The sequence below is a fragment of the Doryrhamphus excisus genome, chromosome 4 (assembly GCF_030265055.1).
Source record: "Doryrhamphus excisus isolate RoL2022-K1 chromosome 4, RoL_Dexc_1.0, whole genome shotgun sequence".
NCBI lineage: Eukaryota > Metazoa > Chordata > Actinopteri > Syngnathiformes > Syngnathidae > Doryrhamphus > Doryrhamphus excisus.
The window spans coordinates 18,572,064-18,644,152 of NC_080469.1; the positions used below are offsets into that span (position 1 = coordinate 18,572,064).

The window sequence follows — 72,089 nt, forward strand, 5'->3', positions numbered from 1 at the left end:
AGGAAGCTCATTGTAACTGTGCCTGGCGCAGCTTCGCATCCAGTCCTATATGCAACAGTTTCACGTGGCTGAGAAGCATTGCTGTGGCGTTAGAGCGAAAATGAGACAAAGTGTTTCACTCGCTGTATAATGTATTTCAAGCAAGCTATAGGCTTTGTTGTCAAAATTTTCCCCATATATGGCACATGTAACAGGTAAGAAGAGACCTGATTATTCAAACTCTTCATATTGGCTGGTTCTTCATGAAGATATTCATGGACTTTTCTGAATCCACAGTTTGCCAATTATTTGGACGAGGCAGAATAAATTGACAAACTGGGGTAGTTTCCTAGGTGAACTTGAGAAATTCTTCTAAAAAAAACAAAAGGTTTCGGACCTGTGGTATAAAATAAATTGTGTTAACGTCCCTGAGGAATTTGAACAATTCCTCTAAAAACACCAAAGGCGGTTTCGGACCTGTGGTATAAAATAAATCATTAGATGGGTTGGGGGCCCAGAAGAATTTAGTAATTCTTCTAAAGTACCAAGCGAAGGTTTTGAACCTGTGGTGAAAGCCCACTGAAGCATAAGTGTAAGACGTCGTGTGTGTACGTCTATAGAAAATAACAAAAAAAATTGCAAAACTAGTAGGGTAAGTAAGGGCAGAAGATGACGGAGTTTACTTTTAAGAATGAACTTATTCAGGTTAACGTGGATAAAATAAATGCACGCACAAAGGTGTGGAGAACACAGTTGGAAGAAGTGTGGCCTTACTATGAGGCCACCTTTAGCGGTTTGGAGTCAAATAAGGAAAAAAAGAAGCAGTGGCAATGAAAGATGACCCCAATATGTTTGATGCAACACACAACAAGTGGAAAAAACATTCTTTGCATCATTTGGTTAGACATACTGAAAAGCAAATGGAAAAAGAGAAAAATGAATCTTTATTATCTGAATTGTTGCAATTGCAGGTGCAGGGAGCGAAGCGAGACAATTCGAGGGCCACCAAGGCTGAAAAACAAATGGTGTCTAAACAACAGGCATCATACCAAAAGTCTGATTCGGCTCCTCTACCACCAGAACTTGAAGCCTTGACCCCGGAGACACCGGACTAGCCTTGAAGTCTTTTCTTCTCTAAGTGGTCCCCATGGTGTAGGAGCCTGCTGTTTACACCTCTCATTGATTTGTTGCAATTGCATCGCAATATGTCACAATATTGTGGATCCAAGCAACAACCGCACATCCTGGGAATGGATTATCACCAACAGACTATGGCTGGGTTGAAAGCAACAGCCTACTCATACCTATATGGTTCCAAGGATCCGCAACACCAGATTCTCTCTTTGATGAAGAATGCGCCGACAGAGACAGCGATGAAACTATCATCGTTGGAGAGGAGGCTGATCCTGACGTCGCCGAGGGTGAAGAACCGATTGATTCAGATGAGGCATGGAGTGAAGATTCTGATTTGGAGGACGATGAAGGCTTCGAATAATTATAATCAATGTAGAAATTCACAAGCTCATGACTGTAACAGTATTATTAGCCCCATTGATCTTGACATGGTTAATATTTTGCAAGTGGTCATATTTTGTAAGGTGGAATGGCTAGCCTAGCTGATCTGGGTCATCCAAGGGCAAGGCCATTTACATTGCATTACAATGCATCTGGCAGGGGTACCCCACCATACGAAATGTCTGGCAATGGTCATTTGGGATAAGCATTAACATGGTTAACATTTTGCAGGTGGTTTTATGTCGTTAGGTGAATGGCTGATCTGGGTCATCCAAGGGTGGGGGCCTATACAATGCATCTGGCAGGGGTACCCCACCATATAAAATGTCTGGCAATGGTTATTTGAGATAGACATCATCATAGATAACATTCTGCAAGTGGTTTTATGTTGTTAGCCCACAAGCTAATCAAGGTCAGCTCCGAGGGTGTGGCCCTTTCAAAGTGTCTGGCGCGGCCATCCCACCACAAAAATTATCTGGCGTTAGTGATTTTTGAAAGAGTTTGCAGTACTGAACAATTTAGCATCGGTTTCAATTTGTTAGTCACAAAGCTGGTCTAGCTCAAACTTTTCTTGTCCTATTTTGGTATCTGCCGGGGGTAGGCCACCACCAGAAATGTCTGTCTTTGCTTATTCATCACACAATACAACATGCTGATTGAATTTCAATATGTTTCATTTTGTTAGAAGGTGGAGCTAATCTGGCTCGAATTTTCTGTGCCTTTTCACGGCCCTCATGACCACACCCACCAGAGCAAGATCGGCAGATGTCCATTTCTCTAGACAGTGACCCTTGTACTAAATGCTGTGCATGGGAATTTGTTAGCTTTCCGGCTACCCTGACCCCTGTGGGCTCCTGGTCTAATGGCAGCCCGTCTGGAATTTGCCAAAAAGCACCTGAATGACTCAGACCATGAGAAACAAAATTCTCTGGTCTGATGAGACAAAGATTGAACTCTTTGGTGTGAATGCCAGGCGCCATGTTTGGAGGAAACCAGGCACTGCTCATCACCAGGCCAATACCATCCCTACAGTGAAGCATGGTGGTGGCAGCATCATGCTGTGGGGATGTTGACCGAAAATGAGACAAAGTGTTTCACTCGCTGTGATAATGTATTTCAAGCAACCTATAGGCTTTGTGGTAAAAATCATCTCCATATATGGCACACGTCCAAAAAAAAGCACTCCACTCGCTCAGAGAAGAGCGTTTTTAGTGTGATGTGCTTTATTGCTTGGCACACACATCCATTGTTCGAAATGCACATTATTCACTCTCAAACACATTGTGAACAAAGGATGATACAGCAGGTCATTGTGAGCCAGTGGAGGGTGCCAGGAGGCTCATTCCAAAAGTGGCTCATGCAGCTTCGCATCCCGTTCTCTCTGCAACATTTTCATGTGGCTGAGAAGCACTGCTGTGGAATTAGAGCGAAAATGAGACAAAGTGTCTCACTCGCTGTGATAATGTATTTCAAAATTTCAAAATTGTGGTCAAAATTTTCTCCATATATGGCACACATGTGCCAGGTCCAAAAAAGCACTCCGCTCAGAGAAGGCTCCGAAGAGCGTTTTGGCACTTATGGAACACATTTAGTGTGATGTGCTTTATTGCTTGGCACACACAACCAATGTTCGAAAATGCATTTTATTCGCTCTGAAAAAAATTGTGAGCAAAGGATGTAACGGCCGTCCATGTGAGCAGGCGGACGGTGCCAGGAGGCTCATTCCAAGTGTGCCTGGCGCAGCTTCACATCCAGTCCTATATGCAACAGTCTGACGTGGCTGAGAAGCACTGCTGTGGAGTTAGAGCGAAAATGAGACAAAGTGTCTCACTCGCTTTGATAATGTATTTCAAGGAAGCTATAGGCTTTGTGGTCAACATTTTCTCCATATATGGCACATGTGTGCCACGTCCAAAAAAGCACTCCACTCGCTCAGAGAAGGCCTCCGAAAAGCGTTTTGGCACTTATGGAACACATTTAGTGTGATTTGCTTTATTGCTTGGCACACACAGCCATTGTTCGAAAATGCACTTTATTCGCTCTGAAAAAAATTGTGAGCAAAGGATGTTACGGTCGTCCATGTGAGCCAGCGGAAGGTGCCAGGAAGCTCATTCTAACTGTGCCTGGCGCAGCTTCGCATCCAGTCCTATATGCAACAGTTTCACGTGGCTGAGAAGCATTGCTGTGGCGTTAGAGCGAAAATGAGACAAAGTGTTTCACTCGCTGTATAATGTATTTCAAGCAAGCTATAGGCTTTGTTGTCAAAATTTTCCCCATATATGGCACATGTAACAGGTAAGAAGAGACCTGATTATTCAAACTCTTCATATTGGCTGGTTCTTCATGAAGATATTCATGGACTTTTCTGAATCCACAGTTTGCCAATTATTTGGACGAGGCAGAATAAATTGACAAACTGGGGTAGTTTCCTAGGTGAACTTGAGAAATTCTTCTAAAAAAAACAAAAGGTTTCGGACCTGTGGTATAAAATAAATTGTGTTAACGTCCCTGAGGAATTTGAACAATTCCTCTAAAAACACCAAAGGCGGTTTCGGACCTGTGGTATAAAATAAATCATTAGATGGGTTGGAGGCCCAGAAGAATTTAGTAATTCTTCTAAAGTACCAAGCGAAGGTTTTGAACCTGTGGTGAAAGCCCACTGAAGCATAAGTGTAAGACGTCGTGTGTGTACGTCTATAGAAAATAACAAAAAAAATTGCAAAACTAGTAGGGTAAGTAAGGGCAGAAGATGACGGAGTTTACTTTTAAGAATGAACTTATTCAGGTTAACGTGGATAAAATAAATGCACGCACAAAGGTGTGGAGAACACAGTTGGAAGAAGTGTGGCCTTACTATGAGGCCACCTTTAGCGGTTTGGAGTCAAATAAGGAAAAAAAGAAGCAGTGGCAATGAAAGATGACCCCAATATGTTTGATGCAACACACAACAAGTGGAAAAAACATTCTTTGCATCATTTGGTTAGACATACTGAAAAGCAAATGGAAAAAGAGAAAAATGAATCTTTATTATCTGAATTGTTGCAATTGCAGGTGCAGGGAGCGAAGCGAGACAATTCGAGGGCCACCAAGGCTGAAAAACAAATGGTGTCTAAACAACAGGCATCATACCAAAAGTCTGATTCGGCTCCTCTACCACCAGAACTTGAAGCCTTGACCCCGGAGACACCGGACTAGCCTTGAAGTCTTTTCTTCTCTAAGTGGTCCCCATGGTGTAGGAGCCTGCTGTTTACACCTCTCATTGATTTGTTGCAATTGCATCGCAATATGTCACAATATTGTGGATCCAAGCAACAACCGCACATCCTGGGAATGGATTATCACCAACAGACTATGGCTGGGTTGAAAGCAACAGCCTACTCATACCTATATGGTTCCAAGGATCCGCAACACCAGATTCTCTCTTTGATGAAGAATGCGCCGACAGAGACAGCGATGAAACTATCATCGTTGGAGAGGAGGCTGATCCTGACGTCGCCGAGGGTGAAGAACCGATTGATTCAGATGAGGCATGGAGTGAAGATTCTGATTTGGAGGACGATGAAGGCTTCGAATAATTATAATCAATGTAGAAATTCACAAGCTCATGACTGTAACAGTATTATTAGCCCCATTGATCTTGACATGGTTAATATTTTGCAAGTGGTCATATTTTGTAAGGTGGAATGGCTAGCCTAGCTGATCTGGGTCATCCAAGGGCAAGGCCATTTACATTGCATTACAATGCATCTGGCAGGGGTACCCCACCATACGAAATGTCTGGCAATGGTCATTTGGGATAAGCATTAACATGGTTAACATTTTGCAGGTGGTTTTATGTCGTTAGGTGAATGGCTGATCTGGGTCATCCAAGGGTGGGGGCCTATACAATGCATCTGGCAGGGGTACCCCACCATATGAAATGTCTGGCAATGGTTATTTGAGATAGACATCATCATAGATAACATTCTGCAAGTGGTTTTATGTTGTTAGCCCACAAGCTAATCAAGGTCAGCTCCGAGGGTGTGGCCCTTTCAAAGTGTCTGGCGCGGCCATCCCACCACAAAAATTATCTGGCGTTAGTGATTTTTGAAAGAGTTTGCAGTACTGAACAATTTAGCATCGGTTTCAATTTGTTAGTCACAAAGCTGGTCTAGCTCAAACTTTTCTTGTCCTATTTTGGTATCTGCCGGGGGTAGGCCACCACCAGAAATGTCTGTCTTTGCTTATTCATCACACAATACAACATGCTGATTGAATTTCAATATGTTTCATTTTGTTAGAAGGTGGAGCTAATCTGGCTCGAATTTTCTGTGCCTTTTCACGGCCCTCATGACCACACCCACCAGAGCAAGATCGGCAGATGTCCATTTCTCTAGACAGTGACCCTTGTACTAAATGCTGTGCATGGGAATTTGTTAGCTTTCCGGCTACCCTGACCCCTGTGGGCTCCTGGTCTAATGGCAGCCCGTCTGGAATTTGCCAAAAAGCACCTGAATGACTCAGACCATGAGAAACAAAATTCTCTGGTCTGATGAGACAAAGATTGAACTCTTTGGTGTGAATGCCAGGCGCCATGTTTGGAGGAAACCAGGCACTGCTCATCACCAGGCCAATACCATCCCTACAGTGAAGCATGGTGGTGGCAGCATCATGCTGTGGGGATGTTGACCGAAAATGAGACAAAGTGTTTCACTCGCTGTGATAATGTATTTCAAGCAACCTATAGGCTTTGTGGTAAAAATCATCTCCATATATGGCACACGTCCAAAAAAAAGCACTCCACTCGCTCAGAGAAGAGCGTTTTTAGTGTGATGTGCTTTATTGCTTGGCACACACATCCATTGTTCGAAATGCACATTATTCACTCTCAAACACATTGTGAACAAAGGATGATACAGCAGGTCATTGTGAGCCAGTGGAGGGTGCCAGGAGGCTCATTCCAAAAGTGGCTCATGCAGCTTCGCATCCCGTTCTCTCTGCAACATTTTCATGTGGCTGAGAAGCACTGCTGTGGAATTAGAGCGAAAATGAGACAAAGTGTCTCACTCGCTGTGATAATGTATTTCAAAATTTCAAAATTGTGGTCAAAATTTTCTCCATATATGGCACACATGTGCCAGGTCCAAAAAAGCACTCCGCTCAGAGAAGGCTCCGAAGAGCGTTTTGGCACTTATGGAACACATTTAGTGTGATGTGCTTTATTGCTTGGCACACACAACCAATGTTCGAAAATGCATTTTATTCGCTCTGAAAAAAATTGTGAGCAAAGGATGTAACGGCCGTCCATGTGAGCAGGCGGACGGTGCCAGGAGGCTCATTCCAAGTGTGCCTGGCGCAGCTTCACATCCAGTCCTATATGCAACAGTCTGACGTGGCTGAGAAGCACTGCTGTGGAGTTAGAGCGAAAATGAGACAAAGTGTCTCACTCGCTTTGATAATGTATTTCAAGGAAGCTATAGGCTTTGTGGTCAACATTTTCTCCATATATGGCACATGTGTGCCACGTCCAAAAAAGCACTCCACTCGCTCAGAGAAGGCCTCCGAAAAGCGTTTTGGCACTTATGGAACACATTTAGTGTGATTTGCTTTATTGCTTGGCACACACAGCCATTGTTCGAAAATGCACTTTATTCGCTCTGAAAAAAATTGTGAGCAAAGGATGTTACGGTCGTCCATGTGAGCCAGCGGAAGGTGCCAGGAAGCTCATTGTAACTGTGCCTGGCGCAGCTTCGCATCCAGTCCTATATGCAACAGTTTCACGTGGCTGAGAAGCATTGCTGTGGCGTTAGAGCGAAAATGAGACAAAGTGTTTCACTCGCTGTATAATGTATTTCAAGCAAGCTATAGGCTTTGTTGTCAAAATTTTCCCCATATATGGCACATGTAACAGGTAAGAAGAGACCTGATTATTCAAACTCTTCATATTGGCTGGTTCTTCATGAAGATATTCATGGACTTTTCTGAATCCACAGTTTGCCAATTATTTGGACGAGGCAGAATAAATTGACAAACTGGGGTAGTTTCCTAGGTGAACTTGAGAAATTCTTCTAAAAAAAACAAAAGGTTTCGGACCTGTGGTATAAAATAAATTGTGTTAACGTCCCTGAGGAATTTGAACAATTCCTCTAAAAACACCAAAGGCGGTTTCGGACCTGTGGTATAAAATAAATCATTAGATGGGTTGGAGGCCCAGAAGAATTTAGTAATTCTTCTAAAGTACCAAGCGAAGGTTTTGAACCTGTGGTGAAAGCCCACTGAAGCATAAGTGTAAGACGTCGTGTGTGTACGTCTATAGAAAATAACAAAAAAAATTGCAAAACTAGTAGGGTAAGTAAGGGCAGAAGATGACGGAGTTTACTTTTAAGAATGAACTTATTCAGGTTAACGTGGATAAAATAAATGCACGCACAAAGGTGTGGAGAACACAGTTGGAAGAAGTGTGGCCTTACTATGAGGCCACCTTTAGCGGTTTGGAGTCAAATAAGGAAAAAAAGAAGCAGTGGCAATGAAAGATGACCCCAATATGTTTGATGCAACACACAACAAGTGGAAAAAACATTCTTTGCATCATTTGGTTAGACATACTGAAAAGCAAATGGAAAAAGAGAAAAATGAATCTTTATTATCTGAATTGTTGCAATTGCAGGTGCAGGGAGCGAAGCGAGACAATTCGAGGGCCACCAAGGCTGAAAAACAAATGGTGTCTAAACAACAGGCATCATACCAAAAGTCTGATTCGGCTCCTCTACCACCAGAACTTGAAGCCTTGACCCCGGAGACACCGGACTAGCCTTGAAGTCTTTTCTTCTCTAAGTGGTCCCCATGGTGTAGGAGCCTGCTGTTTACACCTCTCATTGATTTGTTGCAATTGCATCGCAATATGTCACAATATTGTGGATCCAAGCAACAACCGCACATCCTGGGAATGGATTATCACCAACAGACTATGGCTGGGTTGAAAGCAACAGCCTACTCATACCTATATGGTTCCAAGGATCCGCAACACCAGATTCTCTCTTTGATGAAGAATGCGCCGACAGAGACAGCGATGAAACTATCATCGTTGGAGAGGAGGCTGATCCTGACGTCGCCGAGGGTGAAGAACCGATTGATTCAGATGAGGCATGGAGTGAAGATTCTGATTTGGAGGACGATGAAGGCTTCGAATAATTATAATCAATGTAGAAATTCACAAGCTCATGACTGTAACAGTATTATTAGCCCCATTGATCTTGACATGGTTAATATTTTGCAAGTGGTCATATTTTGTAAGGTGGAATGGCTAGCCTAGCTGATCTGGGTCATCCAAGGGCAAGGCCATTTACATTGCATTACAATGCATCTGGCAGGGGTACCCCACCATACGAAATGTCTGGCAATGGTCATTTGGGATAAGCATTAACATGGTTAACATTTTGCAGGTGGTTTTATGTCGTTAGGTGAATGGCTGATCTGGGTCATCCAAGGGTGGGGGCCTATACAATGCATCTGGCAGGGGTACCCCACCATATGAAATGTCTGGCAATGGTTATTTGAGATAGACATCATCATAGATAACATTCTGCAAGTGGTTTTATGTTGTTAGCCCACAAGCTAATCAAGGTCAGCTCCGAGGGTGTGGCCCTTTCAAAGTGTCTGGCGCGGCCATCCCACCACAAAAATTATCTGGCGTTAGTGATTTTTGAAAGAGTTTGCAGTACTGAACAATTTAGCATCGGTTTCAATTTGTTAGTCACAAAGCTGGTCTAGCTCAAACTTTTCTTGTCCTATTTTGGTATCTGCCGGGGGTAGGCCACCACCAGAAATGTCTGTCTTTGCTTATTCATCACACAATACAACATGCTGATTGAATTTCAATATGTTTCATTTTGTTAGAAGGTGGAGCTAATCTGGCTCGAATTTTCTGTGCCTTTTCACGGGCCTCATGACCACACCCACCAGAGCAAGATCGGCAGATGTCCATTTCTCTAGACAGTGACCCTTGTACTAAATGCTGTGCATGGGAATTTGTTAGCTTTCCGGCTACCCTGACCCCTGTGGGCTCCTGGTCTAATGGCAGCCCGTCTGGAATTTGCCAAAAAGCACCTGAATGACTCAGACCATGAGAAACAAAATTCTCTGGTCTGATGAGACAAAGATTGAACTCTTTGGTGTGAATGCCAGGCGCCATGTTTGGAGGAAACCAGGCACTGCTCATCACCAGGCCAATACCATCCCTACAGTGAAGCATGGTGGTGGCAGCATCATGCTGTGGGGATGTTGACCGAAAATGAGACAAAGTGTTTCACTCGCTGTGATAATGTATTTCAAGCAACCTATAGGCTTTGTGGTAAAAATCATCTCCATATATGGCACACGTCCAAAAAAAAGCACTCCACTCGCTCAGAGAAGAGCGTTTTTAGTGTGATGTGCTTTATTGCTTGGCACACACATCCATTGTTCGAAATGCACATTATTCACTCTCAAACACATTGTGAACAAAGGATGATACAGCAGGTCATTGTGAGCCAGTGGAGGGTGCCAGGAGGCTCATTCCAAAAGTGGCTCATGCAGCTTCGCATCCCGTTCTCTCTGCAACATTTTCATGTGGCTGAGAAGCACTGCTGTGGAATTAGAGCGAAAATGAGACAAAGTGTCTCACTCGCTGTGATAATGTATTTCAAAATTTCAAAATTGTGGTCAAAATTTTCTCCATATATGGCACACATGTGCCAGGTCCAAAAAAGCACTCCGCTCAGAGAAGGCTCCGAAGAGCGTTTTGGCACTTATGGAACACATTTAGTGTGATGTGCTTTATTGCTTGGCACACACAACCAATGTTCGAAAATGCATTTTATTCGCTCTGAAAAAAATTGTGAGCAAAGGATGTAACGGCCGTCCATGTGAGCAGGCGGACGGTGCCAGGAGGCTCATTCCAAGTGTGCCTGGCGCAGCTTCACATCCAGTCCTATATGCAACAGTCTGACGTGGCTGAGAAGCACTGCTGTGGAGTTAGAGCGAAAATGAGACAAAGTGTCTCACTCGCTTTGATAATGTATTTCAAGGAAGCTATAGGCTTTGTGGTCAACATTTTCTCCATATATGGCACATGTGTGCCACGTCCAAAAAAGCACTCCACTCGCTCAGAGAAGGCCTCCGAAAAGCGTTTTGGCACTTATGGAACACATTTAGTGTGATTTGCTTTATTGCTTGGCACACACAGCCATTGTTCGAAAATGCACTTTATTCGCTCTGAAAAAAATTGTGAGCAAAGGATGTTACGGTCGTCCATGTGAGCCAGCGGAAGGTGCCAGGAAGCTCATTGTAACTGTGCCTGGCGCAGCTTCGCATCCAGTCCTATATGCAACAGTTTCACGTGGCTGAGAAGCATTGCTGTGGCGTTAGAGCGAAAATGAGACAAAGTGTTTCACTCGCTGTGATAATGTATTTCAAGCAAGCTATAGGCTTTGTTGTCAAAATTTTCCCCATATATGGCACATGTAACAGGTAAGAAGAGACCTGATTATTCAAACTCTTCATATTGGCTGGTTCTTCATGAAGATATTCATGGACTTTTCTGAATCCACAGTTTGCCAATTATTTGGACGAGGCAGAATAAATTGACAAACTGGGGTAGTTTCCTAGGTGAACTTGAGAAATTCTTCTAAAAAAAACAAAAGGTTTCGGACCTGTGGTATAAAATAAATTGTGTTAACGTCCCTGAGGAATTTGAACAATTCCTCTAAAAACACCAAAGGCGGTTTCGGACCTGTGGTATAAAATAAATCATTAGATGGGTTGGGGGCCCAGAAGAATTTAGTAATTCTTCTAAAGTACCAAGCGAAGGTTTTGAACCTGTGGTGAAAGCCCACTGAAGCATAAGTGTAAGACGTCGTGTGTGTACGTCTATAGAAAATAACAAAAAAAATTGCAAAACTAGTAGGGTAAGTAAGGGCAGAAGATGACGGAGTTTACTTTTAAGAATGAACTTATTCAGGTTAACGTGGATAAAATAAATGCACGCACAAAGGTGTGGAGAACACAGTTGGAAGAAGTGTGGCCTTACTATGAGGCCACCTTTAGCGGTTTGGAGTCAAATAAGGAAAAAAAGAAGCAGTGGCAATGAAAGATGACCCCAATATGTTTGATGCAACACACAACAAGTGGAAAAAACATTCTTTGCATCATTTGGTTAGACATACTGAAAAGCAAATGGAAAAAGAGAAAAATGAATCTTTATTATCTGAATTGTTGCAATTGCAGGTGCAGGGAGCGAAGCGAGACAATTCGAGGGCCACCAAGGCTGAAAAACAAATGGTGTCTAAACAACAGGCATCATACCAAAAGTCTGATTCGGCTCCTCTACCACCAGAACTTGAAGCCTTGACCCCGGAGACACCGGACTAGCCTTGAAGTCTTTTCTTCTCTAAGTGGTCCCCATGGTGTAGGAGCCTGCTGTTTACACCTCTCATTGATTTGTTGCAATTGCATCGCAATATGTCACAATATTGTGGATCCAAGCAACAACCGCACATCCTGGGAATGGATTATCACCAACAGACTATGGCTGGGTTGAAAGCAACAGCCTACTCATACCTATATGGTTCCAAGGATCCGCAACACCAGATTCTCTCTTTGATGAAGAATGCGCCGACAGAGACAGCGATGAAACTATCATCGTTGGAGAGGAGGCTGATCCTGACGTCGCCGAGGGTGAAGAACCGATTGATTCAGATGAGGCATGGAGTGAAGATTCTGATTTGGAGGACGATGAAGGCTTCGAATAATTATAATCAATGTAGAAATTCACAAGCTCATGACTGTAACAGTATTATTAGCCCCATTGATCTTGACATGGTTAATATTTTGCAAGTGGTCATATTTTGTAAGGTGGAATGGCTAGCCTAGCTGATCTGGGTCATCCAAGGGCAAGGCCATTTACATTGCATTACAATGCATCTGGCAGGGGTACCCCACCATACGAAATGTCTGGCAATGGTCATTTGGGATAAGCATTAACATGGTTAACATTTTGCAGGTGGTTTTATGTCGTTAGGTGAATGGCTGATCTGGGTCATCCAAGGGTGGGGGCCTATACAATGCATCTGGCAGGGGTACCCCACCATATGAAATGTCTGGCAATGGTTATTTGAGATAGACATCATCATAGATAACATTCTGCAAGTGGTTTTATGTTGTTAGCCCACAAGCTAATCAAGGTCAGCTCCGAGGGTGTGGCCCTTTCAAAGTGTCTGGCGCGGCCATCCCACCACAAAAATTATCTGGCGTTAGTGATTTTTGAAAGAGTTTGCAGTACTGAACAATTTAGCATCGGTTTCAATTTGTTAGTCACAAAGCTGGTCTAGCTCAAACTTTTCTTGTCCTATTTTGGTATCTGCCGGGGGTAGGCCACCACCAGAAATGTCTGTCTTTGCTTATTCATCACACAATACAACATGCTGATTGAATTTCAATATGTTTCATTTTGTTAGAAGGTGGAGCTAATCTGGCTCGAATTTTCTGTGCCTTTTCACGGCCCTCATGACCACACCCACCAGAGCAAGATCGGCAGATGTCCATTTCTCTAGACAGTGACCCTTGTACTAAATGCTGTGCATGGGAATTTGTTAGCTTTCCGGCTACCCTGACCCCTGTGGGCTCCTGGTCTAATGGCAGCCCGTCTGGAATTTGCCAAAAAGCACCTGAATGACTCAGACCATGAGAAACAAAATTCTCTGGTCTGATGAGACAAAGATTGAACTCTTTGGTGTGAATGCCAGGCGCCATGTTTGGAGGAAACCAGGCACTGCTCATCACCAGGCCAATACCATCCCTACAGTGAAGCATGGTGGTGGCAGCATCATGCTGTGGGGATGTTGACCGAAAATGAGACAAAGTGTTTCACTCGCTGTGATAATGTATTTCAAGCAACCTATAGGCTTTGTGGTAAAAATCATCTCCATATATGGCACACGTCCAAAAAAAAGCACTCCACTCGCTCAGAGAAGAGCGTTTTTAGTGTGATGTGCTTTATTGCTTGGCACACACATCCATTGTTCGAAATGCACATTATTCACTCTCAAACACATTGTGAACAAAGGATGATACAGCAGGTCATTGTGAGCCAGTGGAGGGTGCCAGGAGGCTCATTCCAAAAGTGGCTCATGCAGCTTCGCATCCCGTTCTCTCTGCAACATTTTCATGTGGCTGAGAAGCACTGCTGTGGAATTAGAGCGAAAATGAGACAAAGTGTCTCACTCGCTGTGATAATGTATTTCAAAATTTCAAAATTGTGGTCAAAATTTTCTCCATATATGGCACACATGTGCCAGGTCCAAAAAAGCACTCCGCTCAGAGAAGGCTCCGAAGAGCGTTTTGGCACTTATGGAACACATTTAGTGTGATGTGCTTTATTGCTTGGCACACACAACCAATGTTCGAAAATGCATTTTATTCGCTCTGAAAAAAATTGTGAGCAAAGGATGTAACGGCCGTCCATGTGAGCAGGCGGACGGTGCCAGGAGGCTCATTCCAAGTGTGCCTGGCGCAGCTTCACATCCAGTCCTATATGCAACAGTCTGACGTGGCTGAGAAGCACTGCTGTGGAGTTAGAGCGAAAATGAGACAAAGTGTCTCACTCGCTTTGATAATGTATTTCAAGGAAGCTATAGGCTTTGTGGTCAACATTTTCTCCATATATGGCACATGTGTGCCACGTCCAAAAAAGCACTCCACTCGCTCAGAGAAGGCCTCCGAAAAGCGTTTTGGCACTTATGGAACACATTTAGTGTGATTTGCTTTATTGCTTGGCACACACAGCCATTGTTCGAAAATGCACTTTATTCGCTCTGAAAAAAATTGTGAGCAAAGGATGTTACGGTCGTCCATGTGAGCCAGCGGAAGGTGCCAGGAAGCTCATTGTAACTGTGCCTGGCGCAGCTTCGCATCCAGTCCTATATGCAACAGTTTCACGTGGCTGAGAAGCATTGCTGTGGCGTTAGAGCGAAAATGAGACAAAGTGTTTCACTCGCTGTGATAATGTATTTCAAGCAAGCTATAGGCTTTGTTGTCAAAATTTTCCCCATATATGGCACATGTAACAGGTAAGAAGAGACCTGATTATTCAAACTCTTCATATTGGCTGGTTCTTCATGAAGATATTCATGGACTTTTCTGAATCCACAGTTTGCCAATTATTTGGACGAGGCAGAATAAATTGACAAACTGGGGTAGTTTCCTAGGTGAACTTGAGAAATTCTTCTAAAAAAAACAAAAGGTTTCGGACCTGTGGTATAAAATAAATTGTGTTAACGTCCCTGAGGAATTTGAACAATTCCTCTAAAAACACCAAAGGCGGTTTCGGACCTGTGGTATAAAATAAATCATTAGATGGGTTGGAGGCCCAGAAGAATTTAGTAATTCTTCTAAAGTACCAAGCGAAGGTTTTGAACCTGTGGTGAAAGCCCACTGAAGCATAAGTGTAAGACGTCGTGTGTGTATGTCTATAGAAAATAACAAAAAAAATTGCAAAACTAGTAGGGTAAGTAAGGGCAGAAGATGACGGAGTTTACTTTTAAGAATGAACTTATTCAGGTTAACGTGGATAAAATAAATGCACGCACAAAGGTGTGGAGAACACAGTTGGAAGAAGTGTGGCCTTACTATGAGGCCACCTTTAGCGGTTTGGAGTCAAATAAGGAAAAAAAGAAGCAGTGGCAATGAAAGATGACCCCAATATGTTTGATGCAACACACAACAAGTGGAAAAAACATTCTTTGCATCATTTGGTTAGACATACTGAAAAGCAAATGGAAAAAGAGAAAAATGAATCTTTATTATCTGAATTGTTGCAATTGCAGGTGCAGGGAGCGAAGCGAGACAATTCGAGGGCCACCAAGGCTGAAAAACAAATGGTGTCTAAACAACAGGCATCATACCAAAAGTCTGATTCGGCTCCTCTACCACCAGAACTTGAAGCCTTGACCCCGGAGACACCGGACTAGCCTTGAAGTCTTTTCTTCTCTAAGTGGTCCCCATGGTGTAGGAGCCTGCTGTTTACACCTCTCATTGATTTGTTGCAATTGCATCGCAATATGTCACAATATTGTGGATCCAAGCAACAACCGCACATCCTGGGAATGGATTATCACCAACAGACTATGGCTGGGTTGAAAGCAACAGCCTACTCATACCTATATGGTTCCAAGGATCCGCAACACCAGATTCTCTCTTTGATGAAGAATGCGCCGACAGAGACAGCGATGAAACTATCATCGTTGGAGAGGAGGCTGATCCTGACGTCGCCGAGGGTGAAGAACCGATTGATTCAGATGAGGCATGGAGTGAAGATTCTGATTTGGAGGACGATGAAGGCTTCGAATAATTATAATCAATGTAGAAATTCACAAGCTCATGACTGTAACAGTATTATTAGCCCCATTGATCTTGACATGGTTAATATTTTGCAAGTGGTCATATTTTGTAAGGTGGAATGGCTAGCCTAGCTGATCTGGGTCATCCAAGGGCAAGGCCATTTACATTGCATTACAATGCATCTGGCAGGGGTACCCCACCATACGAAATGTCTGGCAATGGTCATTTGGGATAAGCATTAACATGGTTAACATTTTGCAGGTGGTTTTATGTCGTTAGGTGAATGGCTGATCTGGGTCATCCAAGGGTGGGGGCCTATACAATGCATCTGGCAGGGGTACCCCACCATATGAAATGTCTGGCAATGGTTATTTGAGATAGACATCATCATAGATAACATTCTGCAAGTGGTTTTATGTTGTTAGCCCACAAGCTAATCAAGGTCAGCTCCGAGGGTGTGGCCCTTTCAAAGTGTCTGGCGCGGCCATCCCACCACAAAAATTATCTGGCGTTAGTGATTTTTGAAAGAGTTTGCAGTACTGAACAATTTAGCATCGGTTTCAATTTGTTAGTCACAAAGCTGGTCTAGCTCAAACTTTTCTTGTCCTATTTTGGTATCTGCCGGGGGTAGGCCACCACCAGAAATGTCTGTCTTTGCTTATTCATCACACAATACAACATGCTGATTGAATTTCAATATGTTTCATTTTGTTAGAAGGTGGAGCTAATCTGGCTCGAATTTTCTGTGCCTTTTCACGGCCCTCATGACCACACCCACCAGAGCAAGATCGGCAGATGTCCATTTCTCTAGACAGTGACCCTTGTACTAAATGCTGTGCATGGGAATTTGTTAGCTTTCCGGCTACCCTGACCCCTGTGGGCTCCTGGTCTAATGGCAGCCCGTCTGGAATTTGCCAAAAAGCACCTGAATGACTCAGACCATGAGAAACAAAATTCTCTGGTCTGATGAGACAAAGATTGAACTCTTTGGTGTGAATGCCAGGCGCCATGTTTGGAGGAAACCAGGCACTGCTCATCACCAGGCCAATACCATCCCTACAGTGAAGCATGGTGGTGGCAGCATCATGCTGTGGGGATGTTGACCGAAAATGAGACAAAGTGTTTCACTCGCTGTGATAATGTATTTCAAGCAACCTATAGGCTTTGTGGTAAAAATCATCTCCATATATGGCACACGTCCAAAAAAAAGCACTCCACTCGCTCAGAGAAGAGCGTTTTTAGTGTGATGTGCTTTATTGCTTGGCACACACATCCATTGTTCGAAATGCACATTATTCACTCTCAAACACATTGTGAACAAAGGATGATACAGCAGGTCATTGTGAGCCAGTGGAGGGTGCCAGGAGGCTCATTCCAAAAGTGGCTCATGCAGCTTCGCATCCCGTTCTCTCTGCAACATTTTCATGTGGCTGAGAAGCACTGCTGTGGAATTAGAGCGAAAATGAGACAAAGTGTCTCACTCGCTGTGATAATGTATTTCAAAATTTCAAAATTGTGGTCAAAATTTTCTCCATATATGGCACACATGTGCCAGGTCCAAAAAAGCACTCCGCTCAGAGAAGGCTCCGAAGAGCGTTTTGGCACTTATGGAACACATTTAGTGTGATGTGCTTTATTGCTTGGCACACACAACCAATGTTCGAAAATGCATTTTATTCGCTCTGAAAAAAATTGTGAGCAAAGGATGTAACGGCCGTCCATGTGAGCAGGCGGACGGTGCCAGGAGGCTCATTCCAAGTGTGCCTGGCGCAGCTTCACATCCAGTCCTATATGCAACAGTCTGACGTGGCTGAGAAGCACTGCTGTGGAGTTAGAGCGAAAATGAGACAAAGTGTCTCACTCGCTTTGATAATGTATTTCAAGGAAGCTATAGGCTTTGTGGTCAACATTTTCTCCATATATGGCACATGTGTGCCACGTCCAAAAAAGCACTCCACTCGCTCAGAGAAGGCCTCCGAAAAGCGTTTTGGCACTTATGGAACACATTTAGTGTGATTTGCTTTATTGCTTGGCACACACAGCCATTGTTCGAAAATGCACTTTATTCGCTCTGAAAAAAATTGTGAGCAAAGGATGTTACGGTCGTCCATGTGAGCCAGCGGAAGGTGCCAGGAAGCTCATTGTAACTGTGCCTGGCGCAGCTTCGCATCCAGTCCTATATGCAACAGTTTCACGTGGCTGAGAAGCATTGCTGTGGCGTTAGAGCGAAAATGAGACAAAGTGTTTCACTCGCTGTATAATGTATTTCAAGCAAGCTATAGGCTTTGTTGTCAAAATTTTCCCCATATATGGCACATGTAACAGGTAAGAAGAGACCTGATTATTCAAACTCTTCATATTGGCTGGTTCTTCATGAAGATATTCATGGACTTTTCTGAATCCACAGTTTGCCAATTATTTGGACGAGGCAGAATAAATTGACAAACTGGGGTAGTTTCCTAGGTGAACTTGAGAAATTCTTCTAAAAAAAACAAAAGGTTTCGGACCTGTGGTATAAAATAAATTGTGTTAACGTCCCTGAGGAATTTGAACAATTCCTCTAAAAACACCAAAGGCGGTTTCGGACCTGTGGTATAAAATAAATCATTAGATGGGTTGGAGGCCCAGAAGAATTTAGTAATTCTTCTAAAGTACCAAGCGAAGGTTTTGAACCTGTGGTGAAAGCCCACTGAAGCATAAGTGTAAGACGTCGTGTGTGTACGTCTATAGAAAATAACAAAAAAAATTGCAAAACTAGTAGGGTAAGTAAGGGCAGAAGATGACGGAGTTTACTTTTAAGAATGAACTTATTCAGGTTAACGTGGATAAAATAAATGCACGCACAAAGGTGTGGAGAACACAGTTGGAAGAAGTGTGGCCTTACTATGAGGCCACCTTTAGCGGTTTGGAGTCAAATAAGGAAAAAAAGAAGCAGTGGCAATGAAAGATGACCCCAATATGTTTGATGCAACACACAACAAGTGGAAAAAACATTCTTTGCATCATTTGGTTAGACATACTGAAAAGCAAATGGAAAAAGAGAAAAATGAATCTTTATTATCTGAATTGTTGCAATTGCAGGTGCAGGGAGCGAAGCGAGACAATTCGAGGGCCACCAAGGCTGAAAAACAAATGGTGTCTAAACAACAGGCATCATACCAAAAGTCTGATTCGGCTCCTCTACCACCAGAACTTGAAGCCTTGACCCCGGAGACACCGGACTAGCCTTGAAGTCTTTTCTTCTCTAAGTGGTCCCCATGGTGTAGGAGCCTGCTGTTTACACCTCTCATTGATTTGTTGCAATTGCATCGCAATATGTCACAATATTGTGGATCCAAGCAACAACCGCACATCCTGGGAATGGATTATCACCAACAGACTATGGCTGGGTTGAAAGCAACAGCCTACTCATACCTATATGGTTCCAAGGATCCGCAACACCAGATTCTCTCTTTGATGAAGAATGCGCCGACAGAGACAGCGATGAAACTATCATCGTTGGAGAGGAGGCTGATCCTGACGTCGCCGAGGGTGAAGAACCGATTGATTCAGATGAGGCATGGAGTGAAGATTCTGATTTGGAGGACGATGAAGGCTTCGAATAATTATAATCAATGTAGAAATTCACAAGCTCATGACTGTAACAGTATTATTAGCCCCATTGATCTTGACATGGTTAATATTTTGCAAGTGGTCATATTTTGTAAGGTGGAATGGCTAGCCTAGCTGATCTGGGTCATCCAAGGGCAAGGCCATTTACATTGCATTACAATGCATCTGGCAGGGGTACCCCACCATACGAAATGTCTGGCAATGGTCATTTGGGATAAGCATTAACATGGTTAACATTTTGCAGGTGGTTTTATGTCGTTAGGTGAATGGCTGATCTGGGTCATCCAAGGGTGGGGGCCTATACAATGCATCTGGCAGGGGTACCCCACCATATGAAATGTCTGGCAATGGTTATTTGAGATAGACATCATCATAGATAACATTCTGCAAGTGGTTTTATGTTGTTAGCCCACAAGCTAATCAAGGTCAGCTCCGAGGGTGTGGCCCTTTCAAAGTGTCTGGCGCGGCCATCCCACCACAAAAATTATCTGGCGTTAGTGATTTTTGAAAGAGTTTGCAGTACTGAACAATTTAGCATCGGTTTCAATTTGTTAGTCACAAAGCTGGTCTAGCTCAAACTTTTCTTGTCCTATTTTGGTATCTGCCGGGGGTAGGCCACCACCAGAAATGTCTGTCTTTGCTTATTTATCACACAATACATTATGCTGATTGAATTTCAATATGTTTCATTTTGTTAGAAGGTGGAGCTAATCTGGCTCGAATTTTCTGTGCCTTTTCACGGCCCTCATGACCACACCCACCAGAGCAAGATCGGCAGATGTCCATTTCTCTAGACAGTGACCCTTGTACTAAATGCTGTGCATGGGAATTTGTTAGCTTTCCGGCTACCCTGACCCCTGTGGGCTCCTGGTCTAATGGCAGCCCGTCTGGAATTTGCCAAAAAGCACCTGAATGACTCAGACCATGAGAAACAAAATTCTCTGGTCTGATGAGACTAAGATTGAACTCTTTGGTGTGAATGCCAGGCGCCATGTTTGGAGGAAACCAGGCACTGCTCATCACCAGGCCAATACCATCCCTACAGTGAAGCATGGTGGTGGCAGCATCATGCTGTGGGGATGTTGACCGAAAATGAGACAAAGTGTTTCACTCGCTGTGATAATGTATTTCAAGCAACCTATAGGCTTTGTGGTAAAAATCATCTCCATATATGGCACACGTCCAAAAAAAAGCACTCCACTCGCTCAGAGAAGAGCGTTTTTAGTGTGATGTGCTTTATTGCTTGGCACACACATCCATTGTTCGAAATGCACATTATTCACTCTCAAACACATTGTGAACAAAGGATGATACAGCAGGTCATTGTGAGCCAGTGGAGGGTGCCAGGAGGCTCATTCTAAAAGTGGCTCATGCAGCTTCGCATCCCGTTCTCTCTGCAACATTTTCATGTGGCTGAGAAGCACTGCTGTGGAATTAGAGCGAAAATGAGACAAAGTGTCTCACTCGCTGTGATAATGTATTTCAAAATTTCAAAATTGTGGTCAAAATTTTCTCCATATATGGCACACATGTGCCAGGTCCAAAAAAGCACTCCGCTCAGAGAAGGCTCCGAAGAGCGTTTTGGCACTTATGGAACACATTTAGTGTGATGTGCTTTATTGCTTGGAACACACAACCAATGTTCGAAAATGCATTTTATTCGCTCTGAAAAAAATTGTGAGCAAAGGATGTAACGGCCGTCCATGTGAGCAGGCGGACGGTGCCAGGAGGCTCATTCCAAGTGTGCCTGGCGCAGCTTCACATCCAGTCCTATATGCAACAGTCTGACGTGGCTGAGAAGCACTGCTGTGGAGTTAGAGCGAAAATGAGACAAAGTGTCTCACTCGCTTTGATAATGTATTTCAAGCAACCTATAGGCTTTGTGGTCAACATTTTCTCCATATATGGCACATGTGTGCCACGTCCAAAAAAGCACTCCACTCGCTCAGAGAAGGCCTCCGAAAAGCGTTTTGGCACTTATGGAACACATTTAGTGTGATTTGCTTTATTGCTTGGCACACACAACCATTGTTCGAAAATGCACTTTATTCGCTCTGAAAAAAATTGTGAGCAAAGGATGTTACGGTCGTCCATGTGAGCCAGCGGAAGGTGCCAGGAAGCTCATTCTAACTGTGCCTGGCGCAGCTTCGCATCCAGTCCTATATGCAACAGTTTCACGTGGCTGAGAAGCATTGCTGTGGCGTTAGAGCGAAAATGAGACAAAGTGTTTCACTCGCTGTGATAATGTATTTCAAGCAAGCTATAGGCTTTGTTGTCAAAATTTTCCCCATATATGGCACATGTAACAGGTAAGAAGAGACCTGATTATTCAAACTCTTCATATTGGCTGGTTCTTCATGAAGATATTCATGGACTTTTCTGAATCCACAGTTTGCCAATTATTTGGACGAGGCAGAATAAATTGACAAACTGGGGTAGTTTCCTAGGTGAACTTGAGAAATTCTTCTAAAAAAAACAAAAGGTTTCGGACCTGTGGTATAAAATAAATTGTGTTAACGTCCCTGAGGAATTTGAACAATTCCTCTAAAAACACCAAAGGCGGTTTCGGACCTGTGGTATAAAATAAATCATTAGATGGGTTGGAGGCCCAGAAGAATTTAGTAATTCTTCTAAAGTACCAAGCGAAGGTTTTGAACCTGTGGTGAAAGCCCACTGAAGCATAAGTGTAAGACGTCGTGTGTGTATGTCTATAGAAAATAACAAAAAAAATTGCAAAACTAGTAGGGTAAGTAAGGGCAGAAGATGACGGAGTTTACTTTTAAGAATGAACTTATTCAGGTTAACGTGGATAAAATAAATGCACGCACAAAGGTGTGGAGAACACAGTTGGAAGAAGTGTGGCCTTACTATGAGGCCACCTTTAGCGGTTTGGAGTCAAATAAGGAAAAAAAGAAGCCTGGGTAAGGAAGAAGATTAAACAACTAAAAGAAAGTGGTATACTGCCCAGAGATTATGATATGAGAAAACTGTATCAATCAGTGATACAAGCGAGAGAAGGCCTGATGAATAAAATTGATGATCTGGAAAAACAACATGAATAGGCTTGGAATGGTTAAAAAAGGGGGCCTAAAAAGCGAATGGCTAAATTAGAGGTTTTGCAAGTAATTTACCATAGGGAGTGCTGCAAATTTTTCGAGAACAGTAGAAAAAAGACATCACCTTCTGAATGTGATCAGAACTCACCACCCATACTCGACTGAAGACAGCACATTTGCATGTGCAAGCTCCAATAGCGACGATCATACGCGGACAGGTAATGTATGAAAAGGATGGGGAAGCGACGAGAAGGAATGTAAATAACAGAATGTCCAGTGTGGTCAGGTCCGGGCAGCGTGAAGAGGTGGACAGACCCCTCACTAATAGTGAAAGTGACTGCATTAACGAGTGGTCTGATAGGAGATTAAGACATGCAGACTTGAAGGAACAGGCCAAAAATTCAGAGGTGTCAGAGGCCAAGGCGGAGTGCCTCTACAGGGGGTCATTTACAATAAGGGAGGAACAATTAATGAAGGAAATTGAACAGCTGAAATTGAGATAAGGAGATAAGGAAGGTTAAGGATAAGTTGTGGGTCGGTCAGGAAGAGGTTGGAGAAGAGAAGGATGTAGAGGAATGTGGTTCAAATGAGTCGAAAGGGGGCTGGAGTACAGAAAGTAAACAGATGGCCAGTAAGAAGACAATAAAGTGGATGACTCAGCGTCATGCAAGTAGTAGAAGTATCAGAGACAGGCATCCCTTCTTGCATCACCATCCAGTCCTCACCCAGTTTATCTATCTATCTTTTTCTATCACAGATCGTACATGTATTGCTGAAAAACGACCCTCGCCATCCTCCTGGGGTGCACTTTTTATGCAGCGCCTTACAGAGGCAACGCAATTGGCGACCTTCGAGCCATCCTGGGGGTAAAATTGACCCTCAGTGAGTTGAGGGATGTGCAACAACAGGCTGGTATCGATGACATGGCAGACAGTGAACATGCCACGGGTGGTGTATTGAGCAATTTGGGTCAAGTATTGTAACGCATTTATCGTCCTGCCACTTCTCTCCTGGCTCAATCTACTTTTTCTATGATTCCTGGTGAAACTGGCATGACTTATCTTGTCAGGTGTCTTTGCGAGTGGGTTGTAATGACTGGAGCTGATCCAAACCCAACAGACATGATGCGTAACCTTTTTCGACAAGCAGTGTTGGTGGGAGCACCAGACCCGATAGCAGTGGCAATGAAAGATGACCCCAATATGTTTGATGCAACACAATAACAAGTGGAAAAAACATTTTTTGCATCATTTGGTTAGACATACTGAAAAGCAAATGGAAAAAGAGAAAAATGAATCTTTATTATCTGAATTGTTGCAATTGCAGGTGCAGGGAGCGAAGCGAGACAATTCGAGGGCCACCAAGGCTGAAAAACAAATGGTGTCTAAACAACAGGCATCATACCAAAAGTCTGATTCGGCTCCTCTACCACCAGAACTTGAAGCCTTGACCCCGGAGACACCGGACTAGCCTTGAAGTCTTCTCTTCTCTAAGAGCCCGCACTTGTTTACGCCTCTCATTGATTTGTTACATTGCATTTTGCATTATGACAGGAATGAGGACGATGTGTGTTTGCTAGATTCTCCTCAATCCAATGTGATTTTAGGACATCAAGCATCTTTGTTTCCACAATAATCTAGTGGTGTTTTCTTCTCTCCCTCACTCTCTGCATCAGCTGTTAATTTTACTGTCATGGAACATCATGAAGTCACAAGGGATCATGTCTCCCATTTGGCGTATGCAGCATTGGTCAGCTGCTTATTTGTTGCGAATAATGGTGAGCTGACCACTCTTCGAGCCTTGGTTGATGGTCTATGGACAGATGGGTCGTTGAAAGTGGCTTATGCAGTGGTAAGGCAGTAGGAAGATGGGAACATGAAAGTGTTGGAGGCAAAGCAAGTGACAAGTAGACCTTTTAATTGAACGAAGGGGAGTTATAAGAGCACTGGAGCGCTCAGAAGGTAGGAGGTAATGTTGTATGGGTGGCGTGTGATACGTTAAGAGTTGGTACAGTGGAGAGAGTAGGCTAGAAAATCGTAAAATGAAAACAAGATAAGGACATTTTGAGACTGTAAAATGCCCAGTTGTAGGTATAAAGAACATGCAAAAGGGGGTGATCTTATCTCCTTAGGAAATGCAATTCAAAATTGCAGTTAAGTGTTTTAGAGATTGAAGGTATGTTATCAAAGTTGGCATAATTAGATAGTGTTGTAAGAAGCACAAAAAAACATATTTTGGCTATCATAGAGCGATAATAAAAACAAGGATGGAGTTTGGGTTTCTAGTGCACTGTCCCCTCTGCTCGGCTGCTCTGGACGAGAGACGTGGACTTGGACAATTAGGTACACAATAAATGGTACATGCAAGGACATGCCGGTATCATCCATAGGAGATAGATAAAGCTGAGGTAAGGTTGAAGGAATTAATCAAAAAATGTAAAAACAAAATAGCAAAAATATGCAGGATACAAAAATGGGTTGAAGCACTTCCATTAGCTCATAGCTGTCGGATGTGCCGTAAAGATCCAGATGAGGTAGGTTCACACAATTTGAACTCACTGGATGTCAGCAGCTTTCTGGACCTACTGCTGTCACAGGACCCATGGATGTCATGGAGAAAATGATGTATGACACTTGTTGCATTGCAAAGGTTGGTGAGTAAAATTTTCTGTACAGGTTGCTGATACTGCAAAAGGGGGTCCTGAGAAGAAGGTGTACATATCACTATGGGTGTACTTAAGGTTTGAAAAAAGAAAAAAAAAAAAGTGTGGACGCAGCCCAGATGGATAGGCCCATACTGAGTGACAGTAAGAACGTCACATTTCCTCTGGCTGAAGGAAACAGATATTTGTGGTTCCAAACACTTTGGAGGAAACAACATCTTTCTCCTATCCTTCTGTATCTTCGCTATACTGTGGGATGTGGACCACAGTATAAGCTGTGGTCCAAAGGGGGAATTGTAAGTCTAATTTGTTTTTTTAAATAATTGTCTTTGATGTAGGGTAGATGAGGTAGATTAAGGGTCAGTTAACAGATGGTCAGGGCACAATATCCTGTGGATCTCCCAGGATCCTGTGTTTTTGTGATTTTATTCTGTCTGACCAATTTTACAATACATGATCACTTTGACTAGTGAGTGAGTTTTATTCCTTCTCATAAGTGGAGATTAAAGAATCCGCTTGGGGAGATGAAGGTTGCGGGGAATTTCTTCTCCAACAAGAGTTAGAGGGAAAATGAGACAAAGTGTTTCACTCGCTGTCATAATGTATTTCTAGGCTTTGCTAGGTAAGCTAGGCTTTGTGGTCAAAATCTTCTCCATATATGGCACATGTGTGCCACGTCCAAAAAAGCACTCCACTTGCACAGAGAAGGCCTCCGAAGAGCGTTTTGCCACTTATGGAACACATTTAGTGTGATGTGCTTTATTGCTTGGCACACAACAACCATTGTTCACAAATGCACTTTATTCCCTCGTTGTCATCATGCATTTCAAGCACGCTTTAGGCTGTGTGGTAAAATTTGGCTCCATAAGTAGGGTTACATAGGCTCCTTGGTAGGGTGCTTTCCGGCTCCGGCCACTCTCTGTGGGATGAGCATCGTCTATCCATAACCAATAGCCAATGTGAAAGTGGGAGGAAAATTGTTTTCGAAAGTTGTTGCTGTTTTTAGATGGCAAAAAAAATCAGGAAGTGATGCATAGTAAAAAAGACAAATTTACTGCCAAATGCATATCAGGAATAAACCCAAATCCTTTTTGTCGGACCATTCGGAGAATTCTCTGCCCTCACCAATGGTAGAAGCTTGAGAATTACCACAGCAAGGCACCACCTCACTGACAACAAATTAACCCAGTTATTAGAATTCCCTACGAATTACCATCATAACTGGGAAGTTAAAATTACAAAAATGGTGAAAAAAGATGAAAACAAAATAATGAATAGGATAGAAATAAAAAGAGAAAGAGAGGTTATTGAAGAGAGCGAGAGAAAAAGGAACAAGAAAGTGCAGCAAAGGAAGTAAAGACACAGACAGAAAAAAAGAATAGACAAAAAGAGTTACCGGGTGGCAGAAAAATAGGGAAAAATCCAACAGGATACCCAACAGTACCTGTTGTACTGCAGATGTGATATCACAAGAAGAAGAAAAAACTCAGCACAGGTGAGCATGTGACCTGTTGTGCCGAGAAGACAATCTAGAAAAGAAAAAATAATCCGTAGAGCGGGCTTTACGCAGTGTCTTGCCGGGCACGAAGAGGGGAAAAAAACGGCATATGGTGTAGGATTAATTAAAGGAACTTTATCACTACTGATTAGAGCAAAAACAGAATATAGACCGTGTGTACCCGTTGAAACCAGATGCATATGACAATGATACCCTTAAAGAAATGTAACAACAAAGTCCTGCTCCAGAAATTGTTCTGGATTAAACAAGGAGCTATATTGAAAGACATCTATGTCGACCAACAATCAAAAGCAATTTTACCTAAAAATCTGGGGAGCCTAAAAATGGGCTGCTATATTGAGCCATGGTGTATCACATGTCTCAACAGGAGGGATGGTTACCTAGATACATCATTATTTTACCACATATGGCTTTATTTCTTATTCAAAAATGTTTTGGCAGGGCCTGTCTGACATGTGCAAGACATAATCTGCAAGGTAATCTGCGTCCAGGTCGTGGCCGGTTTCCAACACCACAATACCATTTCCAGACAACACATATGGATTTCATAGAGTTGCATCAAAGTGAAGAAAAGAAATGTTTGGTCGTCATAGATGCGTTCTCAAAATGGATTGAGCTGTTCCCGACAAAAAAACCCTGATGCCTTAAACAGTGTCAGAAAGCCCTTTGCAAGGATATCATACCCCAATATGGTATCCCAAAAAACATCTACAGTGATAATGGAATTTTGTCCATATTAGGTCTTATTGAAAACGCCTACAGCGTTAAATATAGCTGAGATACATATGACCCATTGTAAAAAGACCCTTTCTGCAGACAGTCCCGACGGGAAAGGTGAGTCTGAAAACACCTGACGGTCAGTGAAGCCTTCCAAGACACCAATCCCAGTAGAGGAAGGCGACTTCTGCAGAAATGTTTAGAGGAATGAAATACTCAGTGGGGGTATGGTTTTTAACCATGTTTCTGGTAGGAATAGGATTAATTACAAAATGGCTATTTGCACCACTGAATACCACGTTGATGAAAGAAAAGACCAAATGAAATGTAAATACGGTCATACGAACACCTTGGATAGATAATTAGCGGGGCATACAACACCTCCATATGTATGACCCTACACTCTTAAAAATGCTGGGTTAAAAACAACCCAATCTGGGTTGTTTCCCAACCCAACGCTGGTTAAATATAGGACCAACCTCGCGTTGGGTTATTTTAACCCAACAAGTTGGGTTGGTTCTCTTAACCCAACAATTGGGTTGTACATTGGGTTGTTCAAATGACCCAACGCTGGGTTCATATTTACTACACGGCTGGGTTATTTCAACCCAGCAAGTTGGGTTGCCAATATACCATATATATTTATATATATATATATATATTTTTTAATTATTATTTATTTATTTTTATTGTATGCTAATATTAATAATATAATGTATGCTAATACTATTAATAATATATTACAATGATAATGACACCAATGTAACAATAAAATATTTGTTAAAATTCAACATTTCCAGAACATACAAATATAACAACTCACAACATTTCCTTCACATATGAACAAATTATGTACAAAAAAATAACATTTTAAGAACGGGTGAGGGGGACAGCTATGAGAGAGTGATATATACATAGAACAAGAGGCTCTGTGAGCAGCAGCACAAATGGGGAGGCGATTCTGCCTGCTGCAAGTATTCCACCATGTTAGCTCCGACCTATGATGAGAAAAGAAAAAAAGGTAAGTATTTTGTAAGTATTTCTAGCAGTGCAGAGCAATTGTCATCAGCTCTCTACTGAAGCTATTTCAATATACATTCTACAGGGAGAAGTATGACACCTGCAAATTCAATGGCGTGTTGTTCAACAATTTATTCAGGGGGTTTGGCCAGTCTTATGTTTGGTCTGTGGTTTATACGTCACACATCACTATGGAGTAACAACTTACACCAAGTTACAACTTGTAAGAATAGTGCTTCATGAAATGAGAAACACAGCCAAATGTTACGTTGTCACACATTCCACGAAATACAATCTTTTCAAGTAGCTCCTCAAAAAAAGAGTCCTGCTTTACAACTGTGTAAGAGAACAACTGGAGTCATTTCACAATTCATTTACATTTTAATTTCTATTGAAAGGTAAATTACTTACGGGCTTAACATCGATGAAGGCTCTCTTCACCTCCTGAATACTCGCCCGGACCAATTTCCTGCCCTTTTTAAACACAGGCGGAGGGAGCAGGATGGGCAGCAGCGTCAGGGCGACTTCTCCCCTGGCATCTGTAGGACAATTATGGGTGTCATTACCAGATTGTTGAGAACATAAGTTTTAAATAATATAATATAATATTACAATTTTAGATAAAACTGTCTTGTTTTCAATATGTCCCACTACTGTGCAGTGTTGTCCTATTGCAATCAACCCTAACATAATATTAAGAAAATGTCTCGATTATGTTTACTTGGTCTATTTTAAAGCACAAAAACACACCCCAAACATTTTTTTTACCAATTAGGATCATAATGTGTACCATAGAAGGTTTGTCATCATTGTCTAGAGCAGTGGTGAGCAAATTTTTTGACTCGCAGGCTGATATAACAGCAATATATATTGGAATCACAAGATGGATCAAAATCAAATCAAAATTTGGGTATTGGTACAAGCTACAGTGACTGACCCACCGCCATTTCTTATGTATAGAACATATAGTAGGCACAGTTGCTACTGTAAAACAATACCCATAAAATGAAGGCATGAAGATGACTTACCTTTCAATCAGCCCCGGTAGCTGCCACTCAGTCAATTTGGAACTGACAAACTCATCCATAGATGCTTTTCAGCGAACTGAAACATCACAAAGAGGGTCCATAAGAACAAACGTACCATGAAATGAAATAAGATTCAGTAGTCCAAACGTATTCTCCACATTTATATGCGACTTACAAAACTGTCGTCGAATTCGCGCCCAAACTAGTTCAAACTGATTAGTATACAGTGGACTATCGGTGGCTAACGGAAGCCCGCTAGCAAAAAACACCGGTTCATCAGCACGCTCGTATTAATTCACGAGATTCATTAACTTGATATCACATAAAATGGCAAATTGACGAGATAACTGACGTTGTCCTCATAACTATCACACATAGTGCATGTCTCTTGTAACTTCAACAACATAGTTTGGTTCCTACATAGGTCGCCAGCGAATGTGTTCGCTTGCCACTTTTGGAGGGAATGGAAGTTTGCTAAGGTTACCGATCCATTCCTGAAGCTAGTACTCAACAGTGCTTCACGAACTTACATTTTAACACGTTTATGAAGCTTTATATAATAACATAAAGTCAATTCTACGGTAAAACAATAGTGGGCATGTAACAAACCTTGCTCCGAGCTGAAATTGGTCTCCTCAGATGAAATGTGGGGTCCGAACGAAGTAAGTTTGTGGGCGGGGCTTTGTTGCGCGTGTCCAAAATTCTACCCAACGCTCTGGGTTGTCCAAAATAACCCAGCACAATATAATGGAAATCACAACCCAGCAGCAAATAACTCAGCACCCAACAGAGATAACCCAGCGAATTGGGTTCTCAGAATACCCAACTCAATAAAAATAACCCAATTAAATGACCCAACAGACTCAACCCAGCGATTGGGTCAAAAAAATAACCCAGCATTTTTAAGAGCGTATACACTCTTAAAAATGCTGGGTTAAAAACAACCCAATCTGGGTTGTTTCCCAACCCAACGCTGGTTAAATATAGGACCAACCTCGCGTTGGGTTATTTTAACCCAACAAGTTGGGTTGGTTCTCTTAACCCAACAGTTGGGTTGTACATTGGGTTGTTCAAATGACCCAACGCTGGGTTCATATTTACTACACGGCTGGGTTATTTCAACCCAGCAAGTTGGGTTGCCAATATACCATATATATTTATATATATATATATATATTTTTTTTAATTATTATTTATTTATTTTTATTGTATGCTAATACTATTAATAATATATTACAATGATAATGACACCAATGTAACAATAAAATATTTATTAAAATTCAACATTTCCAGAACATACAAATTTAACAACTCACAACATTTCCTTCACATATGAACAAATTATGTACAAAAAAATAACATTTTAAGAACGGGTGAGGGGGACAGCTATGAGAGAGTGATATATAGTACATAGAACAAGAGGCTCTGTGAGCAGCAGCACAAATGGGTAGGCGATTCTGCCTGCTGCAAGTATTCCACCATGTTAGCTCCGACCTATGATGAGAAAAGAAAAAAAGGTAAGTATTTTGTAAGTATTTCTAGCAGTGCAGAGCAATTGTCATCAGCTCTCTACTGAAGCTATTTCAATATATATTCTACAGGGAGAAGTATGACGCCTGTAAATTCAATGGCGTGTTGTTCAACAATTTATTCAGGGGGTTTGGCCAGTCTTATGTTTGGTCTGCGGTTTATACACACATCACTATGGAGAAACAACTTACACCAAGTTACAACTTGTAAGAATAGTGCTTCATGAAATGAGAAACACAGCCAAATGTTACGTTGTCACACATTCCACGAAATACAATCTTTTCAAGTAGCTCCTCAAAAAAAGAGTCCTGCTTTACAACTGTGTAAGAGAACAACTGGAGTCATTTCACAATTCATTTACATTTTAATTTCTATTGAAAGGTAAATTACTTACGGGCTTAACATCGATGAAGGCTCTCTTCACCTCCTGAATACTCGCCCGGACCAATTTCCTGCCCTTTTTAAACACAGGCGGAGGGAGCAGGATGGGCAGCAGCGTCAGGGCGACTTCTCCCCTGGCATCTGTAGGACAATTATGGGTGTCATTACCAGATTGTTGAGAACATGAGTTTTAAATAATATAATATAATATTACAATTTTAGATAAAACTGTCTTGTTTTCAATATGTTCCACTACTGTGCAGTGTTGTCGTATTGCAATCAACCCTAACATAATATTAAGAAAATGTCTCGATTATGTTTACTTGGTCTATTTTAAAGCACAAAAACACACCCCAAACATTTTTTTTTACCAATTAGGATCATAATGTGTACCATAGAGGGTTTGTCATCATTGTCTAGAGCAGTGGTGAGCAAACTTTTTGACTCGCAGGCTGATATAACAGCAATATATATTGGAATCACAAGATGGATCAAAATCAAATCAAAATTTGGGTATTGGTACAAGCTACAGTGACTGACCCACCACCATTTCTTATGTATAGAACATATAGTAGGCACAGTAGCTACTGTAAAACAATACCCATAAAATGAAGGCATGAAGATGACTTACCTTTCAATCAGCCCTGGTAGCTGCCACTCAGTCAATTTGGAACTGACAAACTCATCCATAGATGCTTTTCAGCGAAGTGAAACATGACAAAGAGGGCCCATAAGAACAAACATACCATGAAATGAAATAAGATTCAGTAGTCCAAACGTATTCTCCACATTTATATACGACTTACAAAACTGTCGTCGAATTCGCGCCCAAACTAGTTCAAACTGATTAGTATACAGTGGACTATCGGTGGCTAACGGAAGCCCGCTAGCAAAAAACACCGGTTCATCAGCACGCTCGTATTAATTCACGAGATTCATTAACTTGATATCACATAAAATGGCAAATTGACGAGATAACTGACGTTGTCCTCATAACTATCACACATAGTGCATGTCTCTTGTAACTTCAACAACATAGTTTGGTTCCTACATAGGTCGCCAGCGAATGTGTTCGCTTGCCACTTTTGGAGGGAATGGAAGTTTGCTAAGGTTACCGATCCATTCCTGAAGCTAGTACTCAACAGTGCTTCACGAACTTACATTTTAACACGTTTATGAAGCTTTATATAATAACATAAAGTCAATTCTACGGTAAAACAATAGTGGGCATGTAACAAACCTTGCTCCGTGCTGAAATTGGTCTCCTCAGATGAAATGTGGGGTCCGAACGAAGTAAGTTTGTGGGCGGGGCTTTGTTGCGCGTGTCCAAAATTCTACCCAACGCTTTGGGTTGTCCAAAATAACCCAGCACAATCTAATGGAAATCACAACCCAGCAGCAAATAACTCAGCACCCAACAGAGATAACCCAGCGAATTGGGTTCTCAGAATACCCAACTCAATAAAAATTACCCAATTAAATGACCCAACAGGCTCAACCCAGCGATTGGGTCAAAAAAATAACCCAGCATTTTTAAGAGTGTACACTCTTAAAAATGCTGGGTTAAAAACAACCGGGTTGTTTTTCAACCCAACGCTGGTTAAATATAGGACCAACCTCGCGTTGGGTTATTTTAACCCAACAAGTTGGGTTGGTTCTCTTAACCCAACAATTGGGTTGTACATTGGGTTGTTCAAATGACCCAACGCTGGGTTCATATTAACTACACGGCTGGGTTATTTCAACCCAGCAAGTTGGGTTGCCAATATACCATATATATTTATATATATATTTTAATTATTATTTATTTATTTTTATTGTATGCTAATACTATTAATAATATATTACAATGATAATGACACCAATGTAACAATAAAATATTTATTAAAATTCAACATTTCCAGAACATACAAATATAACAACTCACAACATTTCCTTCACATATGAACAAATTATGTACAAAAAAAAATAACATTTTAAGAACGGGTGAGGGGACAGCTATGAGAGAGTGATATATACATAGAACAAGAGGCTCTGTGACCAGCAGCACAAATGGGTAGGCGATTCTGCCTGCTGCAAGTATTCCACCATGTTAGCGCCGACCTACGATGAGAAAAGAAAAAAAGTAAGTATTTTGTAAGTATTTCTAGCAGTGCAGAGCAATTGTCATCAGCTCTCTACTGAAGCTATTTCAATATATATTCTACAGGGAGAAGTATGACACCTGTAAATTCAATGGCGTGTTGTTCAACAATTTATTCAGGGGGTTTGGCCAGTCTTATGTTTGGTCTGTGGTTTATACGTCACACATCACTATGGAGTAACAACTTACAACAAGTTACAACTTGTAAGAATAGTGCTTCATGAAATGAGAAACACAGCCAAATGTTACGTTGTCACACATTCCACGAAATACAATCTTTTCAAGTAGCTCCTCATAAAAAGAGTCCTTCTTTAAAACTGTGTAAGAGAACAACTGGAGTCATTTCACAATTCATTTACATTTTAATTTCTGTTGAAAGGTAAATTACTTACGGGCTTAACATCGAGGAAGGCTCTCTTTGACTCCTGAATACTATCCCGGACCAATTTCCAGCCCTTTTTAAACACAGGCGGAGGGAGCAGGATGGGCAGAAGCGTCAGGGCGACTTCTCCCCTGGCATCTGTAGGACAATTATGGGTGTCATTACCAGATTGTTGAGAACATGAGTTTTAAATAATATAATATTACAATTTTAGATAAAACTGTCTTGTTTTCAATATGTTCCACTACTGTGCAGTGTTGTTGTATTGCAATCAACCCTAACATAATATTAAGAAAATGTCTCGATTATGTTTACTTGGTCTATTTTAAAACACAAAAACACACCCCAAACATTTTTTTACCAATTGGGATCATAATGTGTACCATAGAGGGTTTGTCAGTTTGTCTTTTTGACTATAACAGCAATATATATTGGAATCACAAAATGGATCACAATCAAAATCAAATCAAATTTTGGGTATTGGTACAAGCTACGGTGACTGACCCACCGCCATTTCTTATGTATTGAACATATAGTAGGCACAGTAGCTACTGTAAAACAATACCCATAAAATGAAGGCATGAAGATGACTTACCTTTCAATCAGCCCTGGTAGCTGCCACTCAGTCAATTTGGAACTGATAAACTCATCCATAGATGCTTTTCAGCGAACTGAAACATCACAAAGAGGGTCCATAAGAACAAACATACCATGAAATGAACTAAGATTCAGTAGTCCAAACGTATTCTCTACATTTATATGCGACTTACAAAACTGTCGTCGAATTCGCGCCCAAACTAGTTGAAACTGCTAAGTATACAGTGGACTATCCGTGGCTAACGGAAGCCCGCTAGCATGCAGCAGTCTAGCGTAAAAAACACCGGTTCATCAGCACGCTCGTATTAATTCACGAGATTCTTTAACTTGATATCACATAAAATGGCAAATTGACGAGATAACTGACGTTGTCCTCATAACTATCACACATAGTGCACGTCTCTTGTAACTTCAACAACATAGTTTGGTTCCTACATAGCTCGCCAGCGAATGTGTTCGCTTGCTACTTTTGGAGGGAATGGAAGTTTGCTAAGGTTACCGATCCATTCCTGAAGCTAGTACTCAACAGTGCTTCACGAACTTACATTTTAACAAGTTTATGAAGCTTTATATAATAATATAAAGTCAATTCTACGGTAAAACAATAGTGGGCATGTAACAAACCTTGCTCTGTGCTGAAATTGGTCTCCTCAGATGAAATGTGGGGTCCGAACGAAGTAAGTTTGTGGGCGGGGCTTTGTTGCGCGTGTTCAAAATTCTACCCAACGCTTTGGGTTGTCCAAAATAACCCAGCACAATATAATGGAAATCACAACCCAGCAGCAAATAACTCAGCACCCAACAGAGATAACCCAGCGAATTGGGTTCTCAGAATACCCAACTCAATAAAAATAACCCAATTAAATGACCCAACAGGCTCAACCCAGCGATTGGGTCAAAAAAATAACCCAGCATTTTTAAGAGTGTAGCTCCGAATATGACCACTAAACTTCAAATACCCATATCATCGTTGAAAGGATTTTCAAACGGACATCAAATATCAGGGAAGACATATGCTAGTTATTAGTGGTATGTTACTGGACATCTAAGATGGGGCTCATTAATTACTACTCAGAAAGGGGACTACTGGACACCTGGTACCACCGTAGAAGCCAGACATGTTCACGATGTCAACGAGTGAGCTAAAACAATTACCCTACCTTGACATATGGAACAATCCATTTCGAAAAAAAAAATGTCTCAACCAAGTTGGCTAGGTGGTAAGGATCCAACATACATTGATGCCATCGGACTACCTCGTTGGGTGAATATAAAATAGTGACTCAAATAGCCGCTGGATGGGAGTCAATTGTCCCATGGGTTACAATTAATAAAAATACGGACAGAATAAACTACACCCACTACAATGTACAAAAATTGGGTAACTGGACACAGTATGGGTTTGAAGCCGTACGTGATCAGCTAAAAAGCCACATCCCTTATGGCCTACAAAACAGGATTGCGGTGGAATGTTGTTGACAAAGGAAGGAGACGTTTGTGCTATGTTCAGTGAAGAATGCTCTACCTTCATTCCTAACAACACAGCCGTCGATGGCAGCTTGACCCAAGCCATAGAGGGTTTCCGCACCTTGAATGGTAAAATGAAAGAACACTCTGGAGTGAATACCAGTTGGTGGGATGATTGGTTTGGCATGTTCGGCGAATATAAATCCTTCGTGTCCACACTATTGCGCTCTATCGCAGTTTTTGCAGCCATCTTAACATTGTGTGGCTGTTGTGTTGTTCCCTGTCTATGAGGGTTGTTTCACCGTTTAATTACAACTACTATTACACCTGTAGAGGCGAAGATGGCACAAATGTATCTTCTATTGGATGAAGATGGAAGTGACAGAGAGTTTGAGACAGCTATTGAAATGGAGGACCTCCATCTCCCAAACCTGTTCCCAGAATCAGGGGACTGTAGTAAACGACAAAACATACAGCATATCCTTCTGAGTGTAAATGTATTGTTTCATAAAACAACTTCCTAGCAGAAAATGCCTACAGGAAGAGGTTAGCGAATGATGTGAGAATTTGTGCAAATACATGATAAACAGGAGGGAAATTATAGGTTAATGTTCATTGAAGTTATCATATCTTTGACTGTGAACACATTTAAATATATGGATGTACCCTGTATCCTGCTGGCCTTCTGCTAAGTGTGCGTATGGAATAAGACTTCAAGACACTCAAGATTGTGAAGAGGAAACAGAAAACATCTGACCACAGCGGCACACAGAGGCACGAAAAGTCCACCAATTGTATTCTTTATCACACATCTAAATGCGATCAACTGTTTTGCTTGTGTAAACTTGATCACATCACATTGCAACAGCCACTTCTGTCACGAGGGGACGTGGGAAGGAGGACCCAAAGGCAGAGTTGGCAGGTACTACACGAGGGTGAAGGTCGGTACACGGTAAGTCAGTCCAATAAGGCAAAGGTATCCGAGAGCGGCAGGCAGGAGGGGTGGTCGAAAAGCAGGCAAGGGTCGAAAACCAGGCGAGGCGATAACAAGGAGTGCTAGGACGAGACATGAATGTACAACGAACTTGCACCAGACAGGAGGCATCGGAGGCAATAAATAGCAAGAAGGTAATGATGAGGGACACCTGAGCGCAATCAGGCAGGAGGCGGTGTCTCCAAGGTGAAGGCGGGGTAGGCGATGACAGGCATGACAACTTCCCTGTCACTTACCTGTCCTTTAGGGCTGCATTGTGAACTTTGTAACTTAGGCAACACTCCACGAAAATAAAAAGGGAGTGTATTATGAATTATCCTTACTGACCTTTTTTGCTGTACATTTAGTGAGCGAAGATTGCTTTTATAGTTATTACCCCATATTTCCACACAAGAAGTAAGATATGAACCAGAGAGCAATAAAGAGTGTGGAGTGATTTCTGATTGAGAACAAATTTTGCTTTGTTCAATATTGAAATATTTCTGGCCACCTTATGTTGTATATTTGTAATATGAAGCTTCCAGCTCATATTTTCATCTGTGATCCCCAGAAATGTATTTTCCTTCACCCTTTCAATGTCTACACAGTCTATTTGTATTTGCTGGTGCGTGTCCTTTCTGCTGTTACCAAACAGCATGATTTTAGTTTTACTTAGGTTCAAGGACAATCTATTATCATCAAACCATCTTTTTAGTGTTCATTTCTTCTCTGACCTTTCTAATGATTTTGTCTGTATTCCCTCCAGAACAAAAAGCAGTGGTATCATCTGCAAATAATACCAGCTTTAAGTCTTTCGTGACTTTGGAGATATCATTTATGTACAAGTTGAACAGTTTTGGTCCCAGTATTGACCCCTGGGGAACTTCGCACATAATATATGAACTTGCAGATGTGTATTCTCCTAGCTTTACATATTGCTTCCTGTCAGCTAAGTAGCTTTTGACCCAGTTCAGAACTAATCCTCTTATTCCGTAGTTATTAGGATGTCATGATTGATTGTATCAAAGGCTTTTGTCAGATCCATGAATACTGCGGCTGCACACTTCCTATGATCTACAGCGTTAGTGATTTCTTCTGTAATTTTGATCAGTGGCATGGCGGTAGAAATGTTATCCATACTGACTTTCTGATATATCAGATTGCATTGATGTGAACTAAATGATTATCATATCGTATTGCATCGTGAATGGGGTGAATTGTATCTCATCGTATCGCCAGAAAATTCCATGTATGGGAACTCTTTTGGTCCAAAGATGAAGTCCACATGAGAAGTGGATGTCTTTAAAGTAAATCATGTGAACTATAGACATGTAGAAGTAATCCTGGTCCAAGTAGGGGGTGCATGCAAATTACGACAGGCACAAAATCCGCCCTGCCGTAGAATGCATGCATCCATATTTGCTGTTGAGCAAACCATGTGAACAACATACATGTAGAAATCATCTTAGTCCATGTGGGGGTGCAAAACCCACAGTTGGAATTTGATATGAATTAACAATATTTTTTCATCTGTATGGTAACTTTTCATGTATTTTTCAAGACTGTAATGAAACCAACTTGAGTTGAAAACACATCTTCTGCATCAATAGTAAAATGAACCTTGCATTTCCATGGAGTTATTATTTCCTTGGGTGTAATTCCCAAGGTAGCGTTGTCATTTCCTTTGTTAAAATTGACCAAATAAACCTTGTGTTGCCACATAAAGTATGAATGAGCGGAGCCCTATCAATATCAACACTTTTATTTTTCATTAGTGCGCAGACCTCACAGCGAGGAGACCAGGGTTCAATTCCACCCTCGGCCATCTCTGTGTGGAGTTTGCATGTTCTCCAGGTACTCCGGTTCACTCCCACATTCCAAAAACACAACTCCAAATTGTCCATAGGTATGAATGTGAGTGTGAGCCCTGTGATTGGCTGGGGACCCGTCCAGGGTGTACTCCAAAGACAGCTGGGCCTCCCGCCCAGCTGGGATAGGCTCCAGCACCCCCACGACCCTCGTGAGGAAAAAGCGGTAGAAAATGAATGAATGAAGTAAAAGACTGTTGGCATCATGCCTCATTCACTGTCTGTTAACAACTCTTCCCCGTGGTTTGGTCGCATTCGTTTGGAATGTAGTGAAATTATGTCAGCTGCTGGCCACAAAATGAATAGGTAATTACTTGCACATTTCATATTTGTCATTTGTTATACATAAATAAATAAATGGCGGAACAAATGTGTTACAAAGCACCACAGTTACATTGTGAATGTCTAATCCGCTCCTCTCACCGCATTCCTGGATACGCATGCGTCAAATGCTTGACATACGTAACAAATACCAAGCCAATAAATCCAAGCTTTCATATACTGTGTGCTGAAGGTGTCTCATAGTAACTGATAACGTAGACAAAAAGTACAATAGCTTCATTAACCTGAAGTCCTGTGCCGTAAAAACAGCACAGAATCACATATTTTAGGTTTTAACTGAGCCCCCGTGAGGTGGATGCCGATTCTGGCAGGCATGCAAAACCGGTGCCCTTTGCGATCTCATGCAAGACTCTTGGAGGCCGAGAATGAACGTTTTTGGACAGCTATTTTAAGATGACGATCTGACGAAGGTCATGGAATGTTAATGTAAACCTGCAATAACAAATGAATAGCAACTGTTTTACTGTACAGGATTTCAGGTGATTCTAATCTCACCAAGTCTGATAAAGAAACAAGTCTGTGAATCCTTCCGTATGATTGTATTAACTGTTTACGTTGTTGCACACACAACGTAAGAAATACAATTTTATTGTGACCTTGCAGCTCCTTTTCTTCAGCTTGCATGTTGCCTTCAATACTAAATACCGTCGCAAGATGGCGGCCGGGTGACGTCACAGTGCTCGGGCGCTCCTATAACTGCAATCGAAGAAGAAAAAGGCGGAAGTTAGCAACTTTTCAAGGCAGACCCCGTTCGCAGGCATCGCAAAGTGCGATCGAATACAAACATGAAACATGTTGAAAGAATTGGTGAAGGAGCGACTAATGGCGGCGGCAGATGAAATATTGTCGCTGTTTGAAAGAACAATGGCGGAGGAACTTTCTCGATTAAGAGAGGAGAACGAGCAACATCGACAACGACTGGAAGCTGTTAGCAAGACCGGAGTTTTGTTTCATCGTAAAGGTATTTATGCTGTCCATCTCCCTTTAGCACATTTTTCATTTTATAGTAAGCTTTCTGATTTAGTGACGTGCAATAGTCGATAGTTATAGGTTATCACATGGTTTGTCTGGTATCAGGCCAGGTATCATGCCCCCAAGTGTCAATATCAGCCCGAGACCGATTTAACATTTAAAAAAATGATCAAAACACAATTTTCACATATTTGACGTGATTTGGACATTTGTCTTTGCCTATATTGGAAATTTACCCGCTACCCCAATATACTGCAGGGTTTAAGGGGACCTATGATGCTTTTTCTACTTTTCTGACCTATTAATGTATTCTGGTGTTAAACCAAGGCAAAATTTCAGACAATGACGTTTGTGCATTTGGAAGTGAGCCCTGAAAGAAGATGGCTCAAAACGCTCCTTTCAAAAGGCAAGGCAAAACTGTTCCTTTGTGACGTCACAGGGGCGGACTTACTTATATATAAACTCTCCGCCCTCCCCCAAGCTCTGCTTTGCCGTTTACTTAAGATATGCCTAAGATTAAGATATGCCTTTATTCGTCCCTCAGTGGGGAAATTTGTGTTTACTTGCCAGCAAAGCCACATTTGTTTCCAATTCCTAAAGACGCCCCCCATCAGCCACAAGTGGTTGGAGTTCCTGATTCCCTACCAGCTAAAGAATAGCTGGAATAGCCCCCAAACTTGCTGAAGCCCTGTAATGTGCCTTTCCAACGTTACTTGGTGGTGTGGAAGAGTCAGAAGAGCCAGCAGTAAGTACCAGTTCATTAGTGTCCTAACTGTCTTTGTTTATTGGAAGTCATGGAGCAAAACAGCTTGTGTGTGTAGCATCATAGCATAGAGGAAGCGGGGTTGCTAGTGGCGTTTTACCACCACAATTAGTGGCTCAACCACAGCTGAACGGGCGTGCCTGGAGGCGGGCCATTGGTGGAATACATTAAAACAGTCCGTTTCGCAGGAAGCACAAAATGCAAAGAAATACAGCCGAATAGGTGCAGATTCTGGAAGAACTAGAAAGCTTTCTGTACTGGTTATGGTATGTAGCTGCTCTATAGGAGTCTACTACTCAATACAGAGGGCCCAAGAATAAGCATAATAGGTCCCCTTTAAGTGTTTATATACTGTATATGTCCACCTATGAAATAAAAAAATGTTTGTGTATATATATATATATATATACACACAAACATTTTTTATATATGCGTATGTGTATATATATGTGTGTGTGTATATGTATATATATATATATATATATGCGTATGTGTATATATATGTGTGTGTGTGTGTGTGTGTGTATATATATATATATATATATACACACACACACGTGTATGTGTGTATATGTGTGTGTGTGTGTGTATATATGTGTGTGTATATATATATACATGTATGGATATATATGTGTGTGTGTGTGTATATATATATATATATATGCTTATATATGCGTATGTGTATATATACATATACACACACACACACACACATATATATATATATATATATATATATATATATATATACACACACACACACGTGTATGTGTGTATATATACATGTGTGTATGTGTATATATAACACACACACACATATACACATATATACATACACGTATATATATATATATACATACACATATATATATACATATACATATATATATATATACATATATATATATATATACATGTGTGTATGTATATGTATGTATATGTATGTGCGTATATATGTGTATGTTTATATATATGTATATACAGTATGTCACAAAAGTGAGTACACCCCTCACATTTCTGCAAATATTTTATTATATCTTTTCATGGGACACCACTGAAGAAATGAAACTTTGCTACAATGTAAAGTAGTCAGTGTACAGCTTGTATAACAGTGTAAATTTACTGTCCCCTCAAAATAACTCAATACACAGACCTTAATGTCTAAAATGCAGGCAACAAAAGTGAATACACCCCTAAGTGAAAATGTCCAAATTGGGCCCAATTAGCCATTTTCTTTCCCCAGTGTCATGTGACCCATTAGTGTTACAAGGTCTCAGGTGTGAATGGGGAGCATGTGTGTTAAATTTGGTTTTATGACTCTCACACTCTCTCATACTGGTCACTGGAAGTTTAACATGGCACCTCATGGCAAAGAACTCTGATCTGAAAAAAAGAATTGCTGCGCAACACGAAGATGGCTTAGGCTATACGACGATTGCCAACACTCTGAAACTGAGCAGCAGCACGGTGGCCAAGACCATACAGCGGTTTAACATCACAGGTTCCACTCAGAACAGGCCTCGCCATGGTCGACCAAAGAAGTTGAGTGCACGTGCCCAGCGTCATATCCAGACGGAAAATAGACGCCTGAGTGCTGCCAGCATTGCTGCAGAGGTTGAAGGGATGGGTGGTCAACCTGTCAGTGCTCAGACCATACGTCGCACTCTGCATCAAATTGGTCTGCATGGCTGTCATCCCAGAAAGAAGCCTCTTCTAAAGATGTTGCATAAGAAAGCCCGCAAACAGTTTGCTGAAGATAAGCAGACTAAAGACATGGATTACTGGAACCATGTCCTGTGGTCTGATGAGACCAAGATAAGCTTATTTGGTTCAGATGGTGTCAAGCGTGTGTGACGGAAACCAGGTGAGGAGTACAAAGACGAGTGTGTTTTACCTACAGTCAAACATGGTGGTGGGAGTGTCATGGTCTGGGGCTGCATGAGTGCTGTCGGCACTGGGGAGCTACAGTTCATTGAGGGAACCATGAATGCCAACATGTGACATCCTGAAGCAGAGCATGATCCCCTCCCTTCGGAAACTGGGCCGCAGGGCAGTGTTCCAACATGACAACGACCCCAAACACACCTCCAAGACAACCACTGCTTTGCCTAAAGAAGTTAAGGGTGAATGTGATGGACTGGCCAAGCATGTCTCCGGACCTAAATCCTATTGAGCATCTGTGGGGCATCCTCAAACTGAAGGTGAAGGAGCACAAGGTCTCTAACATCCACCAGCTCCGTGATGTCGTCATGGAGGAGTGGAAGAGGATTCCAGTGGCAACCTGTGAAGCTCTGGTGAACTCCATGCCCAAGAGGGTTAAGGCAGTGCTGGAAAATAATGGTGGCCACACAAAATATTGACAGTTTTGGCCCAATTTGGACATTTTCACTTAGGGGTGTATTCACTTTTGTTGCCTGCAGTTTAGACATTAAGGTCTGTGTATTGAGTTATTTTGAAGGGAACAGTAAATTTACACTGTCATACAAGCTGTACACTGACTACTTTACATTGTAGCAAAGTTTCATTTCTTCAGATATATGAAAAGATATAATAAAATATTTGCAGAAATGTGAAGGGTGTACTCACCTTTGTGACATACTGTATATGTATATATATATGTATGTATGTATGTGTATTAGAGTGCATCAAAAAACACAAATATTGAATTTCGATATGGCTGGGTACTAAAAGTGTTCCAATATATGTAGAAACAACACATAAAAAATATTTTTCCAATACATGATTATTTAGGGGTGCCACCATACATCTGTTTTTGTGGAATAATGTGGTGAACAGTGCTCACTGGTTGCCATGGAGATTTGAGGTCAGCAAAGACTGCAGCTCAGGAACTGCAGTGATCTTTGATGTTTTTGTTGGTATTTATACTCCTATTACATATTACTACCAAATTTGTGGTTTTGTCTTTGTAATTTGAATGATTTGTAGTCATATTTATAGGTATTAAGTGCTCATTGCCTCTACTGTAGCTAACATTAGCTAGCTACAGTTTGCTAATGACAATTAGCTAATAGCTGAGCAAGCCTAACATCAACAACAGTAATATAGAGTAGATAGTATAACTGATGCTTCATATTTATTGAGAGTAGTACTGTAGTCCTACATAATCTAATATACACTTGTCCATTTATTATTTTAATCTTCATTCCGCCTGATATCCTCAGCCAACCAAGTGTTGTGTTACAGGCTGCAAGGTTGAAGATGTCGCCAATGCAACAGGCTGCCTTCACTCGTGGCCTGGTCGCAGAGTCATGTGGTGATTATACACATCTCTCTGCCGCCTATGCAACAGCTGACCGAGAATAGAATGGGCTATCAATGCTGCGTTCAAAATAAGTCCGGTCAATGTCTGTGCGATGAATGTGGTGAATGACTATGCCGAGCTTGGCGTCAAACTCACATCCGACTTTGTCGCAATGACCAGGAAGGTCATGCGAAGAATGTACTGCAGGCAGTTGAACATGACCGCAGCCAACAGCCAAACATTCGTCGCTGCAAACGCAAGCTGATCCCTGAATAGGAGGGTTACTCCTGGGTGGCAGGTGGGATGACAAATCTGGGGTTAGATGCACTGGTGAGGTTCAGATTTCTCTCCCTTGTGATGTTCCTCAGTGGAGAGGACTCTGGCACAATAGACTGTTTCTAGTGAGTTTGCCAGTAGAGAGTTTGTTATTTAAATGTGTTACTATTGCCCCTTGTGTTTACAATAAAATACAAATAAAATAAAAAACAAAGTGTTTAAACTTTATATGTATGTCAAATATCCATCACCGCTACATAAAATTCAGGGTAAGGCCATGTGAACATGTCCCATTTACCGCCATTCATTCATTCATTTTGTCAATAGGACAAATTAATGGAGAATCTTGAAAGTTGAATTCTGAGGAATACCCAATCCAAATAGAAAACAAATATATTTACTTCGATAACCCTGTAGAAAATGATGCTGTATAGAAGTTCATTGTACTCAACATTTCCAGGTCAACTTTTTGGCAATTAAACTAGAAATTGCACATTTTCCAAAATTTTACAAACTTTTATGTGTGAGGTGGCACCCCTAAATCTCAGTGGATTTCCTCAAAACTTTGCAGAAGACACTATGTTCATTAGAAAAAAATGAAATGCCAGCCAAATTGATATTATGAAATTAAAATTTCCCATTCATATTTGATGCACCCTAATATACAGTGCATCCGGAAAGTATTCACAGCGCTTCACTTTTTCTACATTTTGTCATGTTACAGCCTCATTCCAAACTGTATTAAATTAATCTCTTACCTCAAAATTCTACGCAAAATACTCCATTATGACAATGTGAAAAAAGGTTTTTTTGACATGTTTTGAATTTATTAAAAATAGAAAACAAAAAAATCACATTTACATAAGTATTCACAGCCTTTGCTTAATACTTTGTTGATCCACCTTTGGCAGCAATTACAGCCTCAAGTCTTTTTGAATATGATCCCACAAGTTTAGCACACCAATCTTTAGGCAGTTTTGCCCATTCTTCTTTGCAATAAGTCTCAAGCTCCATCAGGTTGGATGGGAGACGTCTGTGCACATTTTCAGATCTCTCCAGAGATGTTCGATCGGATTCAAGTCTGGACTCTGGCTGGGCCACTCCAGGACATTCACGGAGAGGTTCTGAAGCCAATCTTTTGAGATCTTGGCTGTGTGCTTCGGGTCGTTGACCTCAGGCTGGGGCGAAGGTTCATTTTTCAGCAGGACAAGAGCGCTCTGGAGCAGGTTTTCATCCAGGATATCTCTATATATTGCTGCATTCATTTTTCCTTCTATCCTGACTAGTCTGCCAGTTCCTGCTGCTGAAAAACATCCCCACAGCATGATGCTGCCACCACCATGCTTCACTGTAGGGATGGTATTGGCCTGGTGATGAGCAGTGGCCTTGGTCACCTTCCTGACTAAGGCCCTTCTTCCCCGATCGCTCAGTTTAGAAGGCCGGCCAGCTCTAGTAAGAGTCCTGGTGGTTCCAAACAGCTTCCATTTACGAATAATGGAGGCCACTGTGCTCATTGGGACCTTCAAAGCAGCAGAAATTTTTCTGTATCCTTCCCCAGATGTGTGCCTCAAGACAATCCTGTCTCGCAGGTCTACAGACAGTTCTTTTGACTTCATGCTTGGTGTTTGTGCTCTGACATGCACAGTCAACTGTGGGACCTTATATAGACAGGTGTGTGCCTTTCCAAATCATGTCCAATCAACTGAATTTACTGTAGGTGGACTCCAATTAAGCTGTAGAAAGATCTCAAGGATGATCAGTGGAAAAAAGATGCACCTGAGCTCAATTTTGAGCTTCATGGCAAAGGCTGTGAATACTTATGTAAATGTGATTTCTTAGTTTTCTATTTTTAATAAATTCAAAAAAAGTCAAAAAAAAACTTTTTCACATTGTCATTATGGCGTATTTTGTGTAGAATTTTGAGGTAAGAGATTAAATTAATACAATTTGGAATGAGGCTGTAACATGACATAATGTGGAAAAAGTGAAGCGCTGTGAATACTTTCTGGATGCACTGTACGTATATGTGTATATATATACATATATATGTATATTGTTGTAGAAGAAATTCTCCGCAACCTAATTGAGGCCTCCAAGACCACTTGTTTAAGTAAATTTCATCTCCCCAAGCGTATTCGTTAAGCTCCACTTATGAGAAGGAATAAAACTGACTCACTAGTAAAAGTTAACATCATGTATTGTAAAATTGGTCAGACAGAATAAAATCACAAAACAAAGGATCCTGGGCTGATTTTCTCTTCCAGTGTCCGCCTGCAGCCTCCTGACGAGAAGGAAAGTCAGCCCCGATTCTTGCATCCCAGCGCTTTTTGCAGATCTCCTTAGATGGGGTGGAGTTGGGGGTATGTGTGGGGGATGGACCAGGATCCCGTTCCCGGACCAGATACTTCCTCCTTCACCCCATTATCTTCATTGCCTTCTGAGTAAATATCTAAGACATTCCTGGCCTTTTGGTTCTCCCCCAATGAGCACTGCAAAGATAAGAAGAAGAAACACAACACAGGATGTTGTGCCCTGACCATCTGTTAACTGACCCTTAACTGGCACTGGTCACAGTTTGACTTGATACTCATCTACCCTACATCAAAGACAATTATTTAAAAAAACTAAATTAGACTACAGCTCCCCCTTTGCACCACATCCCACAGGCATACCAAAGATACAGAAGAATATTTTCAAGAGTACATGTTGTTTCCTCTAAAGTCTTTGGAACCACAAACCTCTATTTCCTTCAGCCAGAGGAAATGTGACGTTCTTACTGTCACCCAGTATGGGCGTATCAACCTGGGCTGCGTCCACACTCTTTTTTTCAAACCTTAAGTACACTCATGGTGATGTGTACACCCCGTTCTCAGGACCCCCTTTTGCAGTACCAGCAACCTGTGCAGAAAATTTTACTCACCAACCATTGTGATCCAACAAGTGTCATACATATTTTTTTCTATGACATCCATGGGTCCTGTGCCAGCAGTAGGTCCAGGAAACTGCTGACATCCAGTGAGTTCAAATTGTGTGAACCTCATCTGGATGTTTATGGCACATCCAACAGCTAGAGCTAATTGAAGTGCTTCAACCCATTTTTATATCCTGCATATTTTTGCTATTTTTTTTTTTACATTTTTGATTAATTCCTTCAACCTTACCTCAGCTTTATCTATCATCTATGGATGACACCTGTGTGTCCTGGCATGTATCATTTATTGTTTGCCTAATTGTCCAAGTCCATGTGCCTCGTCCGGAGCAGCCGAGCAGAGGGGACAGTGCACCCATCACTAGAAACCCAAACTCCATCCTTGTTTTTACTACCGCTCGATGATAGCCAACAATTTTTTTCTTGTGCTGCTTACAACACTATCTAATTATGCCAACTTTGATAACATACCTTAAATCTCTAAAACACTTAACTGCAATTTTGAATTGTAGCAAGCTACTGCCTGCATTTCCTAGGGAGATATGATCACCCCCTTTTGCATGCCCTTACCTACAACCGGGCATTTTACAGCCTCAAAATGTCCTTATCTTGTTTTCTTGTTGCATACTCTCTCCACTGTACCACACGCCACCCATACAATATTACCTCCTACCTTCTGAGAGCTCCAGCGCTCCAACACTTGTTCCCATCTTCCTACTGCCTTACCTCTGCATAAGCCACTTTCAACGACCCATCTGTCCATAGATCTGCTCTTGCCTTTGTTTCTTCCATCACTTTCTCTGTACCCAGATGTGGGACCCCCTCCTGTATCATCACAGCCATATTATAGATCTACTGAAAGTGCAATGTAAACCACGAAACTATACATAGCGAGTACTATCAACAAGTGCGACATGACGTGTGCCGTATTTCCCCCCCCAAAATTTCAAGTCCTACTACATACCATGTGGATGTAACAACTCTGTAGACTCAAGCTGGACGTCAAGCTAACATACATAAAAATTGTTCACTTACCCACATCCCCCTCCTGAAAAGAACACCTTTTACTGAGTATAGGATGTAAGTCGACCGGCGAAGAAAAAACTTGTTTGAGAGCGATGAACGACTCCTGCGACTTGGGCATCTACACCAGTGCAGCAGAAAACTTGCACATGGCCTGAGCGTCGACCAAGGCTTGAAGAGTGGTCAGCTCACCATTATTTGCAACAAATAAGCAGCTGACCAATGCTGCATACGCCAAATGGAAGCCATGATCCCTTGTGACTGCATGATGTTCCATGACAGTAAAATTAACAGCTGATGCAGAGAGTGAGGGAGAGAAGAAAACTCACTAGATTATTATGGAAGCAAAAATGCTTGATTCCTAAAATCACATTGGATTGAGGAGAACCTATCAAACACACATCGTCCTCATTCCTGTCATAATTCAAAATACAATGTCACGAATCAATGAGAGGTGTAAACAAGTGCAGGCTCCTACGCCATGGGGACCACTTAGAGAAGAGAAGACTTCCAGGCTCGTCCGGCATCCCCGGAGTCAAGGATGGCTCGAAGGCCGCCAATCGCTGTTGTAAACCCATGTGTTGCCTCTGTGAGGCGCTGCATAAAAAGTGCACCCCCAGAGGATGGCGAGGGTAATTTTTCAGCAATACATGTACGATCTGTGATGGAAAAAGGCACATAAACAGGCTGTGTGGTGATGCAAGAAGGGGTGCCTGAATATTAATCTCTGATACTTCTGACACACACGGCAACATTTTAGCTGTCCTACTTGTATGGCGCTGAGTCCTCCGCTTTATTGTCTTCTTACTGGCCATCTGTTTACTTTCTGTACTCCAGCCCCCTTTCAACTCCTCATCTGAACCACATTCCTCTTCATCCTTCTCTTCTCCAACCTTTTTCTGACCGACCCACAACTTATCCTTAACCTTTCTTATCTCCTCATGTTGATACTGTGTTAGCAATTTCAACTGTTCAATTTCCTTCATTAATTGTTCCTCCCTTATTGTTAATGACCCCCTGTAGAGGCACTCTGCCTTGGCCTCTGCCACCTCTGGATTTTTGGCCTGTTCCTTCAAGTCAGTTAACATATCACGTGTGAGGGGTCTGTCCACCTCTTTCACACTGCCCGGACCTGTGAGGAAAGAGCCAAACAGTAGCAAGCCAAAAATAGAAAATTAAAGAACAGCAGTGGAGTTGAGGCTTCAAATATGCCAAATTCCATATAAACAACTGTTGTTAACCAACTAGCTAACTGCTGCTAGTAAGCATCGCTTTCAATGCTGTAGTTTGACCACAGAGGCATCACAACCATCGGGGGGGAAAAACATCAGCGCTAAAGTGTGTTTGTGTCCTGCAGACGTCCAACAGATGATTGGCTGTGAAGAAGAACCCCCACCTCAGCTGGAGGGGGGCGGCTCCACTTTGAAGAAGGAAGATCCCCAGTCTTTCCACGTGAAAGAGGAAGAGGAGGAACTGTGGATCACTCAGGAGGAAGCGTGCCTTCTCGAACGGGAGGGGGCTGATCTCACCAAGTTGCCGCTGACTGTTGTCTCTGTGAAGATAGAAGACGATAAAGACACACCACAAGCTGATAGCCTCTTAGCGTCATTATCAGATAGCGAGCACACAACGTCACTCTCTCCCGAGGATGAAGAAGCTTTGAGCAGCGATCCAGAGTGTGAAGGCGATACAAGGACATGTGCTGACGACAAACACTCTAAATGCTCCAAAAAGAAAACGGGTCATAAACTGAGCTGCTCGGTTTGTGCTAAAAGCTTTTCTATTCAAAGGGATTTTGATGGACACATGAGAACACACACAAGAGAAAAAGCCTTTAGTTGTTCAAAGTGTGATAAAAGTTTTGTTAAAAGAGCAAACATGCTGTCGCACATGAGAACACACACAGGAGAAAAACCCTTTAGGTGTTCAATTTGTGGTAAAGGATTTACTCATAATTGTAACATGGAATCACACAAGAGAACACACACAGAAGAAAAAGCCTTTAGTTGTCCAATTTGTGATAAAAGATTCTCTCAAAAGGTAACAATCATATCACACATGAGAACACACACAGGAGAGAAACCCTTCAGTTGTTCAGTGTGTGGAAAACAATTCACTCAAAATTGTAATAGGGAATCACATATGAGAACACACACAGGAGAAAAACCCTTTAGTTGCTCAGTTTGCGGGAAAAGATTCACACAAAATGGTCATATGGAATCACACATGAGAACACACACAGGTGAAAAACCTTTTCAGTGCTCAGTTTGTGGTCAGAAATTCACACGGAAAGAGAATATAGCATCCCACATGCGAACACACACAGGAGAAAAACCCTTTAGTTGTTCAATTTGTGGCAAAAGATTCACCCAAAATGTACATATGGAATCACACGTGAGAACACACACAGAGCAAAAACCTTTTCAATGCTCAGTTTGTGATCAAAGATTTAGCCGCAAAGAAAATATAGCATCACACATGAGAACACATACAGGAGAAAAACCTTTTTGTTGTTCAGTTTGTAGTAAACGATTCTCTCAAAATGTACATATGGAATTACACATGAGAACACACACACAAGAAAAACCTTTTCAATGCTCAGTTTGTGCCAAAAGATTCACTCAAAAAGTAAGTATGGCATCACACATGAGAGCACACACAGGAGAAAAACCTTTTAGTTGTTCAGTTTGTGGTAAAAATTATTCTCATAAGAAAAGTTTGACAGTACACATGTGGACACACAACGGAGAATAAACACTTTCCCCACCAGTTAGGGTTTTTAAAAACTTTGTCAAATCATAGAATTGATCTTGTGTTTCCATTACTCTTGCTGCTGTCTTTAGAGCAGTCACTATATGTACCAGTAAAGAATGTCAATGAATAAGTATTGTGTATTGTAATGACGCTTTTGTACTTTTCATCTTCTGTATTCATTGCCAAGATTGTGGAATAGGAGGATATTCTGCCTTACAAATGATTACTGTATTGGAATACAGTAAACCATTAGTAAGGCAGTATGAAATAAGTAGATCTAGGTCATATTTATACTGTAACGTGCAATAATTTCTGAGTGAATGGTGTTGCTAATATGTGTTCCATATGTGTCTGTCACTGGGACATCATGTGGACTGGTGCATGTCTCCACTGTCCTCGTTATCATCCATCCAGTGGGAGTGCAGGGATGATCTCCACTGCCCTTTTCAATGAAAATACTCTTTCTCGTGACGTCGACACGAAAGACCTCCACCAAAAGACTTTGTAAAGAACACAAATATCATAGTTTTAAACTACTAAAGATGATCATGATGGAGGATGGACCTGCAGGATAGTCACCAGTATGTCGTACAACCATGGAACATCATTAATGGCCTCCAGATCTCCTCCTCTGGCTTCCTGCACCTCATCATTATTTCACCTGCGCTCCAGCATGATACAGTGCAGGATGCTTGGACCTTGATATACTGCATCATATACATACGTTCTATATGGCATCAAAAAATACATATTCAAACTTGTGTTATTGCTGATCAGAGTGTTGTACAAATGAAGTAGCCAAAAAGTAAGAAAGGAAATATGAATATTACTACTCTTTAATATATCAGGTTTAGCTGTGAGCTGGAGATAAATCTGCAGAAAGAGAACATGTCTTCTCTCCCCAGTGAAACCTCCATTTAAAAGAATAATAACTTTGCCTCTATATTGTCCATTTTGTTTGTTTGCCTTCACTTTAGTTATGTTACAGGTGTCATTCTGTAAGGACGTTGGGGTAAACGTGAGACCTCGTGACACTACCAGGAAGTGTCAGGAAGACCAGACCGTCTGAATTCACAAGGCTGTTTCACTGCTGGAGGAGGAGCCTCCGACCGTCTGGCCTTTGTAGACCGGGTAGGCTACTGGCCTGGGAGGATGCAGACCCCGAACTCAGACACACCCTCTGTATCCTTCTTGCTGCGCTCTCCTCCCACTGCGAAGCGTTAGGTGCTACTTGTTTTTTTTATTTCATGTACCCCCAATGGCAATTGACGTCCCCCACTTTGGGAACCACTGATCCAAGTCATCTCTCCAGGGTGGGCTGGGGGAGGCAGTCCGCAGTCCTTCAGAAGTCTCAATTTGCCTGTTGAATACCGGATGGACCCAAGTGGAAATGCTCTTCTTTCTACAATGTAACATTCAGAAAGTTTTAGAAAATGCTGTGAAACTTCATTATTTGTTCGGTAAATTATTAAATCCAGAGTGTAAAGCAAATGTTCACGGTGTTTCCTCTTAAGTGAATATGTTCTATCACCGAAGCGGATCACTAGGAAGGAAATGCAATGAGAAGCTTTCATACATTGGGTATACTGGATATACTTTCCTTGGTCACAAATGCTGACATCTCGAGGCAATATATGAAATTGCTCAATATAAGAGCTGAAGTGTCTATCCATTGTCTATACCACTTATCCTCACGAGGGTTGCGGGTATGCTGGAGCCTAACCCAGCTCTCTTCGGGCGAGAGGCGGGGTCCACCCTGGACTGGTGGCCAGCCAATCCTAGGGCACATATAGACAAACAACCATTCCCATCCACAATTTGGAGTCGCCAATTAACATGCATGTTTTTGGAATATGGGAGGAAACCAGGGTACCCGGATAAAACCTACGCACGCGGAGATGCGTGGAACCCACCCGTCCACCGTGCAGCACAGAGCTTAAGTAGTTAAAAGTAAAGTAGGTTTTGTAGCACATGTTATATACTCCGATACGGTAGGGGGCGGTATCCAGTCTCTAACTCACGGCTGCAGGCCTTTGTGCATTGACACAAAAAGGAAAAAATGCGGAAGCCAACAACGGAGTAGTCCGACAGATGAAGCAAATTGTGAATGCGACAAAGATTGAATCTATTTAATGACTACACGATTTTAACACACTTTTAATGTTTAATATAAGGAATCAAGGTGAATTCACGAACAAGCTTTTTAAAATCGCGCAACTGAGACAGAAATAGTAAATATAATTCAAGACGGCGGCCAATGTTCACAGTAGGGCCTCTTTGAAACAGAGAATGTGAATAAAGATGAAGTAGAGTATATGATAGCATAGCCCAGGGGGGTCAAACTCATGCCATGGGGGGCTGAGACACTGCAGCTTTCTTTCCAGCTGCTCACGAAAGCAGGTGATTTTAATGATCAGCATCTGGTTTAATTTAAGGAAAAACCGTGAATCACCACCTTATCGTGGTGGAGGGGTTGAGGGGTTTGAGTGCACGAGTGATCCGAGGAGCTATGTTGTCTGGGACTATATGCCCTTGGTAGGGTCTCCCAAGGCAAACAGGTCAGAGGTGAAGAGACAGACTAAGTGATTCAGAAGACCCTTATGACTAAAACTAAGAGGAGGAACCGTACCGCGCCTGGTGATCGGACGTTCACCCGTGGGGCCCGGCCGGGCCCAGCCCGAAGAAGCCACACGGGATCTCCCCCTCGTAGACCCACCACCTACGGGGGCAAGCATAAGGGTCCAGTGCATTGTGTGTTGGGTCAAGGGCGAGGGCCTCGGCGACCTGGTCTTCGGTGGCCAAATCTGGTTCTTGGGACATTGAATGTCACTTCTCTGGTGGGGAAACAGCCTGAACTGCGAGCGGCTGAAATATTCCGACTAGGACTCACCTCAACCTACAGTTTGGGTTCTGGAACCAAACTCCTTGAGAGGGGCTGGACCTTGTTCTACTCTGGAGTTGCTACAGGGGAGAGGTGGGGAGCTGGTGTGGGCTTACTAATAGCTCCCCGGCTCGGTGCCTCTGTGTTGGAGTCATCCCCGGTGAACGAGAGGGTCGTTTCCCTACGCCTTCGGGCTGGGGAAAGGGTCCTTACCGTCATTTGTGCGTACGTGCCAAACGGCAGCTCAGCCTACCCGGCCTTCTTGGAGTCCATCAGGGGGTGCACCCCAGCTGGTGACTCCGTCGTTTTACTAGCAGACTTCAACGCCCATGTGGCCAATGACAGTGTGACCTGGAGGGGCGTGATTGGGAGGAACGGCCTCCCTGATCTGAGCCTGTGTGGTGTGATGTTACTGGACTTCTGTGCGAACCACAGTTTGGCCATAACTAACACCATGTTCGAACATAGGGATGTCCACTTGCACTTGACACCAGGACACCCAAGGCCGCAGGTCTATGATCGACTTTGTAGTCGTATCATCAGACCTGCGTCCGCATGTTCTGGACGGTGCCAGTCGTAGCAGCATGCCCCGAACCCGATGGTGGACACCAGAGGTCAGGGCCGCCGTCAAGCTGAAGAAGGAGTACTATCGAGCATGGATGGCTTTTGTGGGACTCCTGAAGCAGCTGACAGGTACCGTCAAGCCAAACGGCACGCGGCTTGTGGCGGTTGTTGAGGCAAAAAGTCAGGTGTGAGAGGAATTTGGTGAGGCCATGGAGCACGACTTTCGGTCGGCCTGGAAGAGGTTCTGGCAAACCGTCCGGTGCCTCAGAAAAGGGAAGCAGTTCCCGGTCCACACTGTTTACAGTGGGGGTGGGGGCCTGATGACCTTGACTGGGGATGTCGTCGGACGGTGGAAGGAATACTTTGAGGCCCTTCTCAATCCCACTGACATTCCTTCCATTGAGGAAGCAGAGTCTGAGGACACATACGTGGACAGTGCCATCACTGTGGCTGAGGTATCTGGGGTGGTCAAAACGCTCCTCAGTGGCAAAGCTCTGGGGGTGGACGAGTTCTGCCTAGAATTCCTCAAGGCTCTGGATGTTGAGGGACTGTCTTGGCTGGCACGTCTCTTCAACATTGCATGGAATACGGGAATAGTACCTTTGGCTTGGCAGACAGGGGTGGTGGTCCCCCTTTTTAAGAAGGGTGACCGGAGGGTGTGTTTCAACTATAGGGGGATCACACTCCTCAGCCTCCCTGGGAAAGTCTATTCCAGGGTGCTGGAGAGAAGGGTACAACCGTTGATCCAACCTTTGTTACAAGAGGTCCAATGCGGTTTTCGTCCTGGTCGCGGAACACTGGACCAGCTCTACACCCTCACAAGGGTGCTTGAGGGTGCATGGGAGTACCCAACCAGTCTGCATGTGCCATGTAGACCTGTAAAAGGCATTCGACCGTGTCCCTCGTGGCGTCCTTTGGGAGTACGGGATTGGTGGCGCTACTACGTGCCATCCGGTCCTTGTATAAACGGGGCAGGAGCCTGGTTTGCATTGCCAGCAGTAAGTCGAGCCTGTTTCCAGTAAACGTTGTCTTCCGCCAAGGCTGCCCTTTGTCACCGATTCTGTTCACAATTTTCACATGGACAGAATTTCTAGGCGCAGCCAAGGTGTTGTCTGGTTCGGGGGCCTTAGAATCTCATCTCTGCTACACTGTAAAACCTGACAAGTTAGTTGAACTAAAATGGTTTGAGGAAACCGATTGCCTTGAATCATTTAAGTTTATTAACTCAAACATGATAATTAGAACATTGTTTTTCAGTTAAGTCAAAGCAACTCCTATTGTTTAAGTTACAAAGACTCCATTTAAAGTTAGAATTACAAAATCTAAATAAATAATTCAGATAGTATTGTTTGAGTACTATAAACTCAAACGTGTCTCGTTAACTCAAATCTAAAGGCACAAGTTTAGCTCACTTTGTTCAACCTATTAAGTGTACTCACTTCATTCTTGTTGTATAAACTTAATGCTTTGCAGTAGTGATTACTCACTTCATTTAAGGAAACCGATTGCCTTAAACTGTTTAAGTTATATGAACACAAATGAGACAATTATTTCAAACAAATTTGTCATTTATTTTAAGACAATACAAGCATTCTTTAATGAACATTGTTCAATGGACTGTTTTCAAGTCAACAAGACTTTAAGCATTAAGAGAGGCATCAACACACTTAAAATGCTAAATCAAGCAGAAAAAAACTGCTTGATTTCTGTCAGGTTTAAACCCTGACACTTGTAGAAAAACACTGTGTACAAAGGAAGACGCAGAGAGATGAGTTTCTTTTTACTTGCAAGGAGAGTGATCAGGAACCGTTCAGTAACAATTCGCCACCTCACTCTGAAGCAGTTCCTGCCCTCTTGCCTTTTTATTGAAGGAAGGCCCTGTACAATCAAATAGCTGAGGGAAGGGGGGTTTAATCATTCTAGTTAAAACCAGTTTCTTTGCACAACATGTTATCCATATGTGTAGATAGCTCATCCTTGGCATGTGATTCTCCGGACACACACACACACATACCCTTTGAGGTCATATCTACTTCTGACCCGTGCCTATGTCCCCTGAGGGTGTTAAAACTATCTGCTAAGGAATGTTCTGTCATGTTCTGTTTTCCCTTAATCATGATGTACACCACAAGTGCAGGCGTCACAGCATTAATCTTACATTGTTATGTGAGTGATATGAAACACATGTACAGAGTTAATCTTACTTTGTTATGTGGGTGATACGAAATGTTTGTAGGTCATAAGAAAAATAGGTCATAAGAATATAGTAAAAATAGGTCATAAGAATATAGTAAAAATAGGATAACTTTATGTACAATTATTCCAACATTTCCCTCCTGTTTATTCATTTTGCACTATATTCTCCCATCCTCCGTTGACCTCTTCTTTTTCAGTCCCATAGCGCAAAAGGTACACTCAGAGGTCAGCTGCATAATCTCCTGGATCGGAAAACAAGTCCTGAAAATGCCATGATGTTTTGTCATGTATCTCTTCAGTTTCGGTGTCTTCATCGTAGCTGTCTTCTTGGGGCTCCTCTTTTGGAGTAAGGAGGGCATACATTTCTGACACCTCTTGCTTAATTGGTTGGATAGCAGTGGTGATTAGCCTGGTGCACAAAACTCTAATGCAGGGAATGCAACAACATCCACATAAGGTGAGAATAGCTGCAAATACAGCGATTAACATTAAAACTGACATCATCAGTTGTTTATATTTGCCAAATACGTCTCCAAAACCATCCCACATTGACGTGTCAACTCCAGAATGGTCTTTCATCTTGCTGTTAAGGGACCTTAGACCTTCTAAGGCCTTGGTGAGACTCCCGTCCGCTGCCGTGTTGTTCGGAATGAACGTGCAGCACTGATCACCAAAAATGGCACATACTCCGCCCTTCTCCGCCAAGAGCATGTCAACAGCAATTCTGTTTTGGAAAGCCATGAGGGAGGTAGCTGACAGTTGTTCATGGATGGCGGAGAACCCTCTTTCAGTGTTGTTTCCTAATTTCTGCACGTTATAGTGGATGTAGTGGATTTGTCTACATTTTTGTTAATTGTGCACCACCAGCAAATCGATGATTCAAAACCTGCTGCTATCTGGTTGACTAATTTGTATTCATCAGGGACTCCTCTCGGTACCCCTATGCTGTCTATGTAGGTTGGATCCTTTGCACTCCATCCTGTTGTTGATCTTTTTGTTTTGGTTTTCCAGGAATGGAGGAGAACACTGTTTACTGTGGTCAATAGATTGGCGATGGAGGTTTGAATAACTGATACTGGCAAGATCAGTGATACCGAAGCGCAAAGTCCTGTGGTATCGTATGGTAATCTATCATACAATTTATCATCCCCACACCACCACCAGATGTCACTGCGGGATTTTGGTCTGAACGTTTTGTCTACTGTTTGTACTTGGTGACATTGGGTTCTTTTTAATTTGCCCAATCTACGGCCCTTACCGATTCTTTTTACGCAAGAGAAATTTCCTGCTGCTACTTTGTTAGAGAATATTGGTTTTCGTTTTTCAGCAGAAGTCAGTGGATAAATCTTATCCCATGATAAACAGTTGACTGATGGTAAGGTGTTATTCATTACGTCAAGTAGGCATTGTTTACTTAGCGCCGAGGGCACAACTTGTAATAGTGGTCGGGCCTCCATACATACTACACACTTGATTTGACATGTTGGCTGCCTGTTCTACTAGCAGCAGCCAGTTATTACTTTGTTGTGAGATGCCCGTAATGACCTGAAACCAATCATCTGCATTTCGAATTACGGCTATTTTAACTCCAGCGTGACGTGTGTAGTTATTTGTGATTGGCATTTCAGCAGGGGTCATGGTTTGATTTTCACAAATAATTATAGGAAAGTAGGGATCTGCCCCAGAAGAGTAGGCCCATAAAAGGAAACCCCAACACGAGGTATTTAAAATAGTGCCCAATGGTCGGTCATATGGGTTGAGCTTAGCTGAGCTAAAGGCAAATGTCATACTTAATATGGCCCCATGTTTCTTTAACATAATTTTATTATGGAAATACTTGGCTTCTAATGTGGTACCAGGTGCCCAGTAATCACCTTCCTGGGTGGTAATCAATGTGTCCCAACTTATGTCCAGTACGTGTCCAGTAACATACCACCAATAATTAACATATGTCTTCCCTGACACCTGATGTCTATTTGTAAATCCTTTCAACGATGATATGGGTATTTGGAGTTCGGTAGTCGAATTTGGGGCTATGGTCATACATATGGAGTTGTTGTATGCCCACTTAATTATCCAAGGTTTTTGTTGACCTGTGCTTGTGATTGGTTAGGGTCCCCCACCCTTCTTTTCTGCATGTTAAGATTATTTTCCCATAGTAGCAGTGACATTACTATTATTATTCCGATCAGTCCTCCTACTGCTGCTAATTAATTATTATTATTATTATTTTTATGCGTCTGAGTGATCATCTTACCTGCAGACCTGCAACCCCTCCTAATGACGCAACAGAGTTGTGGACAATCTTCACCGGTTTGAGACGACTGCAAACTAGAATTACAGCCCCCTTTGTAGCCGGACTTCCTCTGAAGGTCGTTGAGGAGCTACAAATCTACAGCAGATACCACAATGCTATTATCATGACGCAAATAGGTACAGTTAGGGTAAAAACTAAGATGGAGATGCATAATTTAGTCATAGTTTATCACTGTAAATTTTTTTCGAATACCATAGCATGGAATTATGTCTTTGCATAGAGTTTTAGCTACTGTTAGTGCATCTGGATGTTTTGTAGGAAACAGTTCTATCCATTTTGAAAATGAGTCTATTATCACGAAACAGAATTTTTTCCCTTCACTGTTGTTGAGTTCAATGAAGTCCATGTGTATTTCTTGAAATAAGTATTGTGGTTTTTGAAATTGGCCACGCCGAGGTCGCAAGCTGCCCTGGGCATTGTGTTTTGCACACGCTAAACATGCTCTACAAAAATTTTTTAAATAAGAATTAAATCCTACAAAAATACAAAAATCCATACGTAGTAAAGTGGGTGTTAATAGTGTGGCATGGCACATATCACATATCCCTCCTGTTGAGACATGTGTAAAACCATGGCTCAAAATAGCGTCCCACTTATGCAAAAAAAATTGTTTTATTATCTGTCGACATATTAACATTTTTGTCCAGGGTTGCTTTATTCCTTAGCCAGTGGTCAATTTCTTGCTTTGGACTCCGTTGTTACATGTCTGCCAGGATCTCAAAGTGTACTTGTAATTTTTTCTGTGTTAAGATGGTTCAGTTCCTTTAGTGCCGCTTGTTTTACCATTTTATCAGCGAACATATTTCCTAAAGATATTGGATCCGAATTATTAGTACGTGCCGTGCATTTACATACAACAATTTGTTTTGGCAATTGCACTGCTTCTAGTAAAGTTGTTAATAATCCTGCATGAGTTACTGGTTTTCCCGTTGATGTTGTCATACCTCTGTTTTGCCAATATTGTGCAAAGATATGTACTGTTGAATATACATATTGGCTATCAGTATAAATTGTCACCTTTTGACCTCTCATTAATTTGCATGCTTCTGTAAGCGCTAAGACTGCATAGCCTGTTATTGTTTTTCCCAAATAATTTTTCTTTGAGGAACCATCTACAAAATCACCCCTTTATGTTAGTGTCTGATCTAATAGGTCTGGTGTACACTTTGCAGTTTGTGTTGTTAGCTCATAACAATCATGTGGTTGGCCTTCCTCAGGGAATGGTGGAAGGGTAGCTGGGTTGAGCGTGGTGCATCGCTCAAGTGTTAAATGTGGTTTAGCTTCGTTTAAGATTGCTTGTTTTCTGTCTGTTAGAATGGTTTACCCTTGTCCTCGTCCTCGACCTCTACCTTTGGATTGCTGATAAAAAACAGCAACTCCTTCTTCCCTGTGGTAGAAGACTAACTCCTTTTTCCCTTTTTTACTTTTAATAACCTTTTCAGCATGGAGGGCATGATTTACATATTCTGCAAGTGTCCCTCCACTCATGCCTATGTAATGGCGATTTACCCATCCATTAATGTCTGCCAGAGAACCGGAGTGCAGTGCATTCTTTAATTGTTGTTTGTAGGGTCTAATCTCGTTCTCGTCGGGATCTAACCCACTGTGTGCCCTAAACACTTTTTCCATTCTCACTCTATATTCATCAAACGGTTCATCTGGGTTTTGTTTGCATCTCCCTATCTCTGTGTAATTTGCTCTTCTCCTGTATCTCGTCCTAATTCTCTCTAAGAGTGGATCCAACTGCATGGCGAGTTGCATGGATTCAGGGGTGTGGATCTGGTTGTTTTCTCCAGTTGGGGAATAGGTTCCCTTAACATGAAACCAATCTGGGCCAAGTCTGCACATCCACACTTGTTGTACTTCTACTCCATTTAAATGATATGACCTTCTCAGATTTTCCATCTGTGCCATACACTCCTCAACATCTTCTTTAGGGTGAGGAATGCCTTCTACGGCTTTTCTCACATCATCTTGGGTCCAGGTTCTATAGACCCTGATTACGGCTCCTTCCCCTCCCTGACCTGCACGGGGGTTAGGTAGCTCTATTAAGGGAAACACATAAGTTTCGTCTCCCTCTTCTGTTAATGCTGGCATTTTTGGTATTGGCGATAGTAACTTTCCTATCCCTTTTTGCAATGTTTTGGACCAATTTCCTACGTCCCCTTGAGAACGGGTATGCATTTTTCGTGGTGCGTCTATTATTTGAGGTGTATACTGCGGGGGTTGCGCTCCTAATTCTTCATTTGGTGCTGAGGCCTCCGCTGGCTGTTCTAATTGTTGTCTCAACACATTGTAAGGACCTGAATATTCATTATCTTCCTTCCTGTGAAACATTACGGGTTTTTCTTTATTTTCTTTTTCTTTCTGCTGTCTCTCCTTCTCCTGCTTTGCCCTTCTTTCACCTTCCTCTCGCTGTCCTGCTATTTTCATCCAGACTCGTGTCTGCTCATAACCTTCCTTTTTCATTTTCTTCTTGTTTTGGTTGCATTTCTTTTTTATGTTTTGTTGTAACTCCCTAATACATGCCGTGGATAATTTTCCGTTGAATTTGTGCTTTTTTATCCAATAATATAGGGGTTCTACTGCTAGACTATCCTCTTTTACAACTATCTTCCAGTCTTTGCATGGGAGTTCTTCAAGGACCTTTTGTTTTTCTTTACTTTGTCCCTTCCCCATTTTGAACTAAATTTGGACCCAGTGGTTCTTAACACCTGTCGTGTTCTAACACTGGGGTTATTTTCAACAAGATGGTGATCAACAACCTTTTGTGGTAAAATTCTCTTCAACCTTTTCAGGTGGAATTTTCTTGCCTACAAGCATCCACAAAGGCTCACCATTTACTTCTTGTTGGTTTGGTATAAAACACAGTTACCTAGTGGTAATTGTATTTTCATTCACACACACACACATACCCTTTGAGGTCATATCTACTTCTGACCCGTGCCTATGTCCCCTGAGGGTGTTAAAACTATCTGCTAAGGAATGTTCTGTCATGTTCTGTTTTCCCTTAATCATGATGTACACCACAAGTGCAGGCGTCACAGCATTAATCTTACATTGTTATGTGAGTGATATGAAACACATGTACAGAGTTAATCTTACTTTGTTATGTGGGTGATACGAAATGTTTGTAGGTCATAAGAAAAATAGGTCATAAGAATATAGTAAAAATAGGTCATAAGAATATAGTAAAAATAGGATAACTTTATGTACAATTATTCCAACAATTTCTCACCCTCAAAAGTAAGATGATCCACACAAAACTATCAAATTGAATAATTCTATATTACTAAGGACATTTTCAGAAATTTAAAAGCTTTTTCTCTGTTACCTTATGTAGACTTCTCAACTGAAATGACAAGACCAATATTATTTTCTGTCAAAACTTGAAACATACAACTTCGATTGTTGTCAAAATGAGACTGATGGAAGTTTGAAAATATAGAAACATACTGAAATATCTTTTTTCAAATTGGAAATTGAAAATGCAATAAACAATTTGGAAAAGCATAATATTAATAATATTAACATTATAATAACAGCTACTCAAGGGACTTGTGAGGCGCTTGATACAACATACAGGTACAGCTTTTACCAAGTTAGCTCATTTTTTAAGGCCTGCAACTTTGGTTTCAGCTGCTTTCTACCATCATCAAGGTTTAAGAGGACAACCTGGATAAACTCAAAAAACCCATTCAGCTTCTCAGGGTAGTTCAAATGGAGAGCATAAATCAGTCCAAACAAATTTGCAACTGCATCAGGCCAAGATCTGTGAGACATTACAACCTGACCCTCGAGGACGATGGACACATGGTGTGATTCAAAAGGAATCCCAGCTGGCACCTCATCCTCACTGACCACAGTCAGCAGAGCCACTGCTTCACCGTGGGGTGCCTCTTCATCCTGCAAAGTAGAAAATGTTCACCGATCATATTAATTCAAGCATTGACAGGAAATAGTCAGTACGTAATCCCACTGATTTTTAAAACAGTTTAAATGTTGTGCTCGCAGACTGCAAGTTAAGAATTGGTTATCTTATATCAAATACAAATAATTTAATCAAAACTAAAAATTACTTTATCCCTGAGGAAATTGCAATGTAGTAAGGCTTTCCTTTTTCTTTTAAAAAAAAGTGACACAAAGAAACGTTAGGGCTATTCACAGACTTTAAAGGGGTAGTTTGGATTTTTTAACATGAGGTTGTATGACATCCCCATCAGCAGTGTAGTCCATCACCAGTGACAAACCCCCCACTTTGTCCTGTGGGCGGTGTTCTGGTCGGATTTTGGTGAGGAGGAACCTCGTTCCGGTTCGTTGGTGGTGTTACTTAAGTAAAGAGTTTGGATTCTCATCACAATATACGTTCAAAATAGTATTACATTTGCATCACAAAAATGCCTCCTCAAAAAAATCTAAACTCACAAATTTCTTTGCATTATATATATATCCCTTCACACGGTCACCTGTCCATTGTTGATATGCGGGTACCACAGAGACACAAGATGGACAGGCAAATACTCATACTGATAGAAACGGAGAGAAAATAACACGTTTTTGTTAGCAACGGTATTATTCTTTTGAAACCATATTGCTTTGAAAAAACAAAATGCTTTACTTAAGTGGCCCCACCAACTAACCGGAACTCCAGTCCGCCTCACCGAAATCTGACCAGAACTCTGCTCAAGGGACCAAGTGGGGGGTAGGTCACTGTTGATGCACTACACTGCTGATGATGTCATACAACTTCATGTAATAACAAAAATCCCAACTATCCCTTGAAACTTACATCTGCTTCAAGACAGGATTTCTGTAAGGATATTATTTCTTACAATATGTGATTACCAATGATGTGATCAAATTTGATTTAAAAAAATCCCAAATTTATATGGGAAAAATACCTGGCAAGTTTTGAAGACACCAGAAGAATCCTCCTTTAGGTACAGCGGGAGGCCGGCCAGGGCTGCTGTCCTCGCTGCAGTAATGTTGTTCTTGTCCTAAAGTACACAAAACAGTGAACATGTGAAGTTAGACTGTGAATGCAATAATCAGATTTTATCATTAAATTACTGTATGGGAGTAGTTGTACCTGATCGCCATATGCCACCATAAGAGCTTGTAACCTTTCACCGAAACTTCCATTTTTCTTCATTTGGTAGAGCTTTAGAAGCTGAGGTGTGTGCTTGTCGAGTGCAGCAAAGAAGGAGTAGGGAAGATTTTTAAAAGATTTTAAACTTACATACAATATAGACAAAATAGACAGTTACTTTTATATTACATGTGCTCTTATATATTTACCCACCTGGGCTTCACAGAAGAGTGCAGGCCATCTTGCAACAACATCAACAATGGGAGGTTCTGAATGTACCATTTCTTCCCGCCTCAGTGCGAAGGTCTGCTGCATATGTTGATGAATGAGAACCATATCTCTCTCCATGGACGTCTTCTTAAACTGCTCCACCATCTCGAGTCTCTGTGTCTCCAGTGTGTCCTTAGTCTGTCCTTGAGGGTAATTTGGAAGAAAGTTGACTTCCCCTCTTTTAGGTCTTTTGATGTTGGCCCTACACGCTAGACCCTCTGGATTGGCCTTGCTGCGCTTCCCTGCGTTAATAGCAACATCTTTTATGCCTGCCCTGCTTAATTTAGTTCTGTAGTTGCCCATTTTGAAACGCAGGCTGTTCTTCCAACCATCATATCCTGTTTTGGAACCACTTTCCTGAAGGCATGGATGTTTTCTCACAAGAGCCTCTGCAGCCTTGCCAATCTGTTTGCTGCTGGGATATGCCTTAATTTTGTATATATCAGCAGCCATAGCATCCAGAATGTTGTGTTTTTGATCTCTAGTCAACCTAATGCATTTAGCCTCTCTTGCATATGCAGAATTGCCCTGACTTAAAACATATTCCACTTCATAGGAGAAAGGTGGAACAGAGAAAACCTCTGGCCATCTACAAAGGTGCTCTGGTGAATCTGCATTATCAGAGAGCAGCAATGTGTCATCTGTACTGGTTGAACTCAAATCTGACTCGACTAATTTGCGCACCCTAATGGTTGCCTTGGATGGCAGATCCTCGATGTTGACTAAATTGCACAGGGCATTGTCAAACTCTGGGTCTTCAAACTGAAGGCGCAAGTCATAGGTCAAGTTCAACTTGTTTTTAACTTCATATATTAGGGCATTTACGCTCTCAGGACGGGAGGGCAAAACAAGCCTCTCTGCATTTACATCATCAAGAATGACCCTGAGTTTCAAACTCTCATTTGTTTCCATTAGCACCGTTTTAAGAAAATCTGCAATACAAAAAGGGAAAAACAAAATTAGTATAGTTTTCTTCAAAAAACATTTGAGGGGGTAAGTACATTGTCAAATAGCTTTCCTCTAGCTTTGTTACAAATCTTGAGAGGTCAAAATTGAAAAATGAAATTACCCTTTAAATGTATTGTCAAGAATATCCAAGACAGTTCTTTGAAATGTATGTCCTTCAGGTCGGAAGTAAGACGGGGCAGCTGCTGGATGAAATGTTACTCTTTTACTTCAACTCTGAAATGAAATGTTTAGTGATGAGAATGAGTTGGCCTGAAAGCTTGTAGGCAATCAAAGGTATCTGGTCAGTTATCTGGCACACAGACTTCACTGTATGGCCCTTGCTTTCATCATCTGTTAGCTTGTAAGATCGTAGATGCTCAATGTACCATGTCTTATAGCTTTTCAGTAAAAACAAGATCTCACTTCCAATAAGAAGAATGTTCCTGATTTCTTTGAATTCAGGCAACGCAGCACATACTCCAGTGCATAAAAACATGCCGACGACAAAATGCATGCCCTCAATGTTTGCTTGTTTTGTACAGTACACAGTTCTGCTGTCTGTGATCATTGATATCAGTGCATGTGTATCAGCAGGCAAAGAATCAACAAAGACAGATTCCACTTTTGAAGCCTGCAGTTGTGGCTTAAAAAATAGTGGTGATGACAAATAGAATGCCATCATTGTTTGGTGTCTTTCTGCCAATGTTTTTAATACATTTTTGTAGTTATGCGTGTCATGAACAATCTTTTTGAACACTTTGTGTTTCCCCTCAAATCTCATTGTCCAAAGATGCACCAGGGGACCGAAGCACCTAATGAGATGAGGATAATGTTCAATGTAGTGATGTTTTGGTCGTAATCTTAAGTTAGGGAAGACTTCTTGAAACAGCTGTCTGTGATCCAAAATTTTACAGGCCAAGTACTGAATGGTCTCCTCAGTGAAAGAATGGGACACAGTTAGCTCAACTATGTCTCTCAAGTCCATTAACACTTCCCAGAATTTGTCTCCCTCTGGAACTCTAGACCCGATGAGAACAGGGAGCAGTCTTATCAATGTATGGTTTTCATGCCCATTCCCACCAATTGTTCCTCTGGTGACAAAATTAAGAGGTACAGGGTGAGGACGGTCTACCTTGTCAGAATGTTGGTAAGGGAAAGATAGAATGTTTCTATTCAATTCTTCCAATGTGAAATATTTTCTTGAAATCAATCCTTTTAAACAGTGTGACAACTCGACAGGAACCACACCCTCAAAAAGGTCATGGAGAATGTCTGGAGGAAATCCAGTTATCGGGTGAAAAAATGAGAGCTGGTCAGAGAGGACACAGCCCTGTGTAACCCCGTAACTCTCCTCTCTGACATTTTTAACAAGGTTGTCATGGTGCTCTTTGGTCCTCATATCAAAATGACCCATGATAGCATCTGATTTTTGCATTTCTGTCTGGGTTGCAAGACAAAATCTGCAGAAATATGTAGATCTGAAACTTTCACTGAAACCAGCTAGCCCGTGGGCACCAAGGTTGTCGGCCACAACACAATAGACTGTCCCTTTAAAAGAAAGACCACACGCTTCAATGAAGACACCCTGTTCCTCAAGAGTTTTGAGGTCATTCAAAAGAGGACCCAAAATCTTTCCGTACCCAAACTGCCTAACATCCTCAGATTTGCACAAAATGGCCAGTTGCATGGCATGAAGTGCTGAACGATACTTTGCAGGCAGATTAGCAAGAGTCCAGTAAACTGCACAAATCTTGTGTATTTTTCTTGAAGTTCCGAGTGGGTTTGCAATTTCAAAATCATCAACATAAAGAATTATTGACAATTTTTTACCTTCATCTGAGAGAAGTGGATTCTGCTGGTAGTGCAAGCCATCACAATGTGACAAATACTGTCCAGACTGAGAAAGAGTTTCCTTCACTTTCTCAAGTACATCATTTTTCTTTAACAACTGCTGCAGAGATTTCAGAATGGGTACATACATGTAGGTATGCTTCGATGACTCAATGAGGTATTCTACAGGTTTGACAAATGGAAATTTCTCCTGATAATAAGTGTTTCTCCTTTTCGCTGTTGAGAGTGGTCCTTCTGTGGTTACAGATTTAAGCATAACATTACTCTCTGAAATTGCGTTGACAATTTCACTTACAAGTGTGTCAGTTACAGAGCAGTTATGTTTTTTGAGCACTTTCACAACAGATTCTCTGACAAGAGGTTGTGATAGTAGGAAGAACTGGTCAATGTGCTCAATTATTTCCTGTGTTGCCCTCTGAGATACATGGAGGATGGTTTGCATTTTCAAAAAGAAGGCAGCCAGATTGTATTCCAACTGCTCGGGTAATCCATCTATGCTTACATCTGCTCCTGAAGCTGCCTCATCTTCATCAGAAACCTCTGGATAATGTTCACTGTCCCCATCTTTGGAATCATCAGATCCATCTTGCAATCCATCTTGCACTACGATGGAAACATCATATTCTGAAGCATCTTTATGCTCCCTGCATTTGTGTGCATTATATGTGGAGTAAATGTTTGTTTTGAACTTGCATGCTCTGAATGGGCATGGCACCATCTCTTTCAGCTTTAAATGCCCCCTTAAGTGAATAAACATGTCCTTCTCAAGAAAAGGCTGCCTAAAAGCACACAAGGGGCAATGAAAAGCCCAGTTAACAGTCGCATTTCTACAGTCTTTCTTTGCCACTCTTTTTTCACCGTGTACTCTTGACAAATGTACCTTCAAAGAATTAAAAGTACTAAATGTACACATGCATTTACTGTACAGGCAAGGTAAAGTTGAAACTGTGGAATACTGACCATGACACAATCTGTAATGTCTCAATAACTGCACTTTCATAGAACTGGCAGAATTACACAGCTTACATTGTCTTTTTTTCTGAGCCAAACCTCCTCTTAATGCTAAGCTTGCTGTCCTAAAAACGGCTGGGCATTTATTGAAGTAAACTTTTTGTCACTGACTTTTAAATTTGGGCAAATAAAAACAGGTTGCTAGCAATTAAATCTGTTACACAGGTTAAGGAAACAAAATCCGAAAATACACTCTTGTGAAAACCCCGGTTTAATTAACTTACGTTAGGCACGACGAACGTTAACTAGAGCCACAAAGCTAGTCATCAACTTCACATTTTAAGCTGCCGAAAAATATAATTCTATGGAAAGTCTCGGTTTAACTTACTAACGTTAGCTGCGACGAAAGTTTGCTAGCGATATCGGCCAACAACTTCACTATTTAACTGCCGGAAAAATAGAATTCCGTGGAAAGCCTCGGTTTAATTGACTAACGTTAGCTGTGACTAAAGGTTTTTTTTGCGATATCGGCCAACCACTTCACTCTTCAAACTGCCGGTGTTGTGCCGAGTTTTATAATTATGTGGAAAGCCTCGGTTTAATAAACTAACATTAGCTACGACGACCGTTTGCTAGCGATACCGGTGAACAACTTCATTCATCGGGCAACATTTTTATTTGGCAATGTGACACGGTTTGGAGTTGATAGTTAAGAAATACCAAAAGTGTGCAGACAAGTACTTTTCTGTTCTGAGGTACAGTGAAGAAAATAAGTATTTGAACACCCTGCTATTTTGCTATTTCTCCCACTTAGAAATCATGGAGGGGTCTGAAATTTTCATCGTAGGTGCATGTCCACTGTGAGAGAGATAAACTAAAAAGAAAAATCCAGAAATCACAATGCATGATTTTTTAACAATTTATTTGTGTGATACAGCTGCAAATAAGTATTTGAACACCTGAGAAAATGAATGTTAATATTTGGTACAGTAGCCTTTGTTTGCTATTACAGAGGTCAAACGTTTCCTGTAGTTTTTCACCAGGTTTGCACACACTGCAGGAGGGATCTTGGCCCACTCCTCCACACAGATCTTCTCTAGATCAGTCAGGTTTCTGGGCTGTCGCTGAGAAACACGGAGTTTGAGCTCCCTCCAAAGATTTTCGATTGGGTTCAGGTCTGGAGACTGGCTGGGCCATGCTAGAACCTTGATATGCTTCTTACGGAGCCACTCCTTGGTTTTCCTGGCTGTGTGCTTCGGGTCGTTGTCGTGTTGGAAGACCCAGCCACGACCCATCTTCAATGCTCTGACAGAGGGAAGGAGGTTGTTCCCCAAAATCTCACAATACACGGCCCCAGTCATCCTCTCTTTAATGCAGTGCACTCGTCCTGTCCCATGTGCAGAAAAACACCCCCAAAGCATGATGCTACCACCCCCATGCTTCACAGTAGGGATGGTGTTCTTCGGATTGTACTCTTCATTCTTCTTCCTCCAAACACGCTTATTGGAATTATGACCAAAAAGTTCTATTTTGGTCTCATCTGACCATAAAACTTTCTCCCATGACTCCTCTGCATCATCCAAATGGTCATATGCAAACTTAAGACGGGCCTTGACATGTGCTGGTTTAAGCAGGGGAACCTTTCGTGCCATGCATGATTTCACATCATGACGTCTTAGTGTATTACCTACAGTAACCTTGGAAACGGTGGTCCCAGCTCTTTTCAGGTCATTGACCAAGTCCTGTCATGTAGTTCTGGGCTGATTCCTCACCTTTCTTAGAATCATTGAGACCCCACGAGGTGATATCTTGCATGGGGCTCCACTCCGATTGAGATTGACCGTCATGTTTAGCTTCTTCCATTTTCTAATGATAGCTCCAACAGTGGACCTTTTTTCACCAAGCTGCTTGGTAATTGCTCCGTAGCCCTTTCCAGCCTTGTGGAGGTGTACAATTTTGTCTCTGGTGTCTTTGGACAGCTCTTTGGTCTTCGCCATGTTACAAGTTAAAGTCTTACTGATTGTATGGGGTGGACAGGTGTCTTTATGCAGCTAACGACCTCAAACAGGTGCATCTGATTCAGGATGATACATGGAGTGCAGGTGGACTTCTAATGGGCAGACTAACAGGTCTTTCAGGGTCAGAATTCTAGATGATACACAGGTGTTCAAATACTTATTTGCAGCTGTATCACACAAATAAATTGTTAAAAAATCATGCATTGTGATTTCTGGATTTTTCTTTTTAGTTTATCTCTCTCACAGTGGACATGCACCTACGATGAAAATTTCAGACCCCTCCATGATTTCTAAGTGGGAGAAATAGCAAAATAGCAGGGTGTTCAAATACTTATTTTCTTCACTGTATGTTAATTGGCTAAACTACCCTTAAAAGCGAACTTCAGCAGTGGGGAAAAGAGAAAGCGAGGGAAAAAAACATTAAAAGTTATTCTTACCATAGACAAGACATCAAGGTCCATTCGACGCTGGCCTCAGCAAAAGTGAAGAGGTCGTTTCAGATCGCCATCTGATTTCTTGATAAAACTGAAATCATTTAGCTGTGCTCCTCGTGTGGGTACCGTGCTGCTGAAGATGTGAGGTTGAACAGGTGCAAACAGGTTCCAGCAGGTTTCACAGAACCCGCTCAAAAATCAAATCAAAGAAGATAAGTTTATCTAACTAAATAGGTTTGTTAACGTCTACTTGAAACACTCTGTAACTTTAAATGAACTAAAAATGAAAGAGTTATTAAAACAATTGTTATCGTTTAAGTATATTCAATTCATTTTAAGTAAGTGAGTGTAATTTTTTTCAAGAATCAAGTCTATTTAACTTAAGTGGTTTAAAAAGATGTACTATTAGGTTTTACAGTGTATTTGCAGATAATGTGGTGCTTATGGCCTCTTCGGGCTGTGACCTTCAGCGTTTACTGGGACGATTTGCATCTGAGTGTGAAGCTATTGGGATGAGACTCTGTACCCCCAAATCAGAGGCCATGGTTATCAGTCGGAAAAGGGTGGAGTGCTCCCTCTGGGTTGGGAATGAGGTTCTGCCCCAGATGGAGGAGTATTTTGGGGGCTTGTTCACGAGTGAGGGAATTCGACAGACGGATCGGCGCAGCCTCAGCAGTAATGCGGTCGCTGTACCGGACCGTCGTGGTGAAAAGAGCTGAGCTTAGTTGTAGTTAGCAGTAATTAGTTGCCTGTTGGGAAAATATCTGACTATGATCAGAAGTTCGGTAAGACTCAGGGAGAGAGGAAAAATGACCCAGATACACAATATGATTTTGCTTAGGCAGTGTTTCCATGTCATAAACCCCAAAACAATATAACAACAAAGAAAGAAAATACAAAGTATATAGTGACAATTAAGGTTCAAAGTTTAAGTGCTGATTGAATGGCCATTCAGTGGGTGCTATTTACAAGAATATACAAGTATGCAATGTGTGAGATTTACAATGAATCACAATGAATGAGAACAACCTCGTGTGAGGGGTAGTGACCAAAAAAAGGGAAAAAATTGGGGAACAGTTCAGGTTGGCTGCAGTGCAGTCAACCTCCTACCAGCCCTGAAGGAGCAGGTGGGTCATCAGTTCATTCACATGAAGTCTAAGCCGGTCCTGGCTCTCGGCCTCCTTCGCTTAGCTCGCCATCGTTTTCCTGTACCAAAAACTGGCCAGTTCCGTGTTTCCTCATGTGTGTTTGGTGAGTGTCTTCCTGCTATTTATAGGTCATTGTGATCAAGGGGTGATATCCTGAATGGGTGCACAGAATCACAGGAGTCAACCCTCATTACAATCATGAATGTGAAGTGATCAAAATGTTGGAAAGTGGCACGGTTGGACCTGATGTAGACTTTGAAAATGTAAAAAAAAAGAAATGTCTGTGAGACAAAAACAATT

The 72,089-nt window shown here is 41.8% G+C and overlaps 1 protein-coding gene and 1 long non-coding RNA gene across 4 annotated transcripts; one reads left to right on the plus strand and one right to left on the minus strand.

Moving 5' to 3' along the window:
- Positions 1-28,286: 28,286 nt before the first annotated feature.
- LOC131128376 (uncharacterized) lies at positions 28,287-29,958 on the minus strand. Its single transcript, XR_009129634.1, has 3 exons — positions 29,461-29,958; positions 28,844-28,971; positions 28,287-28,410 (listed from the first exon to the last, which is right to left on the minus strand). It is a non-coding gene; the product is annotated as an uncharacterized LOC131128376 (long non-coding RNA).
- A 9,901-nt stretch (positions 29,959-39,859) lies between these two features.
- On the plus strand, positions 39,860-52,620 carry LOC131127586 (gastrula zinc finger protein XlCGF57.1-like). Of its 3 annotated transcripts, XM_058069632.1 has the most exons (3): positions 39,860-40,104; positions 46,681-46,857; positions 49,726-52,620. In XM_058069632.1, exons 1-3 carry the CDS (start codon positions 39,936-39,938, stop codon positions 51,120-51,122), a joined length of 1,743 nt encoding a protein of 580 aa, XP_057925615.1. In that variant the 5' UTR covers positions 39,860-39,935; the 3' UTR covers positions 51,123-52,620. The 3 variants fall into 3 exon arrangements, with proteins under 3 accessions (XP_057925615.1, XP_057925616.1, XP_057925617.1); XM_058069633.1 differs by lacking the exon at positions 46,681-46,857; XM_058069634.1 differs by lacking the exons at positions 39,860-40,104; positions 46,681-46,857 and adding an exon at positions 40,155-40,860.
- The last annotated feature ends 19,469 nt before the right edge of the window (positions 52,621-72,089 follow it).

Excerpts from the sequence above, each read along its gene's own strand:
- LOC131127586 (XM_058069632.1), top strand. The coding sequence starts at position 39,936 with ATGTTGAAAGAATTGGTGAAGGAGCGACTAATGGCGGCGGCAGATGAA. Across the intron at positions 40,105-46,680 it reads AGTTTTGTTTCATCGTAAAG|TGTCCGCCTGCAGCCTCCTG; the intron begins GTATTTATGCTG and ends TTTCTCTTCCAG. Across the intron at positions 46,858-49,725 it reads TTATCTTCATTGCCTTCTGA|ACGTCCAACAGATGATTGGC; the intron begins GTAAATATCTAA and ends TGTGTCCTGCAG.